Genomic DNA, 71,500 nt, shown 5'->3' on the forward strand with positions numbered 1-71,500 from the left:
GCAGGACCTCCTATTCTAGCTCAATCCCTCCCACATACCACAATAAAGCAAACAAAAGTCCTAACCTTGTCAGTTTACAAACCTTTTCAAACTAGCGTGGTTGACACTGGCTGGTTTGATGGTGGAAAGCCCCAGAACAGGCATTCTGTGTATTCCTGGTGTATCACTTTTGCTCAAAGATTTGGGAAAATATTTTAATAAGAAACTGGGTTAAATTAAGGAGTAGAAGGCAAAATTAACATTTTAAACAAAAGATGAAATTCCAGGCTTCGAAGGAACTTTTTTCTTGCAGGAAGGGGGCCTCCCTATTTCAGAGTCCCATGTGGGTCTTCACTGGAGTTCTTCTGAGAAGAACACTTCTGTGGAAAAGTTTCAGCTGTGCTGGCCCTGTGCCTGGCCCTGGCTTGGGCTGACGCTCCCCAGAGGTATCGCTTTCTTGTTAATATCTCCTCACGTTTCTAAACTCACAGCTTGTCAGCGCCTGCGAAACCCGAGAGGTAATGCCAGGTTCCAGCTCGCTCTTTTCACAAGGGGAAACGGAGAATCAGCAACTTAAAAGGACTTGCCTGGGAAGCAGCTAGACTTCCCAGGTCAAAGCTCCTCTCAGCGTCCTTGGCAACACACTTCTCTTAATCCTGCTTTAACCCTTGGCCCCTTGATGTTTTGCAGAGAACCTCATCTCCCACCCACCCACTCCCAGCCCATTTCACCCTGCAGTTCCATCCTTGGGGGCTCTGCCTCTCCCCTGTAGTATCTGGCGCCCATGGCGGGGGTGCTTAGGAAAGTTTAGTGAGTTAATGACTGCTGACTCAAACAAATGCATCACAGTCCAGTCTACGGTCTGGTGAAGATGTAGTTGGATGGGGGTGAGGAATAATTTACTCCGCATCTCCCCATGCAGCCCACGGAGTCTGAGGTCAGGGTTGGAGGACTGGAACCGGCCTCAAGGGTGCAGAAGTGCCAACGCATGTTGGCAAGGGCAATCGCTTCTAGCCGCCCACGGTTGTCGGGCGGGCAAGCAGCCGAGCCGACAGGCTGGTGCAATCTCCCGCGCGCCTTGCATTGATCAAAAAGGGTTGAAACAGAAAACGCGAGGTGGAGCAACTGCTCATGAGCCGTGACTGCGAAGCACGACCAATGGGGGATGAGAGTCCCATTGCGCAAACCAATCAGCGCAGGGCCAGCGATAGTGCAGGCCGCTACTGGCGCCTCTCGGAACTGAAAGAGAGAGGAAAGTCTTCGCCAGACGCAAACTTGCGCTGCCCAATCGATAGGTCCTCTCCGGCTGACTCGCCGTCCCTGCAGCAGCACCATGGACTCCCTGATGCCGGTGGTCAACTTCGGACCCGGGCCTGCCAAGCTGCCGCGCTCCGTAAGTCCCGGGGAGCGCGCGCTAGGACGGCGCTCCAGGCGGGAGCAGGCGCGTTGGTGGCTGTGCATCCCTGCGTGGAGGGCTCGGATCCCCTCTACCCTCCCCGAGTCCCCTGAATACTCTGCATGAGTGTGCACGCCCAGTTCAGGATATGTCGCGGGTGGGCCTTTGGAAGAATACTTTGGAGAAGGAAACTTGAAGTTTGCTTGCTCAACTGCCCCTGGCGCCGGCTACTGGTGCGCCGCGTTCTGAGTTCTGCCCGCTGGGGACCTGCTGGCTCGCTGCTCAACACACCTGCAAACTCAGGCGCTGTGCCTTCAACCGGGTCGGACTGGGGGTGCGGCGGGAAAGAAAAAGTCTCAACTGTGCATTCGCCTTGCCCAGCAGTGCTGCGAGCCAGGCAGTGTTGAGTGGATGTGTGAATGGACATGGTGAATGAGTGGTGAATGGGGATCGTGTTAATTGGAGCGAAGTGTAAACTAGAGGCCCGTGCAAAACCCCTCGGGAGCAGTGTTGGCTTCAGCTAGCACTTGGAAACGTTGCTTTTCAAAAATTTAAGTTTGAAAGACTTCAGTACAGTCCAGCCTTTCCCTCTTTGCTTCTCAGAGACTCCACCCGTCCCTAAACCTATTTTTCTCTGCTCTGTTTCATGCATAGATTTTTCCTCCCTGTACTGGCGTGTACCCTAAAGGCATTCTAATATTCAAGCTCTGGTAGGCACTGGGCAGCTAGCCCAGTTCGCTTCATTTTGTTCTGGAGCAAATGAATGACTGAATTCTCCCCCGGGCCATTACCAGACCTTTCAAGTGCAAGTGTAACTCATTCCTTGCCTTCCCAGCCCCCAGCCGGGTTCCAGCTCCTTCCCTAACCTTCAATACCCACTCCCCCCACCCCCATTCTCCTCCCCATCCCCCAGCTGTGAAGGAGGCCTAGTCTCGAATGTGCCTTGGACGCGTTGACCAGCTGCCCCTGCTGTTACATTTTGCGTTTTCTAACCGGGATAACTCTGATAATACCTTGTAGCAACATGGGACATAGCCAAGTGCTTTTCAATTATCTATTGTTAAATAGAGTGGAAATATCCCTGGGCCAGAGCCTTCTCTGTGTTGTCCTAAGAAGAGAGAATTTTTATAATTGTAGACGGTAAAGAACATTTTGCTTTTCTCAGTGCTCATAGTAGCTGAGAGTACAGGGCTTACTTTTTTCTTAGTTATTGCAGTCTGTTATAGGTGAGATTCCCTGTCACAAATATGCAAAAATTTCTGCTACCCTCACTGGTTTTCGCCCTCCATGTTTTGGAATCTTTTTCATATTTGTTTCCTGTGTAATTTGTTCTGCATTTATTATAAAGATAATTGTTATTATTAATACAATTACTTATTATTTATCTTCCTGGAGGATTTATGCCTTCATATGTGCTCTCTAACCTGTGAGGGGGCAGCTGTTTCTATTTATGTGTTTTCTTGAGTTAGTTGAATTATAAAGATTAGAGAAGTTTTGCAAACTTTTTTTGGCTGTAACCATAATGAAAAATATATTTCACGAAGTGAGCAAGTACCTGCACATAATCAAAACAAAAAGTTTATGAAGTATTTAGCCTGATGACTACAACATACACAATTTTATATTCTATTCTTCTTTGGTCTATTCTAGTTCATTAAAAAAAATATTGGTTGTGATCCACAAAATTATTGCATTCTTCAGTTTGAAAAAAATAAACTTCACTTGATTAGAGGGGTATGCTTTTTGGGTAGAAGTCTTTAAAGCTTTTTATAATGATTTTGGTTATAAACCTTTATAGATGTTCTTTTCAGAGAATACTATAAGAAAATTCTATAAGAGGAAGGGAGTCTGAAAAGAAGTTCAAGGATGACTCTATCACAGATGTTTGTTTATACTAAAGAAAAGGATTCAGTATAAGTTTGTTTGATCAGCCAGTGCTAATGTGTCCAACAAAAACGATGACAAATTCTTAAGCCTCCTTTTTTTTTTGTCTAATTCTTTATTGCTGATATGTTTTTTCATACAAGTTGCGATCTAGTTTAGGTTATGTTATATGAGATCTTTAGCTGGTATATTTTAAGGCAACCTCCTTTGATGGCAAGATGCTTCTACAAAGTGTTTGTCTCACCTATTTTGTATACATTTTTAGAGCTTTTCTTTCTGATATTTTTACTTTATGGCAGTTCACTCATACTCAAAGATAGAGAGGGAATAATATAATGAAATTTATAGACCCAGCCAAGATTTAACAACTAAGGACATTTTGCTAATCTTGTTTCAGCACTCCCTCCCCTATACTCTCTTTCTCCCCTTCTGCTTCTAGATAAATTTTAAGCTAGTTCCAAATATTATGTCATTTCATTCCTGTAAACGCTGCAGCATGCATCTCCGATAAGGGCTTTCTATTCTTCTTACTGAAATGTGTATGAAAAATGTAGACGAAATAAGTACATATATGTGTGCGTGTGTGCATGCTAAGTTGCTTCAGTCGTGTCCAACTCTTTGAGACTCCATGGACTGTAACCTGCCAGGTTCCTCTGTCCATGGAATTCTCCAGGCCAGAATACTGGAGTGGGTTGCCATTTCATTCTCCAGGGAATGTTCCCCAACCCAGGGATTGAACCTGGGTCTCCTGCATTGCAGGCAGATTCTTTACCATCTGAGTCACCAGGGAGGCCCATATTAAAGTGTGTGTGTGTGTGTGTGTGTGTGTATACATATATATATAAATGAAATAGGTGTTTTTCTTTTTAGTGTGTAGTAATTTGCCTTTTTGGGAAAAATAACAATGAGGCACCTCTCTAGCAAGTAAGCTGTGTATTTGGGGGCAGTGGGTGGAGAATGAGCTTTGCCCTTCCCCGCCTTTCCTGGCACTGGAGGATTGGCCATAAGATGGGTCCACCTGTCCAGTTGCTCTTGTGAGGCAGAATGTGTTGATGGGATTGCAGTGATCTTACAAGATGGGTCAAAGGGCTGGACAGGGACATGCAGTTAAGTTCTTTTTTATCGACTCAGCTGAGATTCTTCACCTGCACACTGGGGATGAGACTATCACCTTCAGCGCTGTTGTTGAGGGGACGATCAGTACCCCCATGGGTGTATGTGTGTGTGCTAAGTCATTTGAGTCGTGCCTGACTCTGTGCAGCCCTATGGACTGTAGCCTGCCAGGTTCCTCTGTCCATGGGATTCTCCAGGCAAGAATACTGGAGTGGGTCTCCTCCTCCAGGGGATCTTCCCGACCCAGGGATTGAACCCATGCTTCTTGCATATCCTGCCTTGGCAGGGTGGTTCTTTACTACCAGCGCCACCTGGGAAGCATCCCAGCCTAGTCTTAATTCACAGCAAGTGCTTCCTACTTCCTGCCCAACCCACCCATTCCAGTGGACCAAAAAGATGGAAAATTGAGTTATCAGTTTAATTTGGACATAAATTATTTTTTGTTGGCCTCTATACCCAGAAATTTTTGTGCTTTTGCTTTCAGAGAGTGGCAAATGCAGTTGTGAGACTCGAAAATACAATTGTGAAGGGGACATTTTCTAGGGAATGAGATTTTCCCCAAAGTTATTCTTTAACTGATATTGACAGGTAAAGAATTGTTATTAGAAAACTTCCTACTTGATTTTTATTTTACCTTCAAGTGAGATTTTATCTCTAAATTTGTGCCTTTGGAAAAACTGTATCTTAGAATTGGTCATATTGCATAATTTCATAATCAACTTGAGTGTAAGTTGCATCATCGGGGTTCAGTGGGAACAGGCAGAGAGAGGGGATTGGCTGTGGCAGGGACAGATGCTTCCTCACAGACCCAGCGGGTGGAGCTTCTCCTTGCCCCTCCTCTTTTGCAGTCTGTGTGTCCAGACAGAGTTGTGCATAGCATATTGAAATCATCTTATTTTCTTATATTTTTTTTCCTAGGTGTTGCTAGAGATGCAAAAAGAATTATTAGACTACAAAGGAATTGGGATTAGTGTTCTTGGTAAGATTTACTTTTGGATGTTATGAATGTCCAGGATTTAAAGGGAACTAACTAAAATGCATCATGAAGCCTAAAATTTCTACTGGGTCTTCCCATAGGCATTTGTAGATGTATTTTTAAATTTTAATAACTTCTGTGGCATGTTTGATCAAAGCAATTTTGAAATCAACATAAATGCTGGTGAGGGGTTTATACATCTCAGCTTACAATTTCATAATCAGTTTTTGCTATACATAGGATCTGAGATAAAAAGATCCTATGCATTTGCATAATAGTGCCCAAACATTTATAATATTGTTTCACATTTCTTTTTACAGTTTTTGCTGTTCTTAGACATGAACTCATTGAATGTATAGAAGTATACAAGCCTTTTTTGGAAGATCTTGCATGTTAATAATTCCATTGTTTCTCTCCCCTCTGTTATTAGGAAAGATGACTTTTGAGTTCTAAAATGTACCTTTTAAAACTTTTAATTTTCTTTTTCTTTTTTGGTAGTTCCAGAGGCTACAGAGTATTAAAGAGATCATAGGGTTAACTTTGTGTGCTATTGCTATTGAATTTTGTTCCTTAATTTGAATTAAGTGACATGTGCTTAAATTTCTGTGAAGGGACAGCACAGTATGGTGTTTTGTGCTGTTGTCCTAAAGGGCAGCCTTTGCAAACAATTCTTGTTTGTGAGAAAGTGATGAGAAATCAGAGATTGAAGAATAAATTAGCAAATGGCTCAGTCAGTGACTATCGCCACTTGAAAAAAAATCATTCTGCTGTGACAATAAAGTTAAAATGTTTGCAGTTTGAAAATCAGTTTGGATTTTCTCTTAAAATGTGTGGTCCATCATTTGTATGCAATATAACTGACATTTCACTTTATTATTTTATTTGCAAATTTTGTAGTTACATCTTCAATAACTTTTGTTCCTTTGGTTTTGAACTGGAATATTTTTCTTATTTTTCCTTCCACAGAAATGAGCCACAGGTCATCAGATTTTTCTAAGATTATCAACAACACAGAGAACCTTGTACGGGAATTGTTGTAAGTATAAAATTTTGAAGACAAAGTTGTGTTATTCTTGTTTGGTAATCCATATACGTAGGTGTATGTTGCATTACTACATTCTGCTATGTGTTCAGAATATTTCATTCTTAAAAGTCATCTTTTTAAGATTCTTTTAAAAGATCTTTTTAAAGATTCTCCCAGATTCACTAGATCAGTACATAATGCTTTTAATTTGATCCTCATCCTGCATTCGTGTGTTTATTTTTATTTTATGTGGTTTTTCCAAAGATTTGAAATCATTATATCTGGGAAGGATTTTTCAGCACTGTGGAAGTTAAATTGGATTAGAAGGGATTTAAATGACAAGTGGTCAGCATAATTAATTGTAATTTAGTTCACTGGCTTTTAAATTATGGGCCTCATACAATCTGTCAGAATCACCTCTTGGGAGAGATACAAAAAAAATTCAAGTGCTGGGACCCACCCAGACTTGTCAAATCACAGCCTCTTTAGAAACTTCATTCTTAACAGACTCTTTGGGCAATTTTAAGGGTTATGAACTCTGGGAACTGCTCCTCAAATGAATTCTCTTAGTTATCTGCACTGCTTTTCTTACCTAGAGGAAACTATATTCTTAAATAGATTGCTGCTTTAAGCTACAGTTTTATGCATTATATACTCACATAGACATACAAATATGGTCACCTTAAAAACAAAATACTTGTTTGTTTTCTGCTCATAACACTGGTGCATGTTCATGGTGAGAAGCTTAGGGAAAAAACTCACAAATTTAACTGGAATTGTCCATAACCCTACCAGTCAAGAATAATCATTGTTAAAGTTTTAGGGTTCATCCTTGCATTATTTCATTAACAAAATTGGGTTTGTACTAATTGTGTAATAACTGGCTCTTTAAATTGCCTTAATAAAATGCCTTAGATGGGGCAGACTTAGTGACATTTTCTGAGGAGTGTTAGAAGCCCACCACAATGTGCAGGTCAGAGGCACTCATCATCTGTTTGGCAGCACGCGGGGCTGCCTGCTGGGTCCCCATTATGTTCATGGAGCAATCTTGTCCTTCATGAATGCTTGGAATGTTGGCCGGAGAGATGTGCCATGTGACCCACAGAGCTGTGAGCCTCTCCAGCCTGGACTTCTGGCTCAATGTATGGGCCAATTCCTTTGGACCCCTGTACCCAGACCTCTGGTGTCCTTCCATCCAGTTCTTGGCCTTGTTAACTGCATCTGAATAACATAAACCTGGAATCCTGCTTTGGGCTGCTGTCCTCCCAGCTGCCAAGAACCTAGTAGTTAGAGCCTCCCAAGGCTTGTCTGCTCCGCTATTCTCTGGAGCCCTGGAGATAGGCAGCCATGGCTCAGAACCAGATACATGCACACCATACCACCTGCTGGTGAGCCCAAGACCCTCTCACATTGCCCAGCTCTTTGCTGCTTTCCTTAAGCCTCTTTTCTGGAGCTCTGTCGCCTGGCTGTTTGCCTTCTGCATAACCTGTTCCTAAGCTCTGACATTGCTCAAAAGCTCGGGTCCAGTTTCCATGGTCTGTGGCTATGCCAATCATCATCTTAATTTTCCATGCTGGAATCAAATCATTTCACTCTTAATCTCAATATATATGGAGTAGGTGAAACATGCTTAGGTCTAAAGCGTTATGGAAGATCCTTCTCCACTGTTCACCTGATTCGTAGCATGGACCAGCACATATATACTTTTAGGACTTTTGGTTGCAAGTGAGAAACCCAACTCTTGGCTTAAGTAAATAAATAAATAAATAAATGTATTACTTCATAGGACAGAAAAGTGCAGGAGCTCACATGTTGTAAAGAAGGTCTTTTCCTGTGTCTCCTGGATCTGCTTTTTTATGTGTTTGCTTTATCAGATGGCCACCAGTGGTTGCAGATTTAGCTCCTACAAGTTCTTTCCCTCAATAGAAACAGCTTCTCTTTTCTAGAAGTTTGGATCCAAGATTTCAGAACCAAACCCCACTGACTGGCGTGGGTCATGTGCTCATCCCCTGGAGCTGGGATTGGGCACCCTTGAACCAGCTGGATTGAGAGTGGTATCCAATGCTTCCCTAAAGGAACAGCAGGGTGTTGCTAAGATTCTGTTGAAACAGTAACCATAGGCTTTCAACGTGAAAAGTGAGTGAAGGTGTTAGTCATTCAGTCATGTCCGACTCTTTGCGACCCCATGCACTGTACCCTGCCAGGCTCCCCTTCCATGAAGTTCTCCAGGCAAGAATACTCGAGTGGGTAGCCATTCCCTTGTCCAGAGGATCTTCCCAACCCAGGGATCAAACCCAGGTCTCCTGCGTTGCGGGCAGATTCTTTACCGTCTGAGCCACCAGGGAAGCCCAGACTTCCACTGTGGGGCCCAGTAAATATCTGTGCAAGAAATTGAGTAGATAAATGACTGATGTGGGGAAGGCAGAGGGGGGGCTTTACCATTGTGCTTACTGTGTGTCCACCCCAGGGTTAAGTGCTGGAAGAGCATCACTCACTGTCAATCTTTGACCCTGTTTACTGTCACCTCTGCTTCTGCCCAGAGCCATTCCAGACAACTACAAAGTGATTTTTGTACAAGGAGGTGGGTGTGGCCAGTTCAGTGCTGTCCCCTTAAACCTGATTGGCCTGAAAGCAGGAAGATGTGCTGACTATGTGGTGACAGGATCCTGGTCAGCTAAGGCTGCAGAAGAAGCCAAGAAGTTCGGAACTGTGAATATCGTCCATCCCAAACTTGGGAGTTACACGAGTAAGTGCTGGTAGCTGAGCTGGTCTGTGAAATGCTGGCCAGTGGGTGATCCCTCCTTAGCTAGCAGGTTACCCCTGCCCTGGGCAATTCTTTCTTCCCCTGTTTGATACTATTTAGATTGGCTGCCTGTTCCTGTTAAGATTACTAACTGGCTGCTGCAGAAAGAGTGATTCTAGGCTGTTGTGTGCATGCCTGCTCAGTGGCTTCAGTTGTGTCCGACTCTTTGCAACCCCATGGACTATAGCCCACCAGGCTCTCTGTCTATGGGATTCTCCTGGCAGGAATACTGGCATGGGTTGCCATTTCCCTCTCCACCTGGGCTGCTAACTTAGTTGCAAAACCCAGGGGCTGGGCTGGCTTTAGGTATGGCTTAATCAAGGGCCCCCCTACAGTGAGGGGACTTCTCCTGGTCCTGGCGTCTCCCTCTGTCTCTTCCACAGTCAGGAAAGCTGCCCCCTCATTTTTAGAAGATGGCTGCAGCTGCTCATTGCCTTATATTCTCCCAAGTTTCAATGCCTCTGCTCAAACATTCCCAGTAACAGTCTCATGTCTCCTGTGTCCCATTCCAAATCAGTCAAGTGGCCTTGCCTGAATTGCATTCTCCCTTCAGGGCTGTGGGTAGAATTGGTTCTACTGGAATCACATGAGCTGAGAGTGAGGGAGACTGGCACCCAAAGGGCACTGTCTGTGGACCTAGGATGTTGGAAGCTGGGTGACAAGGAAAAACCCAAATACCTACCACACCATTCTTGAAGATTATTTGCCCCCAGTAGAAGTCAAAGGAATGAGATGGAGCATCCTTTTAGACACTGGTGGTGATTGTAATACTAGATGAATAGGATGCCTTTTACTTGTGAACGCTCTGGGATCAGTCTTCCCCTGCTAGGCGAGGGCTGTCGTACCTGGTGGACTCCCGTCTCCCTAAGGGAAGAGGGGAGGAAACGTGGAGTCCCTAACTTGTCTCCTGTGATAGAAATTCCAGATCCGAGCACCTGGACCCTCAACCCGGATGCCTCCTATGTGTATTACTGCGCCAATGAGACTGTGCATGGAGTGGAGTTTGACTTTATCCCTGATGTCAAGGGAGCAGTGCTGGTCTGCGACATGTCCTCAAACTTCCTGTCCAGGCCAGTGGATGTTTCCAAGGTAAAGCCTGAAAGAGGCCTGGGTCAGGCGGAACCCAGTTTGGTTTTTCTAAGGACATTTTAACATATACTAGGACAGAGAAAGGCCGACCTTGGTTGTCAGAATATTTACATCCGGACCTTCACAGCCCTTTGTTGACAGTTGCCTCACAGGGTCCTACTTGATTCCTTGGGGAATTCACCTGCCTTTGAGGGTGGCTTTTAGAATTTTTTTTCATTGACACCTTGGGAATTTCTTGCTGTTGTCAAGGGAAGATATGCATTATCCAAACTTGGGGGGCTATGAAGGAGCCCTGCCTTACCTTGTTAGCCACCCCAGCACCAAGAGCATCCATAGGACATGAGATTCCCAGGTGGATCTCCAGGGTGGGCAGTGGGAGAGGCACCCACCGTTACACAACATGGGGGGCAGGGGTTAGGAGGGTGATATCTGTAAGGAAGTTAAAACAAACTAAGTGGTAGTGTGCCTTTAAAAAAATTCTGGTAAAATATACTTATTATAAAATTGACAGTTTTAATGATTTATAAGCATACAGTTCAGTGTCATTAAGTACATATACATGATTGTACAATCCTCATCACCATCTGTCTCCAGGACTTTTTCTTCCCACTGAAACTCTGTCCCCATTAAACAATAACCCCAGTCCTTCCTCCCCCTAGTCACTGGCAACCACTATTCGCTATATAATTTTTTTAGTCTCTGTGAATTTGACTGGTTTAGATAACCTCACATCAGTGGAGTCATGCGATATTTGTCCTTTCATGTCTAGCTTGTTTTCACTGAGCATAATGTTCTCAGGGTTCACCCTTGTGGTAGCATGTCAGAACTCCATTTCTTTTTAGGCCAAGTAATATTCTGTTGTGTGAATATATACATTTTGTTTATAGCCTACTTTTTATTTTCACTTACCATACACTGGCAATTCTAAACAATGCCAATTGTAAAAATACCTCTTCCTGTTGGGCCAGGCTATCCCCCTCCTCCCATGTGGGATGCTGCTGAATTTTCCTAAAGGGTTCATGGGGAGACATGGAAGAAGGTTCTATATCTTACATGGAAATTGTCCCAAAGTACATTAAACATCTCTTTTTCTGAATTTTTTTCTCTCTTGGGCAGCTTGTTTCATTTCTCAGTGTCTTCTGATTGTCCCTTTATACAAATATAAATAGATTAAAAAATTGGTTTCTTTAGGTCACCAAGGACAGCAGCCTTATTTTAAAGATGGGTTTGGAGGTAGAAAAGAGATGTAATAGAGTGAATAGGAATAGATACAAGGTCTTCACAGTGGTGGGCTTGGGCTGGCCTCTTCATGGGGAGAAGGACCAGGCAGATTCATAATCTGCAGGCTCTAAACTCACAAGTATTGATTTGCTGTCCAGATAGAGATTCCTTTAGAAAAGGGAATTTGCTCTGAACAGGATTAAAATTGAGTTACTTCCTCATAAAAACTGTGTTTTAGAAAGAGATTGGGGAATTTGACATACATTTATGAAAGATGACCAAGTATGTTTAAAATAGCACGTTTTCTCTTTGGCAGTTTGGTGTGATTTTTGCTGGTGCCCAGAAGAATGTTGGCTCTGCAGGGGTCACGGTGGTGATTGTCCGAGACGACCTGCTGGGGTTTGCCCTCAAAGAGTGCCCCTCGGTCCTGGATTACAAAGTGCAGGCTGGAAATAACTCCCTGTACAACACACCTCCCTGTTTCAGGTAACTCCAGGGTGTGGCTTGGGGACCAGGGAAGGAGGGGGTCTCAGCATTTCCCATCAATACTATGTGACTTTCTGAAGCTGGACATGATTCTGTGAATTGGTAACCTAATCGCCCAGATGTCCTTCAGGATTCTCTGCCCAGCTCACCTCTTCCTCATCCTCCTCTGTGCACTGTCTGATCAGCTTTCCTTGCCTTTCTTTTTTGGGGTGTTTCTGTTTGGTCTTGGTAGCCTTGGTGGTTCACCATTAGCCCAAAAGCTTTCTCCACATGAAGTGTCGTGCCTGCATCTCAAACAAGCAGTGCAACTTTAGAGAAGAACTTTCAAAGGCTGGGCTACCTGCCTTTTTCATTCCCTAGCTGGGCCTGCTTGAAGCCCACGGCTTGGCATTGGACACACTGGCTGGAACAAACACTTCTCTGTTTTTCACCCAGTCTGCAGGGGTCCTGTTAGCCTGGCTTCCTGTTAATCCTAGTCAGAGTCTGCATTATAGCACATTTGGGGAAAGTAAGGCTATTCCACCTTATGGTCTTTTAACTCTCAGACTCAGGCAGTTGGTGAAAATCTTTGTGACACCTAAAATTTAGCCTGATAAGTTTTATTACTAGCAATCTGTGTGAGTTTAGGCAAGTTGCTTAATCTATTTGTGTATCTGGTGTCTCCAAGAGTAATTAGTTGTTGATAAAGATTGGATGATTAAAATATGTGTCTAAAATATGCTTGGGGGCTTCCCTTGTAGCTGTCAGTAAAGTATCTGCCTGCAATGCAGAAGACCTGGGTTCAATCCCTGGGTCGGGAAGATCCCCTGGAGAAGGACATGGCAACCCATTCCAGCATTCTTGCCTGGAGAATCCCATGGACAGAGGAGCCTGTAGTGTCTAAACCTCTACCACCAAACTGTGCTTAGTGAATGCCTGGCTCTCAGTGGCTTATAAATGTTAGTGCTGTATTATTGTTTACCAGCAGGGATAAGAGCCAGAGTTTATAGATTATCTTATCTTTCCAGGGCATCTATGATGTAAATAGTGATGCATATGACCCACTTAATCTCCCAAGCACCCTAGGAGATAGGTACTCTAATTGTTATTCCCATTTTGCAAGTGAAGAAGCCAAAGCCATACTTCTAGGAAGTGGCGTGAATTTGAACCCAGGCGGTCTAACTTGAAAGCCTGGATAAGTACAGCTGGTGCCTTCATGCTCTTCAACAGCAAAATGACCAGTGTGGGTTTGTGTTGGAAGGGTCCCATCTCTGGAGAATAGATGGCTGTTGGAGTCCTGCTCTTTGAAGTTTTTCAGTGATGGTGGATGCTCTCATAACAGAGCATATGAAGAGGTGCTCGGGCCAGTGCAGGCCTTGGCTACATGGGGGCTGAGGCTTTGTTAGCGGTCTCCCTCCGAGGCGCTGCCTGTGGGAAAGATACTTCTTCCATATAATTTACCACAGGAAGAAAAGAGCTTTTTCCACAGCTGGAATGCTGATGGAAATTGTTGCTGGTTTTCTGCGTAGCTCATGTAGGCTGCAGCAGCTCTTCTTTCTGTGTCCCCTGCTTCCCTCAGGCAATGGAGGTGTCCGGTATTTTCTCCTGGTCACCTGTCAACCGCACTCTGTCTCACTCCGGTTGAAAGTGCTTCTGAAGTGCCTGGTGGGGATTGCGGGGCAGGGCTGAACCTGTCTTGCCCACTTGTCTTGTCTCTGGGGTTTCTGGTAGTGGACAAACCAGTAACCACTGGCCAGCTGGGAAAGGAGCCTTATTGTGCTGAGCAGTACTGGACAGCTGGGTCCCCTGGGGAAGGGGCTCTGGAGCCAGGCCACACCGTGGCAGGAGGTGCTGGGAGGCGTTCAGTCCTTACCTGTTAGAACAAACAGCCAGGGTCTGGTCTCGGGCGCATGAGTCTTTCAGGCAGAGGCAGAGACCACTGAGGCTCTGGGAGCAAGAAAGTGTGTGGGGCCGGGAAAGCCCTGGCCCTGGATGTGCCCTGAAGGCCAGCAGTTCTGATCAGAGCATAGACTGGGGGAGCAGGATGAGCTGTCTTTCCCTCTGGCACCTTCTCTATGTGAGTGAGTGACCTTGAAATCAATTTTTTTTTAATGTAATGAATATGTTAAAATGCAGCCTGTTAATATTAAAAGTCAGCAGAAATAGTGAGTTAGCAGGTGAGTCTGTCTAATGGGAAATAAAAATGTCTGGAGTCAGACCTGGGGGAGGCACTGAGAGAAAGTCCTTCTTGAATGACTCACAGAGGGTCATTACCCTGCCAGCGCCTGTGCAGGCCTCCGCCCCAGGCGTTGACCAGTAAGGTGTGCAGGGCCAACCTGGTCACCTGGGGGCAGGGGCACAGGCGGGGGAGGGCAGACACTCCCTGCCTGGAGGCTTTCTGCCTAAGGAGGGAGCTGAGCCAGACACACAGAAACAAGGGGAGAAAAAGAGCAAGGTTTCTTCTCCAGACAAATCAGGATAGTGAAAACTGAGACCATCTCAGGGCAGTACTGACAATAAGATTTGATCAGAATTGCATATAGCTGATTCACTTTGTTGTACAACAGAAACTAACACAACACTGTAAAGCAGTTACACGCCAATTAAAAAAAGAGAGAATCATATAAATGTGGAGGTCAAAAGAGATTGGGTTAAATTCTGACCCAGGACACCCCTTGGTGTCTTGGATTCTTTTACTCTAAAAGAAGAGAAAAGGAAAAACAGTAAACATCTGTGTGACTGAGCAGTTACTTACAGTCTATGACTTGAAAAACTAAGATTTCATTTGGTGTATTTTTAAGATTAGAAAATTGTAGTTCTCCCAGTGAGAACAAGCATCGAATGGAGAGAGGAGGATTTGTGCATGACACCCTCCCCAGGCCTGGCTGTGAGCTGATAAGGCACCCAGAACAGTTCAGAACTTTGTATCACGTGGAAGTCCTTGAAAATGTCCCAAGTTAAAAAAGAAGCTCTTTTTTTTTCTAATAAAATTAGAGCCAAGTGACCAGAGGCCCTGGGAAGTTTGTTTGAACTGAACTGGACAACTGGCCTTCACATAATTGCCTGTAACCCTGAGCAGTGAATTGGGGTGGAATAAAGGACCATGTGGAAATTCTGTTTAACACTAAGCCCAGTTTGTGGACAAGCAAACAGATTCCTAAACTTCCCTTCTAACCCTATAAGGCAGATTTACTTCCCATGACTAACGGGACCTGTAAGTATAAATTCGTTTTATCTATCGTATGAAGTAGCTAATGAGAAACAAAATATTCCCCACTAACCCAGGCCATCCTTCTTATCAGGATGGGAATGTGGGCCTGCCCAGGAGGCTTAGTCCTTCAGAACAGCCAGGGAGCGTTTCCAGGGCTTTCTGGGGTGCTTTTCTAATCCCTAGTGCCCAAAAAGCATTTTGTATTGCTTAGAAAAGTTAACACAAGATCTTGGCAAAGACTTCTGAGGCGAAACTACTGCTAACTGCTTGCTGTGCAGGGCAGATGCAAATAGAGCCATATATTTAATTATGCAAATGAAATGTTACCATACTGGCTGCTCTGTGAATTCTTTTTCCACCCAGCAATGTACTGTGAACACGGCTGTGTCAGGACAAATGCTTGCCTTTTTTACCCTTTGAATTGCGGTGTGATATTCCAGAGAATGGATCTGCTGTGATTTATATAGTCATTTAACGCACAGGCTTAGACAGTACACTTACACTGTGTGAAAAGAAAGTGAAAATGTTAGTCCCTCGGTGGTGTCCAACTCTGCAACCCCACGGACTGACTGTAGCTCTCCAGGCTCCTCTGTCCATGGATTTTTTCCAGGCAAGAATATTGGAGTGGGTTGCCATTCCCTTCTCCAGGGGATCTTCCCAACCCAGAGATCAAACCTGGGTTTCCTGCATTGCAGTTGGATTCTTTACAGTCTGAGCCACCAGGGAAGCCCAATCTGGTGGCATTTTAGAAGTGAAGACAATATATCAGTTAAAAGTGATACCCTGGTTAGTGGGGAGAATGGAGACCAAGTTGCAAGGCTGCATAAGCGTCTTAGGACCCCTGTGTTTTGAAGATTTCGGATGGTGTGGGAGTGGAAGCGTGTGTTAGCTATGCATTAGAGGTTCCAGCTGAGTCATGAGGCCAGACATCCTTCCACTTCTGGGGCATCTGGTCTCCAGGAGAACTCGTTTCCTGCCAAGCCATCTGCCTTACACTGAGGCTTTGTAGACGGAAGCTAAGGGTGCTAGTTCTGGGCGGCTTGTAAAACGGGTGGGTTCTCTGCTGACTGTGCTGCTCAGATCTCATTAGGATTAGCCAGGAGCATGCGCAGTGAGTCTGGGTATGGGGCTGAGCCACACACCAAGAGGGAAGTGTGTGGGTGCTGAGGTCTGGCTGGGACCATGGACCTGGTCTGAGCCTTTGCTGCAGCCTTGATTTGATGACTGAAATAGCAGCTTGGGAACCCTGGGAAAACAGCTGCAGTGAGAAGTGAAGCCCAGTCACCAAAATGTACTGTTGAACAGGCAGGACTCACAGGTGACTCTGCTGGGATCATGTGGCAGGGTGGGTTTATGTGGTTCCTGGGGGAACGAGCAGTTTGGGGTTAGATGGAAATTCTAGAGCATCTTACGGGAAAGTGGGAGAACACCTTATCTGGAACACACGTGTGAGCTGTTATGCCCCTGCAGCCGCTGCTCTTGGCACCTGTGTTGGAGCTGTGGTGCCAGCCTGATCGCCCCACTGGCAGGTGAGATAGTGGCTGAGGGTCTGGAGCCCTTTTGTTATTGTGCAAAGAGCTGAGCCTTTGGAATCAGACCAGCTGGGGTTGGAATCTTGCTTTATCAGCTACTTGTTGGATGTAAAATTCATGCAGAGTCAAGCTCTCTGAGCCTGTTTCCTCATCTGTAAAATAAGATAATGGCAGCTCTGGCCTCAGACTTTTTTTGATCAGTAAAAGGGCGCCTAGCCTGCTGAATGGTGCTTGCCTCCCCTTGCTTTCTTCTTTCTCCTCTGCCCCTCTGATTTCTCAGTCTTTATCCAGAGAGCTTCAGCTGAGGCTGGAAACACCCAGCGGCTGATTTCTGTTTTGAGATCCCTCCCCTCTGGCCCTGGACACCATTTCTCATTCCTTCCAGGGCCATCTGGGGAGCCCGCTGGGGAAGCTTCTGGAGGAGCCATTGCATGGTTCTGGGTACAGGCCATTCTCTGCCCAGTGGCCCTGGGCAGCCCCACATTGGCTTCTGCTACCTTCTGGGGGTAGAAATACCAGAGTTCCCCAGCCACCTGGAGGCAATGAAGGAGCCAGTCAGTATCTTGGGCTTCCCTGGGACCAGCTTCTTGTGTGTCTTCCCCTCCCCACCCTGTCACAGTGTTAATAAACGAGGCAGCAGCTATGTTGGGGGGGTCCGCACCCCAGACCTTCACTGGACCTAGACACCCAGCAACTAAGTCTACACAAATTCCTCTGGGGAACCTTTGTCCCCCCTCGTAGAGAGGGCATAGCTGGCCTTCTCCATTTTCCCAGATCGAGCTGTGTCTTTTCCACAGAAGACCTCTGTTCCTGCCCTGTGGGCTTTCAGGGAGGAGCACACGGAGCCCTCAGCACCATTTTATTTTTCATTTTTCGGTTGTGCCATGTGCCATGTGGGATCTTAGTTCCCCAGCCAGGGAGGCAACCTGTGCCCCCTGGACTGAAAGCTTGGAGGCTGAACCACTGGACCACCAGGGAAGTCCCCTCAGCAGTTTTTTTTTTTCTTTTTAAAGAAATTTTTTCTCTTTTAAAACTAATTTGTCTAATGGTGTCTTTAAGTCTATTTTAGTACAGCTTTAGTTTGCTCAGATGTCTTGTTATTTGTGCAAAGCTGATCTAAATGGATGCATGTATTTTTTCACTCTTTATTTTAGCATCTATGTCATGGGCTTGGTCCTGGAGTGGATTAAGAACAACGGTGGGGCAGCAGCCATGGAGAAACTTAGCTCCATCAAATCGCAAATGATTTATGATATTATTGATAATTCGCAAGGATTCTATGTGTAAGTGGATGGTTTTTATCTCACATTTTGCCTATTGTGACTTAAAAAATGTGTTTATGCTGTGTTGGTTTTGGAACATGGATGCAGCCATCTTTCTGTGAGACATTGAAGTCCCCAGGAGCGTGAGGCACGTGAATTTTCCCTCCTGCATCTCCACGCCAGGAATACCGGGCTTTAGGACCTGTCTCCCACTGGTGGTGAAATTGCTTACACTGCATACCCCTGTCTCCCCACCACCCCCTCTCTGTCCCTGGGGACAAAACATGAACATGCTAGAAGGTCTCAGCTTTGTCTCAGGACTCCACTGGAGACCCTTGGTATAAGCACCCACTCCTGACCTCTCTGGGATGTTTACCCTTTTAGAAAAGTTTACTCTTTCCCTTTCAGATCAGATCAGTTGCTCATTCGTGTCCAACTCTTTGTGACCCCATGAATCGCAGCACACCAGGCCTCCCTGTCCATCACCAACTCCCGGAGTTCACTGAGACTCATGTCCGTCAAGTCAGTGATGCTATCCAGCCATCTCATCCTCTGTCGTCCCCTTCTCCTCTTGCCCCCAATCCCTCCCAGCATCAGAGTCTTTTCCAGCGAGTCAACTCTTCGCATGAGGTGGCCAAAATACTGGAGTTTCAGCTTTAGCATCATTCCTTCCAAAGAAATCCCAGGGCTGATCTTCAGAATGGACTGGTTGGATCTCCTTGCAGTCCAAGGGACTCTCAAGAGTCTTCTCCAACACCATAGTTCAAAAGCATCAGTTCTTCGGCACTCAGCCTTCTTCACAGTCCAACTCTCACATCCATACATGACCACAGGAAAAACCATAGCCTTGACTAGACGAACCTTTGTTGGCAAAGTAATGTCTCTGCTTTTGAATATGCTATCTAGGTTGGTCATAACTTTCCTTCCAAGGAGTAAGCGTCTTTAATTTCATGGCTGCAGTCACCATCTGCAGTGATTTTGGAGCCCAGAAAAATAAAGTCTGACACTGTTTCCACTGTTTCCCCATCTATTTCCCATGAAGTGATGGGACTGGATGCCGTGATCTTCGTTTTCTGAATGTTGAGCTTTAAACCAACTTTTTCACTCTCCACTTTCACTTTCATCAAGAGGCTTTTTAGTTCCTCTTCACTTTCTGCCATAAGGGTGGTGTCATCTGCATATCTGAGGTTATTGATATTTCTCCCGGCAATCTTGATTCCAGCTTGTGTTTCTTCCAGTCCAGCATTTCTCATGATGTACTCTACATATAAGTTAAATAAACAGGGTGACAATATACAGCCTTGACGTACTCCTTTTCCTGTTTGGAACCAGTCTGTTGTTCCATGTCCACTTCTAACTGTTGCTTCCTGACCTGCAAATTTCTCAAGAGGCAGATCAGGTGGTCTGGTATTCCCATCTCTTTCAGAATTTTCCACAGTTTATTGTGATCCACACAGTCAAAGGCTTTGGCATAGTCAATAAAACAGAAATAGATGTTTTTCTGGAACTCTCTTCCTTTTTCCATGATCCAGCAGATGTTGGCAATTTGATCTCTGGTTCCTCTGCCTTTTCTAAAACCAGCTTGAACATCAGGAAGTTCACGGTTCACATATTGCCAAAGCCTGGCTTGGAGAATTTTGAGGCCTGTAGTCAGTGAATGGAATTGGCTCTGGTATGGTTGACTCCTAGTTAAATGTCTTTGTGACTAATTGATTCATGAACATGTGTTGACCCCTGGACCAGCACCAGAAAACCCATGGGCCTTGTATTGATCTCTTAGGGATGCTAGAGCAAAAGTACCATTAACTTGGTGGCTTAAAACAAGAGAAATTTATTTTCAGTTATTAGGAGTCTAGGAGTTCAAAGTCAAGCTGTCAGCAAGGCTTTGCTCCCTGCAGAGACTCCCGAGAAGAGTCCATTCCTGGCCCCTTCCAGCTTCTGGGGGCTTTGGGCATTCCTGCCTCACCCCAGTCTCTGCCTCTGCTTCACGTGGCCTTCTCCTTCTTTGTGTGTCTTCTCTTCTGTCTCTCACAAGGTGGTCATTGGATATAGGACCTACTCAGATCATCCAGGATGATTTATCTCATCTAGAGATCCTTAGCTTAATTGCACCAGCATAGATCCTTTTTCTTTTCTTTTGCAGTAATTACTTTAATTATTTGGCTGCCCTAGGTCTTAGTTGCAGCATGTGGGATCTAGTTCCCCGACCAGGGATCGAACCCTGGCCCCCTGCATGGGGAGCACGGAGTCCCAGCCACTGGACCACTAGGAAAGTCCCGACCCTTTTTCTTACTAGGTCACATTCACAGGTGAATGTGGAGGTGAGCACATGGATAAACCTTTGCAGAGGCCACCATTCAACCCCCTACAACAGGCCTCTCACCAAAATGCCACATATAAAGTACCTACTATAGTGCCTGGTACACAAAGAGCTTAACAGGCAATGCTTTCATTTGCTTTCCCTTCCTTCGTGGTGGGGACTCCTGTGGGAGGATCTGACCTTATGCTGTGTATGCACACCCATTTCTACACACATATGCATAGATACTCTCATTGACCAAGCCAGGACCCCCTTCTTAGTGGTATTTACTCTTCGGAGTTCAGTCTGTTGTAACAAAAACATCTAGCTGACAATAACAAAGGAATTTTTGCTCTCATTTGAGAACTCAGTGGACCACATAAGACACACACACACACAAAGATGCCTCAAACCTGACTTCGAGTTGTATGTTTTGCCAGGACTTGCTAACACATCTCCATAACCAACCATGGGTGAGGGGTGGGGGCGTGCTGATGGGGCAGCCATAACTGCTGCTGTCATCTCTGCCCTTAACTGATTGCCTGCTCCTATGAGTGCTTGGCCTGCAGCCACAAGCCCTCAGGGAGTCCAGCTGGGCTGAATGACTTAACCTTTAGAGTCCTCTTTCATACGCCATCTGGGGGAAGGGATTCCCCACTATGCATTCCTGCCTTCTCTGTGGTTCTGTGGCTTGGCCCTTAGGAATCTTCCATTTTAGATCCTGATATATGAGAGGGGAAGCCAGAGTACTCCATTAGCACTTAGTAGAGCCATTTTAACATGCGTGATTGGCAATAGATGGTCCAAGGAGTTCATAGCCAAGGGCTAAATGATGAGTCAGGAGCTGAGGACAGGAGGATTCTGCTTTGGCTGGAGGAGAAGGGAGGGCTTTTAGATGAGCTTCAGCCTTGGGCAGGAGTAGAATTAGGCAGAGAAGAAGGCAGAAATTCTTCTATAAATTTTTAGGAAGGCAAAGAATGGCCCCTGGAAAGCACTCGAGGGAAGAAAGTAGTGTGTTTGGAGAGCAGAGAGTGGGCTGCCTAGAGGGATGGCTTGTGCTGGGATTGAAAAGATAGTGTGGAAAGGTCTGAAGACATGTTTAATTCATTAGTTCATTTACCCATTTGTCTGCTTACCCATCCACCCACCCTCCATCTACCCATCCATTTACCATCCATCTGCCCATCCACCCATCCATCCATCCACCCCTCCAGTAAATGGTGCCTGAGCACTCCTCTGGGCTAGCCTGGTTTTAGGCTCTGGTGTTACCAAGAAGAATAAGTCTCCTTATTCTTCCTGGCTTCCTAAGAGTGCACAGAATATGAATGTGAGTGAGAGCACGTGGCAGCTATTGTGAAGGGGAGACCAATGTTTCTGTTAGCATTTGACTTCATGTATTTCTTGGGAAATGTATAGGCACAAAATGGGAGGACAGAAAGAATGGTGATGCCCCTGGAAGAAATCCAGGGCATTAGAAAGAAAATAAAGTATAGAAGGAACACCAAAAGTCCCAGAAATTCTTCCCTCCGCTCGAGATCCTTTAACTACAAGCACCCCCCAGCATCTTCCAGAAAGCAGCCTGCCAAAGCCAACATGGCAGGTGGGTTGTCTCCTGGGCCATCTGATCACTTTCCCATGCAAAACTCCTCATTCACTTATGAACAGGCTTTTGAGCCTGAACTTACATCCTTTTCTGAATAAACCACTTTCTGGGAACTCCCATTCACTCCTGGGCCGCCTGCCCAGAAAATGTCATCCTGGCTCATGGAATTACTGTGGAACCTTGTTACCATAGTCAGGAGCACACTTTGCTCCCCTCACCCCTGTTCAGCAGTTGGACACTCACAAGCTGTCTCTGTGTGCATCTGGATTTTCAGGAAATGCTTCGCTATGGAAATATGGCCCTGAAGGGGAAGTGAGCAGTTTCTAAGAGGAATACCAAGGAACCTAGAATTGGAATTTACCGTTCACCATCACTTTCATTCCTCATTTTTGTCCCGCCTTTGGTGCCCCGCTGCCTGGTAGAGCAGCCCCTTTATGGAACACAGTTTTGGGCAGTTTGCTGGGGGTTGGACCAGCTCTGCCAGTGTTCCTGGCCGGGGACTCAGAGACTTGAGAGGGCCACTACTGAAGTCCCTGTTCATTCTATAGCCTGACCACCACAGTTGCTGGCTGGCTGTGAGTTGAGCCCACGTGGGCAGTGTAGCATCTTGGCTGTAGAAGCCCCGCATTGCCACTTACTAGCATGTGGCCTTGGGCAGGTGTCCTGACCACTCTAGACTCAATTTCCTCATCTGTACAATGGACATAAGTCCATAGTATATTATGATCATCATGAGGGTTAAATGAAAATGCGTATGAATCAGGAGTATATAATGGAGGGGTTTAAGGGCTCTTGCTCTGGGTCATTTGTGTAAAGCATGAGAAACCCTACTTTGTAGGTAGGGAGCATTCCTGAAAGTTAGCTCTTAATATTATTTGTGGTTATTACGGAAAGCACCTGGGATGTTCCTGACACATAATGTTTAATATGTATTAGATACTAATTTTTTAGAATTTGTTTATTTTAATTGAAGGATAATTACTTTACAGTATTGTGATGGTTTTTGCCATACATCATTGTGAATTGGCCATAGGCATACATGTGTCCCCTCCATCTTGAAACCACACCCCGACCCACCTGGCTCCCCACCCCATCCCTCCAGGTTGCGAGAGAGCACTGGCTTTGGGTGCCCTGCATCATATATCAAATTAAAATGTTCTAGATATTAACTTTCAGAGAAGGCAATGGCACCCCACTCCAGTACTCTTGCCTGGAAAATCCCATGGATGGAGGAGCCTGGTAGGCTGTAGTCCATGGGGTCGCTAAGAGTCGGACATGACTGAATGACTTCCCTTTCACTTTTCTCTTTTATGCATTGGAGAAGGAAATGGCAACCCACTCCAGTGTTCTTGCCTGGAGAATCCCAGGGACGGGGGAGCCTGCTGGGCTTCTGTCTATGGGGTCGCATAGAGTCGGACACGACTGAAGTGACTTAGCAGCAGCAGCAGATATTAACTTTAACATGCTAAAGATGTCCAAGTGGTAGAATCCATTTCAGATCAGAAATCACCTTTTATCATCAACTTCCTGTGGGAACCAGGCCTTAGGAAAGAGGGAAGCACCTGACGAGTCCAGAGACAACCCGAAAATAAAGCAGGCAGAGCTCTTGGTGTCTTACAGATATTAATACATTTTATTGTTGTCACTTCCTTGCGAGCAGACAGTGTTTTACAGCAGCAGAGCCAGATTATGGTCAGGTGCAAAGGGCAGGTGGGATCAGACAGGGTATGAACATGGGGAGAGTCGGTGGGGCTGGTTTCAGAGCCTTTAACTACTACACTAAGGAAACAACAGAAATCACAGATGATGTGACTTTCTATTAAAACTGCAGGAATCAGTGGAAAAGATTATAAATGATTATGTTCAGAATTGTGATTGGTTACATCGAAATGTATAAAAGTCAATTACTTTCCCAAATTCCAGTGATAACAATAAAAAATGAGGAAAGATCCCATTCACAATAATCACAAACATTAGTAAATATTAGTTCAGTGTTTAACTAGGAAAGTTAGTGCAAGAGGATAGCTGAAAAATATTTAACATATGTGGACATTAGTAAAATGTAATGTTAGCATATGGTCTATTAAAATACAAAGCCACTGGCAGAAGGAAAGACAGATAACTGGAAAAGTTCAGAAACTTTTGTTTACTTGAGAATTGCATTTTGGTTTTTGTGGTTGTTTATTTTTTGGCCACATGTGGGAGCTTAGTTCCCTGAACAGGGATTGACTCCACACCTCCTGCATTGGAAGCGGAAGTCCTAACTACTGGACCGCCTGAGAAGTCCCTGCATTTTAAATTAGACAAAAAAACATGCTTTTAATTGATTGAAGCATTGATAATTCATTTAAACAAAAATTAGAGTTATATATTTTCAGCATGCCATACATAAATTCTAATCAATCAAAAAGATGTAAATGCATTGAAATGCAAGACATACATATAAAATCCAGCAAAGAATTTCTGTTTAAGTATAGAGTGTACAGAGGCCTTCCAAAATAAGCCATAAAACGCAAAAGCCATAAAGTAAAAGACATTTAATTACATGAAAAATTTGAAACTTTGCTCCAGTTCAAGACATCATGAACAAAACAAAATGATAGATATGAGAAAAACTTCGTAGCATAGAACTTACAAGGGTTACTTTTGCTATAGGGAAGAATCCACAAATTAAAAAGGATAAACCAAAAAAAAAAAAATAAAAAACCAGGCAGGAGGTGGTCTCTAACTGTATGAGCAAACGACAGGGAAGAAACAGCTGGCTAATAGATGAAAGGGGTTAATTTCTTCAGGAAATGCAGAGTAAAACCATGAGGTGTTTTCCTTCTGATCAACAGAAATTCTGAAGATTGATAACAGCTGGTGTTGGCAAGGGACCACACTTTGGTTATGTTGAGTGTAAATGTGTTCAATTTTGGAGTGAGGTTGCTGCTGCTATAAGTCGCTTCAGTCGTGTCCGACTCTGTGTGACCCCATAGATGGCAGCCCACCAGGCTCCCCCATCCCTGGGATTCTCTAGGCAAGAATACTGGAGTGGGTTGCCATTTCCTTCTCCAATGCATGAAAGTGAAAAGTGAAAGTGAAGTCGCCCAGTCGTGTTGGACTCTTAGCGACCCCATGGACTGCAGCCCACCAGGCTCCTCCATCCATGGGATTTTCCAGGCAAGAGTACTGGAGTGGGGTGCCATCGCCTTCTCCAGTGAGGTTGCAACACCCATCAAAGTTCACAACTCTTGCACTTTGACCAAAGACTTACCTTAGGCACCTGCCCTCTGCCAGTACTCTGCCTGGCATGGAAGTGTGCACAAAATCAGATGCCCCCAAGTCCAATGTGGGATGCTTACATAATGGGGAAAATCTGGAGTCAACCCAGGTGTCCTTCAGGAGGGGTCTGATGAAGGAAATTAGGGTCCACCAATAGTTTGGGGTGGGGCTTGCCAGGCACCCGGCACCCTATTTGCTACAAGAACTTGCTGAGGTCTCCAGGGCTTGACGGACACACACGCCATTCCTTCCCCTCACCCTGTCCTAACCCCTCCCTCATACCTTCCTCTGAAACCTTTCAACCTTCTCTGGGGAGAATTACTTGCTCAGCTCTGTGCTTCCACAGGGCATGTCCCGTGGAATTTTAATTCCCTACATAGCCGTCTTGCTAGGTTGGAAGCAGCTAATTCCCCTTAATCTATTTCTTCTTTCCCTCAGCCCCACATCAGAGACACTGTCGGGCACTGTGCAGGTATCTGCTGCATGCTAATTTAATCTTCAGTTTCTAGGTTTTATGACATTGTTGCTGTTATGGTACCATCTACTTTCACACTAGGTTGGGTAAATTTGTAGGGGAGGACTGTAAATACAGATTTGCATTTACAGATTTGTAAACCCAGGTTCTTAATTCTTCCCCCTTTTAATATTTTTTACCCTTAAACCACATGTCCTTTTTGCTGCTCCGGCTCTATAATTGGACTCTTGCATGAGGAGCCTGAGGGAGCAGAATATCAAAGGAGGTAGACACTAAAATTTTAATTTAAATGTCAACCAGGAAACCTACTACCTGTGAAAAGGTGGGGCCAGAATTCAGGCTCAAAGCCTATTGCCAGAGACCTGATTTCCCTTCTTGGGTCTCTCTTGTCTGTTAATGTGGACTTGACTCCTGTTAACTTTAACAAGAACTGTGTGTGTGCCTCAGGGGTGAGCACAGCTGTTAATGGGGGGCTTCCTCACACTGCTTTTTTTTGCTGTTTAATTTTAATGAATCCCATCCTGTAGAAATGGAAGATAAAACAGGATGTGCTTGAGAAGATGGGGAAAGAGAGTTATGACATATTTTTCCTTGTATTTCAGAGTAGCATGTCAGCTCTCCTGTTTGTCTCATTTGGTTGTCAATGAAAAATAATTTTGGCTTGCTTGCTTTCCAAACCAGAAACTGAAGTCATATACTAACCTATGAAATTTGACTCATTCATTTTTGAGAATCTGTGTGAGCCCCGTGCAAGGTGCTGGGAATAAAAAGACAAATTTATTTAATTTTAACAGATACTTATATAGCATTGAATGTGATCCAGGCACTCTTCTAAATTGTATCAGTTGTCTGCTTTTGCATCACACACAGAAAACTTCAAGACTGACTTAAAACCACAGCCATTTTCATTGCTCAGGATTCTTTTCCATCAGCAGGTTGAGCTGAACTCAGCTGGGTGGTTTCTTCTGCTGGTCTTTTCTGAGATCACTTATTCAACCAAAGTCATCTGGTGGTTCACCCGGAGTCTAAAATGGCCATGCTCACCTGTCTGGCAGCTAGTGCTGGCTGTTGGCTGGGGCTCTTGTTTCCTGCAGGCTAGCTTGAGCTTGCTTACATAGCAGCAATGTTTGAGCAAGACAGGTATAGAAGCTGCATGTGCCTTGGCTTGGAAGTTGCAAGGCATCATTTCTGTTGCAGTCTCTCTCTTTTTAAAAAATTATTTATTTTAATTGGAGGAGAATTACTTTACAATATTGTGATAGTTTTTACCACACATCAGTAGGAATCAGCCATAGGTATGCACGTGTCCCCTCCATCCTGAACCTCCCTACCCACCCTAACCCTTCAGATTGTTTCTTGGTCAAAGCAGATCCACAAGGCCAGCCCAGATTCAAAAGCTGTGAACACTAGGCCCCACCTCTTGCTGGGAAGGCTATGGAGAATTTGTGGCCATTTTCAAATGTACCACAGAAATTCTCTGCAAATACTTTGTTTAGTTCTCACATCAGAGAGGTACAATAGGGAGAGTCAGTAAGTTTCAAGGTCACATGGTTTGGGACAGTACAGTGTTGTAAGTGCTTTGAAAGTTGCTGCTCATTGTTTTTAAGTCTTGCAGCCACTATTCAGAACAACTTTTCCTTCTCTGCAGCTTGTAGAGAAAGGGTCATTCATGTTGCTCTGTGGCTGCCATGTGTTGGAAGCTTCATATACGTTGTGTCATTGAACTGTCAAAACTTGTCTGAAATGGTGATTTTATTAATATTCCCAATATTTGGATGAGGAAACTGAGGCTCTTGGAAATTAAGTACAAGTTGTATAAGAGAATGCTAACTCCCTTTTCCAGATGCAAAAGTTGTCTCCTTAAGTAAATTATAAATGTCCTGGGGCAGATTTTTAACCTCTTGTTTGCATCTAGAAAATGGTTTTTAAAAAATTTTCTGTTGACATGTTAAAGTTGTACATTGCAGAAAATTATCTACAACAATAAATGTGTATTTCAGATGTCCAGTGGAGCCCCAGAATAGAAGCAAGATGAATATTCCATTCCGCATTGGCAACACCAAAGGAGACGATGCTTTAGAAAAAAGATTTCTTGACAAAGCTCTTGAACTCAATATGATCTCCTTGAAAGGGCATAGGTGAGTACATGCTACATCCAGAAGCTTGTCAGAGAATTGGTTTAGTTTTCAGATGCAGTGAAAGTGTTAGTTGCTAAATCATATTGGACTCTTTGTGACCCCACGGACTGTAGACCGCCAGGTTCCTCTGTCCATGGAACTCTCCAGGGAAGAATACTGGAGTGGGTAGTCATTCCCTTCTCCAGGGGATCTTCCTGACCCAGGGATCAAACCCATGTCTCCTGCATTGGCAGGCGAGTTGTTTACTGTCTAAGGCACCAGGGAAGCCCATTCAGATGCAGAGTAAAACACATCCAGGAGCCTACCCAGCTTGAAGTAGTGGTTACTGTAACTAGTTGAAAAAGACCAGTTATTATGGGATAGTCTTATTGCTTTTAGAATCCTTAGCATGATTTCTCAGCTGAGAGCATGATGGAGCCCCATCTTCTAGGAGCTTTGGTCAAAATTACCTTTGAGGCTGTCTGCCGTGACAGCTCAGAAGTTGCCATCCGATCCATGGTGCAACCGGCACAACCCTGTCCAATGTAAGAAAAAGCCTCTATTGCTCCCGCTGGACATTAGGAAGAGGAGTTAATTAATCCTTCAGGCTCCATGAAAAATGTATGTCCTCACACACAAGAGTACCTGCCAGATCCCTGCCCCCTGTACAGCAGGCTCATCGAAGAGTTGAGTTAACCTAGGTCACATGTAAGCATGACGCTCACTGTGTTGGTAAGAATTCCTAAGGACTGAGATGTCTGAAGCTCTTGGCCTCCTATGGGTATTTTCAGGTGAGAAGTTGGACATGATGATCTCAGGTGCCATGACTCTTAAAGGACTGGGTGGCTGGAAGGAGGGTGGTCTTGATGTTAAACCAGTTGCTCCTGTTCTTAACGGCTGCATCTGTGGTCCTTCCAGGTCCGTGGGAGGCATCCGGGCCTCTCTGTACAATGCTGTCACTGTCGAAGATGTCCAGAAGCTGGCAGCCTTTATGAAGAATTTTTTGGAGATGCACCAGCTATGAGTGCATCCTGACCAGTATATACTCTGCCCTTGAACAACGAACGAAGCTGAAAGTCACATGGGAATGGTTACAAAAATATTAACAAATATGGCATTTTCTCGAGTGATATGGTAGATTCTTCTTTTTTTAGAGAAAAACAGCGACACATCTGCAGCTCTGCCAAACTGTTGGGACTTAATTCTGACTTTAACTGGAAGCCTTTAAAAAAATCTTCCCTCTCTTTTTTCTAAAAACTCTTAATTAATACTGTCTTTACTGCTACTCTTTCTACTTAGATCTCATATTCAAAGCTGCCTGTGGCTTTAATTATGCAAATTGGCAGGTTATTATTTTTAGAAACAAACAGCATGGAGAGTGGGGTGGGGTCCTCTGGGTGCTGAATTTTGATCCTTTGCAAGATGACGCAGTGGGGGGTCTCCTGGGGTTCTGCAGCTATTAGTTCAGGTCACCACCGTCCATGCGGTGAGTGTTCAGGAGTTCAGACTAAAAGGCAAACTGGAAATCTTTCCTTATTCTCATAAAGAGATGAAAGTGACATACTGTATGTTTATATAACAAGGTCTGTTTTTAACACTAAATAGTTTATATCTCCATGCACTTATGTTTTCTAATAATACAGTTCATGTGGGTGTATGTTCAGACTTTGAGAATTTGATAGGATCCGTAACCATTGAAGTGTTACGTTTTCAACGGCTGTGTTCCTACCCTACCCCTTCCTTTTTAAAGCTACTTCACAAGGGTTGGAAGCTCCCTGGCTCACTTTTCCATTCCTCTCAGTGGGTAGAAGAAAGGTTGGTTGGTTGTTTCCTTGTTTTTCAGTTATGCCATTAAACTAAAAATCTCTGTTAAGCTCTTCTTTCCTTTGTTCACATGACTGTTTCTTTATGGTGTTTGGCCAGTAATGCTGTGAGTTTGGGAAGATCTTTGCTGAAGACTCTTTTCCCCTGTTATTCACCCATTGTCAGTTTTTTATGTTGAATATATGAAGGACATTAAAGTCCTAAAACATCTAAGTCTTTGTCAGTGAATTTCTTTACCTGCTTTTTAGACAGATTATTCTTTTAAAAACTTTCTGTTGGGAAAACTTGAGTCTAAAAATAGCATCTGTGAACTGTATTTTGTTAAACTAAAGTTGCAAGACTTACATTCTCTGCATCCATGTTTGTGATGATTCAGCACACTGGTAACTTTCCATTGGCTCTTGGAATGGACAGTATCAACAAACGACCTTATAACACAGCTCACAGTATAAAGTTCTACGAAGTTTGCCCCAGTTCAGCTGAAAACATGCCAATAGGACACTATTGAGCTATCTTCATGTTTTGGATTATGTAACGAGGACTGTGCTGATCTTTCGTCTGAGCCCTACACCAATTAGTTGGGTTAGTTGCATTTCTCTGCTTAGGGCTAAGCCTTTACAGGCTTGGTTCTCTCATCTTTAAAGTGAAGTGAAAGTCGCTCAGTCATGTCCAACTCTCTGTGACCCCATGGAGTATATAGTCCATGGAATTCTCCAGGCCCTGGAGTGGGTAGTCTTTCCCTTCTCCAGGGGATCTTCCCAACCCAGGGATTGAATCCAGGTCTCCTGCATTGCAGGTGGATTCTTTACCAGCTAAGCCACCAGGGAAGCCCTTTCTTTGAAAAGGAGGATAGAAATAACTCCTTAACTTTGCTCAGGGATATTTAAAGCCATAAAACAAGGGCTCAATGCTGGATGTGACTAATAACCACAGTAAATGTTTAAATAGCAAAAACTGCCCAGTCCATGGACTCCAACCAAGTGTTTACATATCATAGCATTCAGAGTCTATTTCACCTCCTTCCTCATCCATTCACATGATGGTTGCAAGTCCCTGTGGTTTGTACCAACCCCAAAGCTCTTGAATCTCCACTTATTTCCATTCCCCTTGCCACAAGCAGCTCTGCAAGCCTTAAGAGGGTCATTTCAGCAGCCTCATCTGCCCACACCATCCCCTACAGCACAGCTGGTTGGATGATCACTTCATGCTCCTCTTTGGTTTTTAAAAAGGCCCAGGCTTCTTAGCCTAGCAGTCACAGCTTTGTAGCATCTAGTCTGGCCTTTTCTTTTTTTTAATTTTTAATTGGAGGATAGTTGCTTTACAGTGTTGTGTTGGTTTCTGCCATACATCAGCATGAATCAGGCATAGGTATACATATGTCCCCTCTCTTTTCAACCTCCCTCCACCTCCACCTCACCCCACCCTCTAGGTTGTCACAGAGCACGGAGGAGTTGAGCTTCCTGTGTCATACAGAGACTTCCCATTAGCTATTTACATATGGTAATTCCTGAAGAATCCCAGGGACAGGGGAGCCTGGTGGGCTGCTGTCTATGGGGTTGCACAGAGTTGGACACGACTGAAGTGACTTAGCAGCAGCAGCGGCAGCAGCAGCAATGTATATGTTTGGCCTGTTCTTTCTTGTGTTTCTTGTTCTTAGAATGTCATGCATAACCCCATGCTTCTACAGGTAAGCCTGGAGTTCCTGCCCCAACTTGGCAAGATCAGCCTTCCTTCAAGACACCTGCCAACCTCCTGACCTTGTTTGTGTCTCCTCCATTGCAAGCATGCTCTTTTCCTTTGTTCTTACAAGGGTGACCCTTTTATCCTATCACAGCTCCTCCATTCTGTTCTTTACTGTGCTGAGTGTGTCTGTTTACCTGCCTTCCCCACTAGAGCAAGGAGCAAGTCCTGTTTCTTCACCTGTATCACATGACATCCTGCTTTGCCTTTAGGGGATGCCAGCAATTGTCTAATGAATAGAAAGGCGGGTCTTCCTGAATTTTGCAAACAGCCTGCAGTAAGGGCAGAGGTACAGTCTCACATAGGAGGATTTTTAATTTTCAAAAGCTTAGTATAAATTTAATTTTTCACAAAAACTTAAAATCTTGGATGGCTCCCAGGCTCTTCTTTATGTATCCGTGTAAGTGTTTGAAAAATAGTCAGTACCTGCTGCATTCGTACCAGTCCAAAGGGTGGACACTGTTGTCTGGACAAAGGAAGGCTCTGGAGCACAGATTGCTGGAATACACTCATTGAATGAAAACCTTGACCTTTGTGTGTCTCAAGCGAATGAACTGACGTCAGGCTGCTGACCACGTGAAAAGAGGGGGAAGAGGAAATAAGGGTGCAGCCTCTGGGTCAGCAGGCTGTGGGAGCCATGACCGGCCAGTCTTGATTAAAAGCCAAGTGGACAGAAAAGTGTCTTTCAGGCCTTGGGAAATCTGTGTAAGGCTTGGGGGCCTTATGCTCCTTTAGATTCTCCAAACTGTACCTCTTCCCCCAAACTGATTTTAAAGTTTTATTTTTCTTTTTCAAAATTTGACAACACATAATCACGTTAACACCACCCAAGTGAGAAAAAGCAGATTTATTTTCACGTTGCATGTTGACCTCCTGACACTGCGTTGTGCCTAGCACCGCAGTTCTTTGTGTGCATGAGAAATAATACTGTGTTCTGTTCCCTGCTAGTCTATGTTTATCTAAATATCTGATGCAGTCTCATCACAGCTTAGCAGGTCTGGGAGGCTTGGCAAACTCTTAGGTAAACTATGTGATACAGCAAATAATTATTCCCTTCTCCCTTTTGAGCTTAAGGAGCCAATAAGACCCATAAAATGGACAAGCCCCATTGACAGAGGTCTAATTTGGCTGAAGGCACTTGCAGGTATAACCTTGAATCACTCTATGATTAATGTTTGTTGTGTCACGTTCTTTGGAAGGAAAATAAAATGAGGAAGACTTTCTTCACATTTGATCAGAATGCACATAATTAAAAAGTAAAATGCTACTGCATCTGCAAAGAAATCAGTCACTTTAATTGGAAGGAAGATTCCTTCCCTCTGTTAGTAATTGGGCTTTTGGTAATTTAGAATCAGAATCCATGACAGTTTGTGATAAATTGGCTCTTTTTGGGCTAAAGAAGGTAAGAAGTTCTAATTACCCTTGGATCATTCCAGAGTAGATGGAAAAAGCTAGATCAAAGAGATGTTGGGAGAAAGAGAGAAGAGCTAGCAGTGAGCAAAGATTTATTGAATTTCTTTTTAAGAAGATAAAGAATAAAATAGTTCATTTGATGTGACAAAAACTATAGCTTGTGGTATTTGAAATCCCAGAGATGTAAATTTGATTTTCTAAGAACTGGGTATATTAGAAAAAGTTTATAGACAAAGAGGTTCTATAGTTAGGTTATAGAAATTTGCCTTGTTTACTTGTTAGCACATGAGAATATTGATGACATTGGACTTCACTTGGGGAAAGTATGGAATTTGTACTTTGAGTGTTTAAACATATAAGTAATTGGCACTAAGTATAAGGAAGTATACATTATTTTATTCAAATGAAAGCATACTTTAAGTTGGTAGAAATATCCTCAGAATACAAATCTACTGACTCAGTGCCTGTTGATATTCTAGCCTTTGTTTCTCTTCAGATTGCCTAACAATACCTGAAGGATAGTCTGGATCTTGGGTTGATGCATTTATTTTGAATTCTGTGTATTTATTTTATATCAGTTGAATTCCATCACTCAGTCATGTCCAACTCCTTGAGACCCAATGAACCGCAGCATGCCAGGCCTCCATGTCCATCACCAACTCCTGGAGTCCACCCAAACCCATGTCCATTGAGTCGGTGATGCCACCCAACCATCTCATCCTCTGTCGTCCCCTTCTCCTCCTGCCCTCAATCTTTCCCAGCATCAGGGTCTTTTCAAATGAGTCAGGTCTTTGCATCAAGTGGCCAAAGTATTAGAGTTTCAGCTTCAACATCAGTCCTTCCAATGAACATTCAGGACTGATTTCCTTTAGGATGGACTGGTTGGATCTCCTTGCAGTCCAAGGGACTCTCAAGAGTCTTCTCCAGCACCACAGTTCAAAAGCATCGATTCTTCAGCTCTCAGCTTTCTTTATAGTCCAACTCTCATATCCATACATGACTACTGGAAAAACCATAGCCTTGACTAGAATCTGAATGGTATAATGGGTATTAATCAAGAAAAGAGGTTATGGGGATTTCCCTGGAGATCCAGTGGTTAAGATTCTGAGCTTCCAGTACAGGGGGCACAGGTTTAATTCCTGGTTGGGGAACTAAGATCCCACATGCCACTTGACAGAGTATATAAATAAATAATAAAAAAAAATCAATCATTAAAAAAAGGAAAGAGATTACCTTTCTTAGTTTCCAAGAAACCTTGGTTACCAAGATTACCTGTGGTTACCAAGGGGGAAGAGAGGGTGGGATCAATTGGGAGATTGGGACTGATATATATATATACAATTGGTTCTATATATAAAATAGATAACTAATGAGAACCTACTCTATAGCACTGATATATATATATACAATTGGTTCTATATATAAAATAGATAACTAATGAGAACCTACTCTATAGCACAAGAACTCTACTCAATCCTCTGTGGTGACCAAACTGGGAAGGAAATCTAAAAAAGAGGGGATGTGTATACATATAACTGACTGACTTTGCTGTATAGTGGAAACTAACACAATATTGTAAAGCAGCTATACTCCAATAAAAATTAAAAAAAGAAAAGGGATTAGGGAGAGATGAGTGATGTGCGCATTTGGGGGACATTTATTATTTTACTCTGTCTTAGGAGAGTTAGTGTGTGATATTCAAGACATTGTACAGAGGCCAAAGTTACAAGCGGCTCAAGGAGGATGACTATAGGAAGGCACCAGCTGACTGGCTGCTGCTGCTGCTGCTGTTGCGTCAGTCGTGTCCGGCTCTATGCGACCCCATAGAGGGCAGCCCACCAGGCTCCTCTGTTCCTGGGATTCTCCAGGCAAGAATACTGGAGTGGGCTGCCATTTCCTTCTCCAGTGCATGAAAGTGAAAAGTGAAAGTGAAGTCGCTCAGTCTTGTTCGACTTTTAGCGACCCCATGGACTGCAGCCCACCAGGCTCCTCTGTCCATGGGATTTTCCAGGCAAGAGTGCTGGAGTGGGGTGCCATTGCCTTCTCCCAGCTGACTGGAGGTGGACACAAATGAGTACCCACCATTGGCCCACTTCTGGGGCCTGAGGTCCACAGGGCTAGAGCTGGGGTAGAGAAAGTTCATTAACTAGGATGGAAGAAGTAGATAAATATATAAATAACTGCTATGGCAGCAGAAGTGTGTACTTGCCGGATTTCTACTGAATGTACCCCATTCCTCTGGGCCTCTTTCCACTATCTACTGACCACCTAACCTTCCTAAGTGATACTCAATAAACATTGACTAAACGTATAGATGACTATGTTGATAGCAAGGGAAAATCATCTCATTCATGCTTGGTTGGTACTGACAGACAGTTTTGCCCCAGAGCAAATTGGCAAATGGTTTCCCAGATTCTGCAGAGCATCTGAGACATTGATTCTCAACTAGAGGCTTCTGGAATTTGAATCAGCATCTGCCTGGAGTTTGAAAATTGTGGGGACTCTCAGCCTGGAGATACATACTAATTCCATTGTAGAATATTGGAAGCCTATACGGAGTAATAAACTCACAGTTGTGTTTTGTTTGAACCATTTAATACATATTAACTCAATGGCCACATTAAAAAATCATGAGATGAGGCATTAATATTTTGAGTCTTTTTCTTGAAGGGAAGAACATCTGGGCCTGCACTTCAGTGTGGACATTTGCCTGGAGCCAGTAGAGGCTGCCTGTTCAGATCATGTGCTCTCATTTGCCTTTCTTCTACCTTGCCTTCTTTTTCACATTTGTTACCCCTTGGTCTTTGGGTGTTGTGTCTGAAAATAGCACGATTTATGCTTTCTATTAGAAAACCTTCCCAAGGTAAAAAGAGTAAGAGGATTCTTGCCATCACCCTTCTTGCCCTTTCTACCATTTTAACCCCAGTGGCAGGTGCACAAATTTTCCAGCTGCGTGAAGGACTCAGAACTGAGTCAGAGCAATCCTCAAACTGGCTGAAGTTAGCCTGTTAGCTCTGTGCAGGCTGAAAGCATTAAATAATCATTTCTAGTTACACCTTCTGTTATTTCCCTTTGGTATACAGCTTCCTCCTCCAAGTTCCTCTCCTACAGTCTGAAAGCCTGGCCCAGAGCTAACCTAGGAGCCTCCACTTGGATGAGTAATTGTCATTAGCCTCCTTTTAATCTCTTAAGCATCTCTCCTGTTTAGGGCTGAAGTTAAGTCCCATATGATTTCAAATAAAAACTCCCATCCTTAAGTCACTCATCCATTCATCCAAGTTTACCTATTTATTTAGCAAATTGGGGAATCTTACTGAAAAGATCATTCTCCTCAAGTGATTTGGAGCCTAGTAGGGAAATTAAAATGTGAATATATAGGGACTTCCCTGGTGGTCCATTGGTTAAAACTCTGTGCTTCCAATGCAGGGGACACAGGTTTGATCCATGGTGGGTTAACTAAGATCTATATGCCATGCATTACGACCAAGAAATAAATAAGAATTAAAAAGTAATTAATTAATTTTAAAATGTGAACATGAATTGCCATACTCTGATAGGTAGGTTTGCAGATAAAATACAGGATGGCCAATTTAATTTGTATGGTTTATTTGTTAAATCTGATAACCCCGCTGCTGCAGCTGTTTAGTCACTCAGTCATGTCCAACTTTTGGGACCCCATGGACTGTAGCCCACCAGGCTTCTATGTCCATGGGATTTCCCAGGCAAGAATGCTGGAGTGGATGGCCATTTCCTTCTCTGGGGGATCTTCCTGACCCAGAGATTGAGCCCAAGTCTGGTTGGCAAGTGAATTCTTTATCACTGAACCACCTGGGAAACTCTAGCTAACCCTATCACTGGGGAAAGCGTTGGGCACAAGGGGTTACATGTAAGGAGATCAGGGAAAGCTTCCCGGAAGCACTTCCATCAAGGCCAACATGAGAGGGGTTAAGTCAAAAGAGGTGGAAGACAGGGGAGTGTTCTGTGAAGAGAGAATAGCATGTGTTAATTTCTGGACTTGAGGGCTGCCCCAGGAAATTCTGGGGGGGCGTGGTTTAGGATGTGGGAGTGGTTCAGGATGTGGGTGTGTGGAGGGTTTAGGACCGTGTCAGGGAGGGGAGATCAGAGATGCAGCAAAGTCCTGCCGTGGAATCTGGACTGGATCCTAAGCACAATAGGCCAGCCACTGTAGGACTTGAAGCAGCAGAGTGAAGTAAAATGTTCATTCAAGAAAAATCCTTCTGGCTGGAGTGTAGTGACTAATTAGAAGAGGGAGTCTGGAGATGGGAGAAAGGCGATCTGCGCCCAGTGCAGTAACAATTGTGAGTGAGGGTAGCTGTGAGGGACAGAGGACTGGATAAGCTACTTAGAGGAAGGATCATTAGATGTGGGAGGTGGAGGGGAAGAGAGAGGTCAAGTATGAAGATGGTTCTACCAGTGGGACAGGAGAGGCAGGGAGATTGAGGATTGTGCTGCCATCTTTCTGTTTGTCTCAGACCTGCTCCCTGCCTTTCCACTGCTCTGCTCCATGTCACAGGGCTAATCCTGCAAACCCCACCTTCCAGACTTTCTCGCCAACTCTTGTCCAGGTAGGTTCAGCCAATGGAAAACATTGGCTGGAGGGTGGAGAGCCTGGGGATGGGAGAAGGCAATGTATTTTCCCCTCCCCATCCTGCTCTCTACTGGGGCACCTGCAGCAGGGCTGGTGGGTGGCTGCTCAGTTCTGAGGCCCTCTGTCTCCCAGGCAGCCACTACCTCTGTCCCCCAGCTTCTACCTCATAGGTGGCAACACCACTTCTTTCTCTGTCCCCCAGCTCAGCAGAGGGGTGGCTGAGGCTTCCTCTGGTGTGACTCTGGATGGTCCCACCATCCTCTTTGGCCTTTTAGCTTTCTCATCACCATATGAAATTTCCCGTATTGAACTGATTGTCCTGGGTTGTTTTTCTGAGTGTACATTTGACAGACTTATGAGCCACTTAAATGGAGATGTTGAACAGAATGCAATATGTGGATTTAAAGCTGCAGAGAGAGAATGGTCTTTGATGGAGACAGACTTAGATGGTAATTGAAACTAGGGGAGAGGATGAGCTTCCGTGGGAAGATACAGCATAGAGGATGAAGAGCAGAGAGCCTGGTGCAGAGCCCCAGAAAAACCCCCAAAAAGCTCAGCTCAGAAAGAGACTGAAAAGGTGCAGAGAAGGGGAAACCTATTGGGAGGGTTGGGTGGCACAGAAACTAAGGAAAGAGACTGTGAAGTAAGAGATATCGTAGAAGGGAAGGTGGGGTGAATCGGGAGATTGGGGTTGACATATATATATATATATATATACACACTACCATGTGTGAAATGGGTAACTAATGACCAGGGAGCTCAGCTTGGTGCTCTGCGGTAACCTAGAGGGCATGAGATGGGGGGCAGTGAGAAGATCCAAGAAGGATGGGATATATGTATACATATAGCTGAGTTACTTCATTGTATAGCAGAAACCAACACAACATTGTAAAAAAATTATCCCCCTCCACTCTCCCCCAAAGAGACATGGTTTAATATATAACTTGGCTTGGAGGTCACAGAGGTAAGGATTGAAAAGTAGTCCCTGGGCTTGTCAATAAAAAAAATCATTGGGGACTTCAAGGAGAGCAGTTTCATGAGTAGTGGGGCAGAAACCAGATCGCAGTGGGCAGAAGTGAAGATGGGAGGGGAACGGGGGGCAAGTGAAGAAATCCAATGGCAAAGGGAAAGAGGAGAGAGGTGGATAGAAGGATGTGAGAACAGGCTGGAGAACAGTGTTCCCTTGTGGCTTTTTAGCTCTGGATGAGTGGGGCTAACAGAGCAAGAGAGCACTAAGATGTAGGAAGAGGGGCTCACTCCTGAGCCCAAGGATGTTGCTATCTTCAGCTCCCACCAGCTGGGTGTCCCCTTTCTCTAGCATTCCATGTAGGCTGTGGAGGTCCCCCCCGGACTCTTTTGGATCAGCCCTTCTTGATCCATTCATTCTTTTCTTACTTCTCAGCACATCTGGGTCATACATTATGTGAAGACAAATAAATCATTACTGATGGTCAGTTTTCTTGAAAAATCCCCCAGGAGTGTAGCATTTTGGAGAACTACATATTGTTTCACAAAAAGCCAAAGAAGCCCATTTTTGCCTCTACCATTGAGAGAGATTGCTATTTCTTGGGGAACCTGATGAAGAAGGTGACTCACACTTAGGAATAATCTTGCTTGAAAAGTGCAAAAGGTGAGCGACTTTGGCTATGAGAGGGCTCCGAGGCCTGAGTCTTCCTGAGAGATGGCAGTTCCACAGCTCCATATTTCCCTCTGACCCTGAGCTATGAGCTCATCAAGTGAGATGTAATTAAAATCACTGACATGATTTAAATGGTAATTCTGTTCTCTCTCTTTCATTCAGAGCAAGTTTAATGGAATTTGTATAAAATATATGTGTGAAATATCCATACAATAGAGCTTGGCTATATCCTCATGGTTCTCCTTCCCTTTTGCATTTTCTGCATCTGCCCTCACCAGCTGTTCAGACTTAACCACACAGAATCAATCCACCCAGGTGGTCCACTGAGCATGTCTTCCCCCTTCTCATCTGGTCATTATTGTCAACTTGCTCTCCACCACTGCCTCCTGCTGCTGCTGCTGCTGCTGCTGCTAAGTCACATCAGTCGTGTCCAACTCTGTGCGACCCTATAGACGGCAGCCCAGCTGTTAGTTCTAGGGAAGTTGGTTCACTTTGAGCAAGTAACTGTTAGCTCCATGGACAGTTTGGAAGTGACTTGGGAGCCTGAATGGGCCTGCCCTGGGTTAATTATACCAATGAGGTTTCAAGGAGAAGGGAGGAGCAACTGGTCTGCAGAGACCCAGCAGTTCTGAGACACATGCTCTTAGCTCCACAGGTAACTCCATATGCAGTCTTACTTTTTGGTTCTCTCTTGACTCCATTCAGGTTTCTGCTCTTTTTTTCATTTGGGGAGAAAAATGAAAAGTACCAGCCCAGGGGTAGCCTCCAAATGCCTCCTACTTCTGAGCCCTACATAAGGTTATATATCCATTTGCTCGGTTGCCCAGGCATTCGTGATAACAAGTTGAGTGGTTTCTTCCCTAGGCCATCTTTCCTGGCATCCTTCCTTGGTGACACGTTGGAGGAGGTCACTGAGGGGATGTGACCACCAGCTGACCAGAGATCTTGACCTGGGCGATCAAGGACTCCTCACCCCCTCCCCTGACCTTGGATTATACATTCTGCCTACCACTGCTACAGTGGGAGTGGGAACCATGTTGAAGGATGTAGCCATTTGTTTTTAATTAATTAATTAATGTGGCTGTGTTGGGTCTTACTTGTGGCACATGGGCTTTAGTTGCCTGTGGTATGTGGGATCTTACTTTCCTGACCAGGGATTAAGCTGTGTCCCCTGAAATGGAAGGTGGAATCTCAACCAGTGGACCACCAGGGAAGTTCCAAGGACACTGCCTTGAGACAGTAATGTGTTATTGAGGCCATCTGGACAGTAAACGTGACTGAACCCTGTTAAAGTCTGTATGTAAACTCAAAATTCTGGCAGGTGGGTGGCGAGATCTATTTGTCTTTTGGCTGACAAAAACAAGTCTTGTTGACTGAATCTGGATCCCCTGCATTGTAGGCAGATTCTTTAAAATTCTCAATCGGTTTCAGTGAGGAAACACTTGGTAACAAGTGCTGTCTTTCCAGGGCTTCCCAGGTGGCGCAGTGGTAAAGAATCTGCCTGCCGATGCAGGAGACACAAGAAATGTGAATTTGATCCTTGGGTTGGAAGATTCCAAGAGATGTGGGTTCAGTCCCTGGGAAGATCCCCTGGAATAGGAAATGGCAACTCCAGTATTCTTGCCTGGAAAATTCCCTGGACAGAGGAGCCTGGTGGGCTGCAGTCACCAAGAGTCAGACACAACTGAACACTCATATACTTTGTCTTTCTAAATGAGTCGCTCCTTTACTGACATTGCTCCTCATGCAAAATTTATAAGGTTTGCCTATATGTATATGCAAAATAATATTGTGTATATTTTGAGAAATAAATTGACAAGCCTCTTTTTATCTTTCACACACCTTAAAGATTTTATAGAGGAAGTAAAAGTGTCCAAATTTGTGAGAAATTGGAATAATCAAGAGTTACCTATATGGAATGCTGCTAATGATGGCAAGTCACACTAGAGTACTTTTCATCTGAGACACTTAGGGTCTGTTAACAGATTAAAAGTACTAAAAGACACTGATGTAGAGAATTTTTATTATCTTGTGCTCTGAAAACTTGGATTTTCATTGGTTTGAATGGGCCTGAAAATACATTTTTATTACTAGAGGCATAGAAGCCTCTAGCAGTGTTCTTAATAAAGCAAGGAGAGTTATAAGCAATCATCTGATGGCGGGTAAATGTACCATACTCCATTTTAAGAAAAATACAGTATAAAAGTCTCAACATGGAAGGAAATCTTTATATGATCTTTTAAAAAAAACTTCAAGAAAAATAAAGACATGAAACTATATTAAATTTAAAGCCAGTGACTTATAAGCAAGCAAAGCAAAGACAGTCTGATTAAAGCTGTTGCATTGTTCCGGTATTTTTTTATGTCTCACCCATTTCTGTGACCTTTTTAGAACCGAAGCTTTTAGGACACAGAGAACAACTTCATCTTGATGTAGGACTGAGCAAATGCACAGAAAGGTTCTCAATAAATAGGCATTAAATTCTAAGTCCAGAAGGGGCTTTGAGAGGCCTGCTCTTTACTCCTTGATAGAACTTTTTAACCAGCCCAGAAAAGTAGATTTTTTTCCTTTAAACCTCAGAATTCAGAGATTCCACAGTGAGAACTTCTCACATTTTCCTTGTGGTCTGCTGTGGCCATCTATGGAACTGTGTGACCTCTGCGTGGGGACCCTGACTGCCCCACTGATCCACAGTCTGAATTGCTGTGCTCAGGGACCTACGTCTTTGGGGCTATGTCTTTTGGGGCTATGTCTTTTGGACCTACGTCTCTTGGTTCAAGTGAGGCTTGGTCACTTTCTTTTATGGAATCTTGGGTGCTTGACTCTCTGACTCTCAGTCTCACTTGCAGGTTCTGGGAGGATTAAATAAACTTGTGTGATAACCAAGTGACTGAGGAAGAATAGGCACAGAATGAATCTTCACTTCCTTTTAATTGACTGCAGAGAAGAACATAACCCAGGGGATGAGACTCCAGTTTCGCGCCTCTCAAACTTTAACATGGGTATGCCTCTCCCGTGGATCTTGTTAAATGAAGGTTCTTAAGCAGCAGTTCTGGAGTGGGGACTGGATTCTGTATTTCTAACAAGCTCCTAGGTGCTGGCGACATTGCTGGCTTTCTCCACCTCTGTGTGATCTTAGGCATAGTATTGAACCTCTCTGGGCCTGTTTCTCCATCAGAAGCATGAGGATACTCAGAATCCCTCTTTTAGGGGCTGTGATGGGGGTTCAGCGACATATAGATGGATGCACGGACACATGGTGGACACCCAGTGTGTGCTACCGTAGCTCTTACATGTATTAGGAGATAGGTATTGTTAGAAAGATAAGCTGTCAACAGGAGTGAATAGTCACTAAAACAAAAGCTTCTACAAAAGTGTCAGCTTCTTTCCCTCCTGCATCTTGGACACACAGGAGAGAAATGGGTGGAGTAAAATCTCCACGAGGGGCCTGTTGCCTCCAGGAAACAGGGCCAAGGGACTGCTTCAAGGGTCAGTATGTTGGTCCCTGTCACTCCAGTCCTTTCTTTGATTTCTTCCCCTTACCCTCTGTGGGTGGATTCGCCTCTTCTTGCAAAAACAGAGAGATGGGAACATGCATGAAAACAAATCTATGCATACTTGGAAACTTCACCACTTTTTAATCGAAAAACTCCCGACCAAGAGGAAAGAGCCTATTCAGGATAGACTTTAATTGGCCATTAATGCGCTTACCAGGTGGTGGAAATCGCTTGGCCTTTGGCTTCGGACCATGCCGGGCACCCATGGCAGGCATTAATAGCCCATTAATGCACACCCTGTCACTGCTTTATTTCCTAATTAATACTGCCTGCTTTAGGGATAGGGGAATACAGCTATAAAATTGTTTTATCTATTCCTTCAACAGAGAGAAAAAAATGTTATCAACACCTCATGCCTTGTCACATCAATGGCTGAACTAGAAAATCAGAAGGATCAGCATAGGTTTTGTTTTCTTAGTCCTTACCTCAGGGAGGAGAAAGATCAGTCTCAAACCCAACCCTGAACTTAGGTCAGGAAGCCCTCAGGTTCCTTATAGTATCTCAGAAATATGGAAAGTAGAAAGGAATGATAAAGTGTAGGGCTCGTTAGCCTCATTTTCCTGTGACACTTGAAGAGAGGGAGGGAGGAGAAGGATGACCATGGGCAGTTGGGCAGGTTGTGCACTATACAACACCACAAATGTAGAATGCTCACATATATTATTATGACAACTTCCTGACAGAGGGAAATAGTGTCTTGAGGAAGTATCTTTTTCTGTTTCTCATAGATAGAGAAGTGCTTCTCAGTGGGAGTGATTTTTGTCTCTAAGAGGATATTTGGCAATGTCTGGAGACATTTCTGGTGGTCATAAGTGACTGATGTCTTACTGGCATCTAGTGGATAGAGGACAGGGATGCTACTAAGTATCCTTCAGTGCCCATGGAAGAACTGCATGACAAAGAATGACCTAGCTCAAAATGTCACTAGAGCCAGGGCTGAGAAACCCTGGTCTGGAGGATGAAGGTGAACCTCCCTGACTCTGGCATTTTTCCTTTGCTTACCATGGAGAAATGACTACTGGAGAGGGAATGAGCCAATTCTGATTCTGCCTCCAGCATGCTCCAGCAGCTTATATGTAGTACACCACTTACGTACATGGCCAACATGCCTGGAGGAGCCCAGGGATATCGGATGGCAAAGCTGTGGATCAGGGTGACAGCCATCGTGGGAAAAGTCTTCCTGCCTCCACGCCCTCAGTTCACCAGGCCCAGGTATCTCTTCCTTCTGTCCAGGGGTCTCTGGGATGAACCAGCTTTCCTTGTCTCTCCAAAGCTCCCCAAGTAAGTCTTGAATCCTTGTCTCTCAAGAGTGGGGCACAGTATCCTAAGATTTACCTTCCATGCTGCCCCCAAAAACAGTTTTGGAAGGATGGTCCTTCCAAAGTGGATGATCAATTGGGGAACATAGGCAGAAAATTGGGACAAAACAGAGAATTCCTATACTGGTGACTGGGTTCAAATTCCAGCTTTTCCACATGCCAGATGGATGACCTTAGGCTTTCACTGAACCTCTCTGTGCCTCAGTTTTCTTATCTGTAAAACGGGGATGAAAATGACAGTGCTGTGGCCCCTCACAGGGCTATGGTGAGGATCGAGTTAGTGTTTGGCAACTATTTGCATGCGGCAAAATCCATGTAATTGGTAGATATTCTGGCCTCTTTCTATATCCATTTTTTAATTATCTGTATTAGTTTGCTAGGGCTGCCATAACAAAATACCACAGTCTGGGGAGTTTAAACAACAGAAATGTATTTTCTCACAGTTCTGGAGGCTGGAAATCCAAGGTCAAAGTGTCAGCAGCGTTGGTTTCCTGAGGCCTCTGAGGGACCAGGCTTCTCTCTTTTGCTGGCTGAGGGCTGCATTCGCCTCTTGTTCTCACATGGTCTTTAGACTCCGGGCAGGCCTGGGGATCTCTGGGTGTCCTAATCTCCATTTCTTACAAGGACACCAGTCAGATTGGATTGGGACCCATATTAATTACCCCTTTGAAGGCCTTATCTTCCAGTATAGTCATATGCTGAGGTACTGTAGTTTAGGGCTTCATCATATGAATTTGAGGGGACACAAATCCGTCCATAACACCTGACAAGGACCTTATAAAAAGAACAACATGATTCTGAATGTTTAACTGTGATACTGAGTGAAAAGAAAGCCAGGAAGAACCTTGGGGCCATTATGCTAAGCGAAATTAGTTAGAAAAAGACAAATACCCTATGATCTTACACATATGTAGAATCATGAGAGCTGAGCTCATAGAAACAGAGACTAGATTGGTGGTTGTCAGAGGTGGGTGTTGGGAGGGGTGAAGGTGGTCACAAGGTACAAACCTACAGTTATAATGTGAATATGTACTGGACATTTAAAATACACACAATGACTACAGTTAATAATACTGTTTTTTAATTTGAAAGTTGTTTCCAGTGGTCATGTATGGATGTGAGAGTTGGACTGTGAAGAAAGCTGAGTGCCGAAGAATTGATGCTTTTGGACTGTGGTGTTGGAGAAGACTCTTGAGATCCATCCAGTCCATTCTGAAGGAAATCAGCCCTGGGATTTCTTTGGAAGGAATGATGCTAAAGCTGAAACTCCAGTACTTTGGCCACCTCATGCGAAGAGTTGACTCATTGGAAAAGACTCTGATGCTGGGAGGGATTGGGGGCAGGAGAAGGGGACGACAGAGGATGAGATGGCTGGATGGCATCACTGACTCGATGGATGTGAGTCTGAGTGAACTCCAGGAGTTGGTGATGGACAGGAAGGCCTGGCGTGCTGTGATTCATGGGGTCACAAAAAGTCGGACATGACTGAGCAACTGAACTAAACTGAACTGAAGAGAGTACATCTTAGAAGTTCTCAACACAAGAAAAAAACTGTAACTCTGTGAGGTGGTACATGTTAACTAAACACATTGTGGTAATTATTTTGCAATTTATAACATGTAAGTTACTATGTTGTATACCTAAAACTGATTCAATATTATATGACAACCATATCTCAGTAAAATGGGGGTGATCATATATCTCAGATTTTTCTGGAAAATCATGGTTTCAAAAATTATGTCTTCCTGTCCACTTAAGAACATTTGTATTTTTCATAAGTCAACTTCCAAAATTTGGTTCAGAAATCATGGTCATGGTGCCTACCAGGCTAAGATGGCAACTGAGAGGGGTGAGAAAGACATAGCAGGTGACAAGTGGGCAAAGTCAGAAACATGGAGGAGGAAAGAAAAAAGAAAAAGGCCCAGAAGATCCATAACTTTAGAGCAAATTCCCTAATAATAATAGTTTACTGTGGCAGCAAGGCCTAGCCTCTGGTTTACTGCTAAATCTATTCTTCAAGTCGCGCAGCAGTTGGAACACTTAATACAAAATTTCCTAGTTGTAAAATGGAAACATTAATAGCTGCTTTTTCCTGTTTGAAGGTTATTTCAAAAAGTAATGTTAATATCAATAAAGCCCTTTATAAATGAACTCAAGAAACTTGGAAAGTATTACTTTTTTTTCCCCAATCACTCTTTATAGCTACTAGGCAGTAATGACTCTGTTTGTACTGAATCCTGAATGTGTCTGCATCCTGGAAATACTGCAGTGATCATCTTCACATCTGCAAAACATTCCTGCACCAGGCAGGTAAACGCTTGTGGCTCAGCTCTTGGGCCTCCTCTAGGAGCTACTGCCTGTGAGGGCGCTGATACACGTCAGGGCATCTACAACAGTCTTTGTGCTGCTGTGCTCAGTCGCTTTCACTTTTCACTTTCATGCATTGGAGAAGGAAATGGCAGCCCACTCCAGTGTTCTTGCCTGGAGAATCCCAGGGACGGGGGAGCCTGGTGGGCTGCCGTCTATGGGATTGCACAGAGTCGGACACGACTGAAGCGACTTAGCAGCAGCAGCAGCAGCAGCTTAGTCGCTTCAGTCGTGTCTGACTCTTTACGACCTCATGGACTGTAGCCCACCAGGCTCCTCTGTCCATAAGGATTCTCCAGGCAAGAATACTGGAGTGGGTGCCATCCCCTCCTCCAGGGGATCTTCCCAACCCAGGGATCGAACCCGGGTCTCCTGCACTGCAGGCAGATTCTTAACTGTCTGAGCCACCAGGGAAGCCCTTTGGCAAAGGCCTATTTAGATTACTTCACTGAAGGCCTAAGCCTAATTGGACAGCAGACCCTGAGTAGAAAGAACAATGCACTCGTCATTTGGCAAAAACTCCTCCAAATATAAACAGATACAAGCAAGCAATCTCAGTGTGAAGGGTGATTAGAACATGACTTGTATTTTGGACAATAAACTATATTTATGATAGTCTCCAGGTTATTAAGTATCTCTGCTGTCAAGGAAAACTGGGGCTATTAACTTCTTCAGATAGAACCAGAGGGAAGAGCAATCATTTCTTTTATAAGCAGAAGGGAAGGTTCTGCTCAATAAAGATCAATTAAACATCTCTGTTAAAACACTGCTTGGAGCTGGTGCCAATAGAAATTCCACTGTATTAACCAGTACTCCCTCCAGCCTTCCCACCTCTGGGGAAAATTTTAAGAGGACACTGGCTATTGTAAGCTCTATAAGGTGACAGGCACTCTCACATCTGTGGCTGAATGATCTCTGATGTTGAGTGACTTTTCATGCATTTAGCAGGGGTACTCCCAGAGGATGGCAGGCAAATCAAGCACTCCTCTGAATTCAGATGAGCCCCAGTCATCGTCATGAGGGAGTGAAAAAAGAATATAACAATAGGTACCTTAAAAATGATGTGGCAGTCCAAACTCATAATTCCCAGGGTACAGGAAGAGTTTTGGAGGCCCTCAGGGAATATCCATTAAATAAAGAAAACCCTGCACAATCTCCACCAACATCTCACACTTACCACCTCATTCTTGTCCTTTAAAATACAGCCTGCTTCTTACACTTTGGCTTAGACTGCATCCTCTCATGTAAATTCCATCATTTCTTGCTTTCTGAGCTCCCATATGGTTTTCTTACACTTCAGTTATAATACCTGCCTGACAGTTAATTTTCCAAACATCTGTCCCTCATCCAAGATGTAAACTTCTTATCTATCTTTTCATCCCTGATCACTAATTGACCCCCCCCCCCATATGCAGTTTGATGCTTTGCATATGGCAGGCATGTTGAAATAAGCCTGCAAGTTGGTCTTGGGTAAAGATTATTGCAGTCAGTATCTTGATAATCACAGTCCTGAAAGGTGGGCTGTATGCACTGGCCTGAGCCACATGAGAATTCAGACAGAATGAATGAAAATGGATCTAGAGGGACACATCTATCTACATTTAAACCCAGAAGTTATTGGACTTATTGGGTTCATAAAAAACTTTGTCTTGGTTTTCCCATAACATGTTATGGAAAAGCCTAAATGAACTTATTGGCCAATCCAATAAAAATCCCCAGCAGTAGTTCCGACATCAAAGTCTTGGACCTCCCTATAATAGTTTTCTATTGCTGTGTAACAAATTAGTACAAACTTAGCAGTTTTCCATATATAACTTTATCAACTCATAGTTTCCATAGGTCAGAAGTCCAGACATGATATGACTGAATTCTCTGCTGAGCTGGGAGTCTCACCTGATGATGTCAAGGCCTTGCTCAGGGCTCCAGTTCTAATCTGGTGTTCAATGTCTGCATCCAAGCTCACACTTCTTGGAAGAACTTATTTCTTTACGGTTGTAGGATGGAGAACCCTTTTCTTTTCTGGCTGTCAATGAGGGTGTTCTCTCAGCTTCTAGAGGTTAACCATTACCCTTGCCCCATGCCCCCTTCCATAACTACCACCAGCAATGGAGACTCTTCCTTTATGCTGAATCCTCCTCTCACAGTAATTCTCTCTGACTTCTCTACTTCAGAATTCTAGACGCAAGCTTAAAGGGCTCACTTGATTTGATCAGGGCCATCAGGGTGATTTTGATCAACTAATTTGGGATCTTAATTTCCATCTGCAAAGTCCCTGCAAAGTGACACTTAAATGGAGATGCAGATGTAGGGATCAAACTTGTGGGCACAGCGGGGGAAGGAGAGGGTGGGATGAATTGAGAAAGAAGCATTGACCTACATACACTACCATGTGTAAAATAGATAGCCAGTGGGAAGCTGCTATATAATACAGGGAGCCTGGCCTGGTGCTCTGTGACAATTTAGGGGTGGGATGGGGGGTGGTGGTGGGAGGGAGGTTCAAGAGGGTGGGGATATATTCAAACATATAGTTATGACTGATTTGTGTTGCTGTAAGGCAGAAACCAACACAACATTGTAAAGCAATTATCCTCTAATTAAAAAATAAAAAAAAAAATTAGGGCAATTGAATCTTTAGAGGAAGGTGTGTATTCAGCATGGGATGACCAACCCAGAGGCCATCTTAGAATTCTGCCTTCTGGACACACCAACATGCTGAAGTGAAAGCTTTGCTTTATCTGCATGTATCTGACTTAAGTCTTCCACTGTGTCATAAATTATGCAGACAGAGGAAGTCACAAACCTGCATCTGACATTAAAAGTGTTGTTCCCTGAAGAGGGCAGGAAGACATAACTTTGACTTTATCCCTTGATGAGAGCGATGTTTCATGGAGTTGGGGAGATTTTCATTGGGTCAATTGCCTGATTGAGACAGTCTTACTGAGTTGACAAATAGCAAGCATTAATGTCTCATTTTTAATGCTATGATGAATGGTCTATGAGAGGGGTCAGCAAACTGTAGCCAGTCACTCGTCTTTGTAACTAAATTATTGGACCACAGTCAGTCCTGTTCATTCATGAATCCTCTCCGGCTGCTTTTGCCTTGAGTAGTTGTGATGGAGAGCTAATGGCCCACAAAGCCAAAATTACTCCCCGGCCACGGCCAACTCCCGGCCTAAAACCATTGGCACAATCTTCTGATGATAAGAAACACTTGGATCATTTGTTAAAGCGGTGATTTCCGGGGCCATCTTGGAACCGCTGAAGAATCTCGAGGGTAGAGGCTTTGGGAAGGTAGAGCGAACAAGTTTCCCAGGTGATTCTGATCACCAGGTCTCAGGTGTGCCTGCCTACCAGGCAAGGAAAGAGGCTTTACAGAAGCGGGGCTGGGCAGAGGCACGCTGCCTTCGAGAGCGCAGATCTGGCATTCCACCAGGTAAGTTACTTTTCGGTCTCTTTCCTCCGCTGAGAAATGAGGGTAATGGTGCCTCGTTGGCAGCGTGTGTATATATGTACATTGAGAGCCTAATTCAATGCTCAGTAGTGGTCACCATCACTTAGAGGAGGGGCACCGTGTAAACCCAGTAGACCCGACTGTGGAAACAGCTCCTAAACAAGACAGGCCCAGCAGGGCTTTTCAGTAGTCCAGGGGTGTGTAGTCGTCTTCCTCAGAAAGAAAAACTCCCTTCAAGGAATCTCCCATTACCTTCAAGACAGTGTAAAGTCCTTTAGAACTCAATTGTCCTCAGAATAGAGTATAATGAGAGGTGATCAGTGGCTGTTTTAGGATATAGCTGAGTTTGCAAAGGAATGTTATAATTGAAAACTCTGGTACTTAGCAGAAGACACACACACATGCATATATAATTTTTTTCTGTTTCTGAGGTTAATGTTTTTTAAAAAAATCTTTGCCTGATGAGATCATGCAAATTCAGCTACCCGTGTAGCTGTTGAAAGATGGTTTTTCGATAAACTGCCCAGAAATCCCTGCAAGATACAGGACTCCAATAATAGTTCAGGTTACCAGGGAGTTTCATACTTTGCTAAAAGGGGGAAAAATCAATCTTGAATCTTTTAGTCCAGTGACTAAAGAATTGCTCCATTGATTTTGTTCAGCTACTTAGGTGGGTGTGCAATTGATCCTGATTTGATATTTAAAGTTTACTTTTTCTGGGAAGTATTAATTCAAACCTGGTAAGAGGGTAATGCTGTAATACTAGGCGCTGTTTAAAGCCACTTTGCACAGCTTGTGTAAGCATCCAAGATAGTTTCTCTTAACCTTTTCTTAAATATAGAACTTGAGTTTGTGTGCTTTTTCCTCTTTTTAACAGAAGAGGGAGGCAAAGGCTTGGTTAAACAGTGTACCTAAAACCCAGGCTAAAGGGAACTGAATCCATATTTTTAGAGGAACAGGTAAACAAGAAGAGGATGAATTCTACCAGATATGATTTAGGATTTTTTTGTGAAAGAAAGGGGAGAAAAAGCACAATTCGCAAATGAGTGTGCTTTGCTGATTAATTTTGAAACTTTTTAAAAAAGAAAGTACTAGTAGGAACTGAGAAAAACAAACCTTCAGAGGGCAGGGGGAGAGTTATTCTTCATTTTTACTAAATGCAGTGTTGGAATCATGCTGTGCCCTAAAATACAACTGGATGAACAGGGTAGTTCAGAGTCTGCCCAAATTAACTCCCTAAGCAAATTTCTAGGTCTACAGGCCACCTGGCTGAGCTCCAGGCTAGCAGCTAGTGATGCCATGTGATTTCCTTCTGCTCCTCTCAAGTGGAAAAGCTGGAAGTGCTGACCACCAATAGTTGCATGTACTCTTGCTGGGATGTCCAATTCTGGAAGATTCTCAGGCCAATGTCTCTTGGGCAGATGCCCTCCCCCCACCCCAAACTCCAGAAGAGTTCCTATGGCTCACACCTGGTACCAACCAGCAGCCAAGGACACTCCCATGCTCAACGACCCCCGACCCGCTCTCCCACCCCACAGTCCCTCCTGAAAACCTGCTGCTAATAGAGAATTCAGAGGAGCTTTTCCTGCTGGGGTGGCCGTCTTGGTTAGAGGCTGCCTCTATCTTCTGTGGGTTCTGCCTCCTATGGTTTCCAAGGGGGCAGAAGGGAGATGCAGGGCCTTATTTGATGGGAGATATGAATATGTGGACTAGGTTCACTTCAGAGATTCATTTTTTCCCCTGATACTTATGAGTGAATTTTTTTTTTTTTTTTTTTTTTTGCTTGTTTTGCCGTGTTTTCTGTGTGGGTGGTATCATGGAAATACTTGGGGATGGTGATCATTGGAGTCAGCTGAACTGAGTTTAGTTTGCTGTCACTTAGCAGTGTGACCTTGGACAAGATTCTTAACCTTTCTGGTCTCCATTGGTAGAATGGAATTATCCCCTTCTCATTTTCCTCTAAGATTGTCATGAAGAGCCAGTGAAATATGTATATGAAAGTGCTTTTGGAATGGCAAGGTACTCTGTATACAGTCTGTGTGGCAGGTAACATCTCAGTTTGAATTTAAATGAGATTCAGAACTATGATTAACAAAGTAAGCAGAGACAGGAAGGGCTGAGGCAAGCAGGGTGGCTAGAGTGCTCAGTTAAGGAGGCACTCCCTCATGGGGAATTTAATATGTGGGCTCTGAACCAGCAAGATGCTGAGAGTCAGTGTCTCCTTAAGTTTTGCACCCTAGTCACCTCACTTCCCTCACCCAAATCCCCTGTCCTGAGTGAAGGTAAAATATCTACCTATTACAATTATAAATGTAATACACTCTCATTATAACTGGTGGACTTCTGTTATAACAAAGCCCACCAGTACCTAATTAAACTTGGCAGAGGTTAATGCTGGGACAACTTCTGGGATGTTCTTCCTTGCAATTTTTCAGACTGCTACAACCTTAAACTAGGCTTTTGTTGTCACCTCATGGGCAGCACAGAAATATGGGAAAGAAACACCAATCTTATCTCAAAACCTCATGCGTGTTTTAGATCTTTGCCATGGCTGTATTTGCAGACTCGGTGGAGGTCACACAGAATATGACACGTTAAAACATTCTTGAGCCCTACTTCACCTAGCTTTCTCTCCCATAAACCAAATCTTTAGTCACTGCTCCAGGATCTCCATCTCCCCACTGCTTCTAAAAACCCTAGGTATTTCTTTTCTTCCATCTTCTGGTTGGCTGCCTGCCTGCCTTCATTCACTACTTCCTCTTTCGTCTCTTCTTATGAAGATGAATACGGCCATTTGAAGACTCTTAACACTTGGATCTCTCTTACGGTTTCCCAGATCAGTTTCATAAAGGCTCTGAGTGTTCAGAGAATGGGGGTGAGGGAGAAAGGTTTTCAATAGTTCCATGGGTTTTGTTCCTGACATATAATATCAATATGTACACCTCCCCTCCCTTCCCCACACATTTTGAAAATTTGATCACACTGTCCCTAATGTTTTCTGACTGGCTTGTTTCACTTAAAGATGCATCTCAGAGGGACTTCTTGGTGGTCCATTAGATAAGACTCTGTGCTCCCAATGTAGGGGACCTGGGTTTGATCCCTGGTCAGGGAACTAGAACTTGCATGCCACAACTAAGACCCAGAGCTGCCAAATAAATAAATATTTTTTAAAAAAGGATGCATTGCAGAGATCTCCAGCAGTACTTACAAGTTGACATCATTTTTGTTTCAACAGCTGCCTATATTCTACCTTGTCCACGTGTCATAACCCTTTCTGTACTGTACTAGGAGATGTGTGTTTCTCCTTTTTCACTTTTGCAAATAATCTGCAGTGAAAATCCTTTTACACCTTTTACTTCCTTGTGCACTTAGAGGTTTAATTTGCTGGGTCAAACAATGTGCATTTTGACAGCAGATTATGGAAAGGGTGATTGTGAGCACATCTTCGACTCTGTCCCTGGTGTATTTCTTCCTGATCAACCTCAACTGGATTCACATTCACATACAGTTTTCATTTATAGCTTAGGGGCTGTAAGTAAAAATGGAAAGAGTTGTTTTCCTAAAAAACTTTCAGTAAAATATTGTGTGTGGTGCTAATATGACTGCTCTGGGAATAGCAACTGGAAGGAAGAATGAGATATTCCCCATCTACCTGGTGACTCAGACGGTAAAGAATCTGCCTACAGTGCAGGAGACCCAGGTTTGATTTCTGGGTAGGGAAAACCCCTGGAGACAGAAATGGCAACCCACTCCAGTATTCTTGCCTAGAGAATCCTATGGATAAGGGAGCCTGGCGGGCTACAGTCCATGAGGTTGCAAAGAGTCAGCCACGACTGAGCAACTAATATATACTCTGTATAACACATCCTGCAGTTTTGGCCTGGCTGGAGTTAGAGGCCTTGGGGTGCTTGAAGGCTCAAGAGACGAAGTCGTGCAAATGCACGCCCAGTGGCCAGCTGGAGAAGAGGACGGCTTTGTTTGCAGGTGCAGACCCCAAATCCTTGAGATCGCCTAGAAATGCTTAGGGTGTATTTTACTGGAGGCTGATGTCCTGCATGAACAGCAGCGAGACTGGAGCCAGTGACATTTGGGTTATTGTTAAAGTGACTCCATGTGAAGCCATAGACTGGCGCCTGGGGCAGCGTAGGTTACTGTTGCTTTCAAGTGAATTTGCATTTTATGTCTCATGCAGTATCTACTCATATTAGAAAGAGATCGTGGCAATATACCAGGAGCAAGTCATTTCTAGGCAGTGTTTATTTGACTGCAGGGACCTCTGCCATAACTCTGTGGTCTAAAAGTTGGGAACTACTGAGATGAGATATTGAAAAGCTGAGTGCGAATGAAATCATTAACTCAATGTCAAGGGGGGTGTGTTCTTTAAAGGAATCCTGGGGTGAATTCTCACCATACTGAAGGAACACCCTGTTACTCCAACTAAAGATGCTAAAATGACTCCCTGATATAATAAATCAACTTCTCCAGGCAGCTTGTTACCCCTTCATAACGAGTAGCCACCGTATAATGATCCCTGTTTCCTGTGGCTCTGATCATGGCAGGTGCTGTCACCTCAATCAGCAAACAGGTTTATATTGGTTCCTAAATCATTTCTTCTGCTTTTGTACTTCCCTGAGATGCCTGTTTAGCCATCTAAAACCTACCATCTTTCCTGTCCTTAACACCCACTCTGTCTCCAAGTCTTCTCAGCCAAACTGGGCCTGAAGTGACTTTGGAAGCTTTTACACTTGGTGTCAGATATTTGATGTGGTCTGTTTCGAGTCTGTCATGTGTCTTCTCAGATAGACTATGAATTCTGACTTCTGTGGTGCTTCATGTCTTCATAGGTCCATGAAGGGAGATGCTAGACACAAAATAGTGGAATATTTCAGTGACTTGCTGCATGATGAAAAAAAGGAAAGCCTTTTTGTAAACAGAGATCTTCATATATAAAGAACTTCATTCATTTACCCATTCATTTAGTCACGCATATGTATGCATACACCCACATGCATGCACATATGTACATACACACACACACACATGTTCATACAGGCTGGTCACAGGTGTAGGTGCATAACCTTTTTTTAAAAAACGGAGATGTATTTTTGCACAAAGTATGCCCACCAACATGGAAAATCAAGCTTGTGGCTCATAAAAATGAAGTCTGAGAATCCTGACCACGTGGATCATGTGTCCTGCTTCCCTGGGCCTGGCACACTGCTCAGGAAACCCTGTTGGTGAGTCGTGGTCACATATCTATTGGGTTCAGCTCTGCTGCTTCTTGGTCTGCTTTGTGTTGACTTCTTCTGTGTGAACAATGTGTTGCTGGTCTCTGGGTTAAGAGAAGTTAAGGCACACAGGCCAATGACCAACCACTAACTGGTGAGTTCAGGGGATCTAATATCTTGGGAGGATTTATACCAGTTAATTAACTGCCTGAATACCAAGTTCCTTCCTATTAGCTTTGTAATAAGCGGAGCCTAGGTCTCACATTTATCCCAAGAAGACAGCTTTATCCAAATCATCTATATTTTAACAGGCAGTACCAAACTTCAGGCCCCAGAAACACATTTTAAATAATTCTTGCCATGCCATATATTTTAAGTATCATTAAAAAGCCATTTTCTTACTTTAAAAAAAGTGTGCAGTAGATTTTGTGAAACCTATGACAAGTCTATAAAAAATTGATAATTTTTCCACAGGGATATATTCAGATGATTTTTATTCTGCTTGCTAAATGAAAAAAATCTAGTGTGCATGGGTCCTTTATCTTATTTATACCCCCTGAGTATAATCACCATGTTCCCAAACAAAGAGAAATGGGTTACATGGTTTGAGCAGCCAAATCCCTTCCTGTGGTGAGCAAAGGAGTTGGTGTAGTTCTGAACTAGGAAGCTTGGATTTCCCTTTCAAATGCCTCACTTTCTTATTCATTGCCTTTCAGTCAGCTCCATGTAAAATGGAGAATATAATATGGGTGTTGAGATGAATTTTGGCTGCTGGTGGAATGAACATGTGGTGGAAATAGGTCACTTTAGGGCCCAAGGACAATGTAGAGAGAGGTTTACAGTCAAGGATAATAATTATTCTGTCCTTTATCTAGCATTTACCTAGCATTTCTCTTTCTGTCTTTTTAGCTGAAAATACGTGCCATTGTCCCTACAATGACACATATTTGTCTGAGTTCTCTGGCCTTCATTGCTTCAAGCTGGTTATGACGTTGCTGCCTTCCCAGCATTCATTCTCTCCCTGATCATGAAACAGGTTAGGAGATAGGGAGAGGTGGCATATCATCATGCTCCTGTGAATCACTCCTCACCCTCCCTTCCATCTGGGGCAGGATGGGGACTGGGCACCTTGTGCAGGTGCCAGGGGAATAGAGGGAGCACTGCCACCGTAACTAAGGTGGGAATAGAAACAGTTCTAAGCTGGGGCAGTGGGTGAGCACACACTCTCGCTTCACAAAAAGGATGAAATAGGCAATACGTAGAGGCTCGCGAGACTGTTGCAATGAGTAATTCTGAGTACAGGGGGCCTCAGTGGTGCGCTCTAAGCTTGGACTCTTACACTGGGGCTACATCATTGCTGATCTCAAGGACCATGGTAGTGAATGTGAACTGAACCGATTCTGCACTGAGGGGCCATAAGGGTTTTTGAGCTGGAATTTTGAGAGTATGATTTAACCTGAGGCCTTTGAAACTGTCTTAAAGAGAATTTAGAAGTTGTCTTGTCTAGTGGTTTTAAACCTTTGCTTTGATGATCTCCTTGCAGGGCTGTTCTGGAGGGAGGGGCTGGGAAAAGAAGCTGAGAGGCTGGGATCTTAGGTGCCTATTCCCACTGAATCAGCAGTTCCGCCTCTGTTTTCTTACTGCCAGGCAAGAGTCCTTTCATCTCTTCTTTCCTCCATCCTTTCCTCCTTTCCTCCTTTCCTGTGGTTAAGCACATAGCAAAAAATTCCATCTTTACTGAGTAGTACATTTAAAAACAGTTGTGTTAAGTGTGTGTGTATGCTCAGTCGCATCCAATTCTTTGCAACTCCAGGGACTGTAGCCCACCAGGATCCTCTATCCATGTAATTTTCTAGGCAAGAACACTGGAGAGAGTTGCCATTCCTTCTCCAGAGGATCCTCCTGACCCAGTGTACTCACTGTTAAACAGATCTCCAGACTTTTTCCTCTTGCAAACGCAACTCTATTCTCTTTAAAACGCAATTCTCCCTTTCCTCTCCTTCTACATTGTTTCTGTGAATTTGATTAACCAAGTAAGATTTCTTTTCAAAAAGCAATCAAGCAGCTGAAAAGGTTTGATAGCCCCCTAGTATATCCATCATTCTTCACTGTCTGCCCCCCGACCCCCAGACAGTGAACAAACTGAAATCCCAGAGGTCCTGGGAGGCCAAGGTGGTCACACAGTGCAGATGTTATACACACAGCTACTTAAGCTGGATTGCCAGGTTCAAATTTTGGTTCTGACGCTGTGTATGTGACACTGGGCAAGTGATTTAACACAGTGCCTCAGTTTGCTCATCGGTTAAAGGGACATGATGGTAATAGACTGGCTTTGTAGCCTTGTTGTGAAGATTAAGTGAGATAATCTATACAAAGCACTTGGAACAGGGCCTGACATTTATGTAAGTGTCTGCGGTTATTGTTAAGTGACTTCTACCATGACACAGTTCCTTTTAAGGAGAGCTGTAACTTTGGGCCTATGATCAGCTCCCTTTGTGTCTTTTGAGTTTCCACTTAAGACTGAATAGATAGATACTTTTGACTTGCAACATTTCCTCCTACACATCTCTATCTCTCATCTAGGGCACACCATTGATCTTGCAGGATGCTCCATCAGTATCTTAATCTTCAAGGGAGAAGTCATGCAGCTCATCTCAGACACTGCAAGAAGGATGGTCATCTGATGGCATTAATTCAGCAAATATTTATTGAATACTTTGATGTAAGGATACCTCGGGTGGATACTGGGGACACTGAGCAAACCAGCCCCAAATCCTTACTCTTGAGGAGTTTGTGTTTTCTTGGGGCAGAGCTTTGTAATGCAGCCCTCTTAATGAAATGTTTTTCTTGAGCTCATTTAGCCAAGGAACATGAAAAGTTTGCCTAAAAATGTTCAAGTCTGGAATGCTCCAGACTTCTTGCTAGTTGTGATTTTGAACACTGGTTCATAAAAATAGATACTAAATACTGTGTGGAAATACTGGTGACTTCATATTTGAGGCGATTTTTCAGATACAAAGTTTCCAGATCGATTTATTTCCAGTTCTTACTCTGGGGTTGTGGGTATAGTACAGTTCATTACACTTAGAACTTGGTAAGGACAACATAAGGCTCACTTTACCTGTGCTTCAATCGGATATCAGAAGGAATGTGGGATTCCATCTGCCTATGCCTTTCCTGGGCTTCATCCTTTCCTCCTCAATGTGAGCAGTTGACATTCAGACCCAGAGGAAGTGGAAGCAGGTGTAGTGGGGTTGGGATTAATCTTCTAGGGGGAAGAAAATTGACATCATAAGGAATTGACATCATAAGCTAGGGCTATGCAGCTGTGAGAAAAGACCTGCATTATAGATACCATGCTACTTGCTACCCGCCTGTGCCATTTGGGTCATGGCCACTGTTGTAAAGCACAGCACTTCTTTTCTGGGATCCTATAAGTACTTTATTGGTAGGTGCTTCCCAACACAGCATTTCCAGGATGCTGCTGCTATCAGTCAAGATCATTGGGTGATAAGCATACCATGTGCTATTTGGAACTGCTGGGACTGATGTGGTGGCCTTAAAGCCAACAGGCTCAATCATCAGCAGCTGTGGCCCATTGTTCATAGCCCATTACCCCCACTTCTTTCCCTTTAAGTGGCTGCTGTTTTTTTCAGGTAGAGTGAAGATGCGTTGATCTTAGGAAACAGAGACCCCTCCTCTAACCCTAAGGGATGAAGCAGGGAGGTCTGAGCTACTTGTAGTAAACCTGTTCAGTTCAGTTTAGTCGCTCAGTTGTGTCCGACTCTTTGCGACCCCATGAATCACAGCACACCAGGCCTCCCTGTCCATCACCAACTCCCGGAGTTCACTCAATCTCGTGTCCATTGAGTTGGTGATGCCATCCAGCCATCTCATCCTCTGTTGTCCCCTCTCCTCCTGCCCCCATTCCCTCCCAGCATCAGAGTCTTTTCCAATGAGTCAACTCTTCACATGAGGTGGCCAAAGTATTGGAGTTTCAGCTGTAGCATCAGTCCTTCCAAAGAACACCCAGGACTGATCTCCTTTAGAATGGACTGGTTGGATCTCCTTGCAGTCCAAGGGACTCTCAAGAGTCTTCTCCAACACCACAGTTCAAAAGCATCAATTCTTCAGTGCTCAGCCTTCTTCACAGTCCAACTCTCACATCCATACATGACCACAGGAAAAACCATAGCCTTGACTAGATGGACCTTTGTTGGCAAAGTAATGTCTCTGCTTTTGAATATGCTATCTAGGTTGGTCATAACTTTCCTTCCAAGGAGTAAGCATCTTTTAATTTCATGGCTGCAGTCACCATCTGCAGTGATTTAGGAGCCTAGAAAAATAAAGTCTGACACTGTTTCCACTGTTTCCCCATCTATTTCCCATGAAGTGATGGGACCAGATGCCATGATCTTCGTTTTCTGAATGTTGAGCTTTAAGCCAACTTTTTCACTCTCCTCTTTCACATTCATCAAGAGGCTTTTTAGTTCCTCTTCACTTTCTGCCATAAGGGTGGTGTCATCTGCATATCTGAGGTTATTGATATTTCTCCCGGCAATCTTGACTCCAGCTTGTGCTTCTTCCAGCCCAGCGTTTCTCATGATGTACTCTGCATATAAGTTAAATAAGCAGGGTGACAAGATACAGCCTTGACATACTCCTTTTCCTATTTGGAACCAGTCTGTTGTTCCATGTCCAGTTCTAACTGTTGCTTCCTGACCTGCATATCCAAACCCAAACCCATCCTACTTTCTGGCTCAGAGTGGCAATGTGATGTTGGCCAATGAGTTTGGTGGTTTCTAGGAAAAATTTTTAAAAATGTTTCCCTATAGAGATACGATAATGAGTTTGTCTTATACCTCCTCTTTCTTCCCAAGGTGGAACACTATTGTGATGATACAATATCTGGAGCAGTAGCAGCCAATTTGCAACCCTAAGTTTAGAAACATGAAAATCAGAGAAACCAGGTGGAACCTGATTGGCAGGCTGTCACCAGAACTGGAATGCTGCTGCTGCTGCTGCTGCTGCTAAGCCACTTCAGTCGTGTCCGACTCTGTGCGACCCTATAGACGGCTGCCCACCAGGCTCTCCTGTCCTTGGGATTCTCCAACACTGGAGTGGGTTGCCATTTCCTTCTCCAATGCATGAAAGTGAAAAGTGAAAGTGAAGTCGCTCAGTCGTGTCCGACTCTTGGCGACCCCATGGACTGCAGCCTACCAGGCTCCTCCGTCCATGGGATTTTCCAAGCAAGAGTACTGGAGTGGGTTGCCATTGCCTTCTCCAAGAACTGGAATACATGCTCCCAGATTTCCTGTTATATGAGATTAGATATCTTTATCACATGTGTTTATCTGGTTCTATTACTGGAAACTGGGAGTATTCTCACTCTCCTCATCTTTGATATTAGAGGCCCACATCACAGATGGGTTTCCATAATTGTGACTCACATGTACCTAGTCATCTATGATTTTTGACCCAGGATCATTGGTCTTTACTGCTAGGGAAACACAGAGAAGGCAATGGCACCCCACTCCAGTACTCCTGCCTGGAAAAATCCCATGGATGGAGGAGCCCGGAAGGTTGCAGTCCATGGGGTCACTGAGGGTCGGACACGACTGAGCGACTTCACTTTCACGTTTCACTTTCATGCATTGGAGAAGGAAATGGCAGCCCACTCCAGTGTTCTTGCCTGGAAAATCCCAGGGACAGGGGAGCCTGGTGGACTTGTCTATGGGGTCGCACAGAGTCAGACACAACTGAAGTGACTTACCACCAGTAGCAGCAGCAGCTAGGGAAACAACTTTTAAGAACTTCTAATTGCTGGTTTCTCACATTAGGTTCCATGCAACTTATAGGCCTGTAAGTCACTTCCACCCAGGAAGGTTCCATGACCAGTTAAATTTGGGAATCCTGCCTATGATGTCACCACCTCAAGGTAATAGGTTCTGTGTCTCTAGTTCTATTCTGTCTGTTACTGCCTTTGTTCTGGACCCCTTACCTCACTTGCCTGGACTTCAGTAGCCTTATTTCTGATACCCCCATATGTCATTATTCCCCACCATCTTTGATCTTACATGTTATCTCCATTCACTCATATCTGAGCACATGCTGGATGCTGGCACTGTTCTAGTTGCTGGGAAGTGGCCTGCCCTCATGTAGTTTTTATATTTTAGTCAAGGGAGTGATGTAGTGATGAAAAAATAAAAAACAACGCTATAGCGAAAAATATGCAGGATAGGAGAGAATACGAGCTTCGGAGAAAAATCACTTGGGGAAGGGAGAAGAGGTACAACTTTGCAAAGTTTCAGGGCAGACATTTCTGTGAATGTGACATGGTGGAGGCCTGAAGAAAAGCTCTCCAGGGAGAGAGAACAGCATGTATTAATGTTGAGGTGGGAGAAGGCTTGTGGAAGAGTGAGGAAGAGAGAATGAGTGGAGGGAGGAGAGGAAGTAGTGGGGGCTTTGACCACCTGAGCAGTGGAGACCAGTCATGTAATGCCTGCTGCACTCCTGCAGGGATGTGCAGTGCTGAGTGAGGGGGGATGTGTCAGGCAAGTTCTGAGCAGGGAAGTGATGTAATGACAGACATGTGTTTTAAAAGGAGGTGTCTGCTTGCTGCAGTGAGAGTAGACTGTGGAGGCAGTGCTGGAAGGAAAGTGGAGACCCAGTGGCGGGTAACTGCTAAAATCCAGACGAGATGATGGCTTGGAGTAGGGTGTTTGCAGGGGAAGAATTGAGACTTGACTGCATTCCAGGTGTATTTTGAAAGTAGGGACAGGATATCATGATAAATTGGACATGGTTATGTGTAAAAGTAGGATCAAGGATTGTAGGGTTTTTTAAACTATGAAAGTAGAAGGTTGGAGTTGCCTTTTATTATTATGGGGAAGACTGTGGAAAGAGCAGGTTGGGGAAGGGAGACAGGATGTCAGTCTTGGACAAATTAATTTTGAGATGCCTGTTAGAGCTGTAAGTGGAGATGTTTAGTAATCACTGATGTATAAGCCCTTGTAATGCACATTGGAGTTCATGGACAAGGTACAGGCTGAAGATATGCACTTGGAGACAGTCAGAAAATCCATCGTACTAAATGCAGTGAGAACACCTAGGGGATGAGGGGATGAGGAGAAGCGAACAGGTATGGGGATTGAGTCCTGGAATGCTCCAGAGTTTACATACAGATCAGAGGGTCAGTAAGAGCCTGAGAAGGAGCAGCTAGAGGTAAGAGAAAGAATAAGATATGCTGGAAGCTGAAGATATTTCCAGGAGGTTGGGATGATCATATGCTGGGTCATATGCTGCTGGGGACTGAGAAGTGACCCGGGATTTAGCAATGGGAAGTCACTTATGGGACTGATAGGGCAGTTTTGGTGGAATCATGGGGCAGCAGTCAGAGTAGAGCAGAGAAGAGGGACAGTGAGTCTAGATAAGTCCTAGAAGGAGTTTTGCTGTAAAAGGGAAGAGAGATGGTGAGGTAGCTGAAGGGGAATGTGAGATCCAAGAGAATGCTTTGTTACAGCAAAAATTATACTGGGAGAAGCTAAATGGGCAAGGAAGATTTTATTCAAGGCTATTGCAATAGGAGAGAGAGGCCAGATCTCATTCTGAGCTCAGCTCATCTGAAGCTGGGGTCAGAGGTAGGGTTCTTAAGGGCTTTGGTGATAGGGAGCTGTAGGCTATCCATATTTGCTAATTGGTTTTATCCAAAAGAAAAGTAAATTCATATCTTTATAATAGGAGGGAGTTTACAACTTGAAGCAAGTTTACAACTTGAAGCAAGGTGCCCACTGAGGTTAGATTTCTCCCCTTTCATAGGAAATGGGTGGTGAAGATCCTGTCCTCTTTGATTGCATCAGTGTTTCAAGAGAAGGTGCCCAGGTCCTGGAGAAAGATCGTACTGGCTTGAGAAACCAAGAAGCTTTATAAAAAGATCTTTTTTGTAATTTTTAAGAAGGACAGAGAGAGAATATACAAGTTTTCTAAAGAAAGTGCTCCAGAGTCAGGAAGAATCCTATCTAAAGTTTAGTCAGCTTGAGGGGATTAAGGCCATCTTTGCCAGTTTCTAAAACGGCTACACCATCTTCCTCTTAAATTTCTGAGGTCTTCAGGATAAAGACTCCTTCCTAGTCTTCTGCAGCCTCATGTGTATCCACCCTGCCTACTCCTGAGGCCAGCTGATATCCCTAGCACTCTTGGCTGTGTTTGGACCATTCTAGAGAGTGTCGTACAGGCTTACCTCTTTCTAGCTGTCCTCCTCTTTGATTACCTGCCAGGGCCCTTCCTGTGCAGGTCACAGCTCTCTCTCTCTTTTTTAAAAATTATTTATTTTAATTGGAGGCTAATTACTTTATAATATTGTGGCTGTTTTGCTATCATTGACATGAATCAGCCACCGGTGTACATGTGTCCCCCCTGTCCCAAGCCCCACTCCCACCTCCCTTCTCATCCCATCCCTCTGGGTTGGCCCAGTGCACCAGCTTTGAGTGCCCTGTTTCATGCATTGAACTTGGACTGGTCATCTATTTCACATACTTTAATGTACATGTTTCAGTGCTGTTCTACCAAATCATCCCTCCCTCGCCTTCTCCCACAGAGTACAACAGTCTGTTCTTTATATCTGTGTCTTTTTTGCTGTCTTGTGTATATGGTTGTCATTACCATCTTTCTAAATTCCATATATACATGCATTAATATACGGTATTGGTGTTTTTCTTTCTGACTTACTTCACTCTGTATAATAGGCTCCAGTTTCATCCACTTCATTAGAACTGGGTCAAAGGCATTCTTTTTAATAGCTGAGTAAAATTCCATTGTGTATATGTACCACAACTTTCTTATCCACTCATCTGCTAATAGACATCGAGGTTGCTTCCATGTCCTAGCTATTGCAAACAGTGCTTCAGTGAACATTGGTGTACATGTGTCTCTTTCAATTCTGGTTTCCTTGGTGTGTATGCATAGCAGTGGGATCGCTGGGTCATATGGCAGTTCTCTTTCCAGTTTAAGTAATCTCCACACTGTTCTCCATAGTGGCTGTACTAGTTTGCATTCCCAGCAACAGTGTAAGAGGGTTCCCTTTTCTCCACACCCTCTTTAGCATTTATTGTTTGTAGACTTTTTGATAGCAGCCATTTTGACCGGTGTGAGATGGTACCTCATTGTGGTTTTGATTTCTCTGATAATGAATGATGTTGAGCATCTTTTCATGTGTTTGTTAGCTGTCTGTTATGTCTTCTTTGGAGAAATGTCTGTTTAGTTCTTTGGCTCATTTTTTGATTGGGTTGTTTATTTTTCTGGTATTGAGATGAATGAGCAGCTTATATATTTTTGAGATTAATTCTTTGTCAGTTGCTTCATTTGCTATTATTTTCTCCCATTCTGAAGGCTATCTTTTCACCTTGCTTATAGTTTCCTTTGTTGTGCAAAAGCTTTTAAGTTTAATTAGGTCCTATTACAGTCATCAAAAACACCACCAGGAGCTGACTGTGGCTCAGACCATGAACTTGTTATTGCAAATTCAGACTTAAACTGAAGAAAGTAGGGAAAACCACTAGACCATTCAGGTATGACCTAAATCAAATCCCTTATGATTATACAGTGGAAGTGAAAAATGGATTTAAGGGCCTAGATCTGATAGATAGAGTGCCTTATGAACTATGGAATGAGGTTCATGACATTGTACAGGAGACAGGGATCAAGACCTTCCCCATGGAAAAGAAATGCAAAAAAGCAAAATGGCTGTCTGGGGAGGCCTTACAAATAGCTGTGAAAAGAAGAGAAGCAAAAAGCAAAGAAGGAAAGGAAAGATATAAGCATCTGAATGCAGAGTTCCAAAGAATAGCAAGAAGAGATAAGAAAGCCTTCCTCAGCGATCAGTGCAAAGAAATAGAGGAAAACAACAGAATGGGAAAGACTAGAGATCTCTTCAAGAAAATCAGAGATACCAAAGGAACATTTCATGCAAAGATGGGCTCGGTAAAGGACAGAAATGGTATGGACCTAACAGAAGCAGAAGATATTAAGAAGAGATGGCAAGAATACACAGAAGAACTGTACAAAAAAGATCTTCATGACCCAGATAATCACGATGGTGTGATCACTGACCTAGAGCCAGACATCCTGGAATGTGAAGTCAAGTGGGCCTTAGAAAGCATCACTACAAACAAAGCTAGTGGAGGAGATGGAATTCCAGTGGAGCTATTCCACATCCTGAAAGATGATGCTGTGAAAGTGCTGCACTCAACATGCCAGCAAATTTGGACCACTCAGCAGTGGCCACAGGACTGGAAAATGTCAGTTTTCATTTCAATCCCAAAGAAAGGCAATGCCAAAGAAGGCTCAAACTACCACACAATTGCACTCATCTCACACGCTAGTAAAGTAATGCTCAAAATTCTCCAAGCCAGGCTTCAGCAATACGTTGAACCGTGAACTTCCTGATGTTCAAGCTGGTTTTAGAAAAGGCAGAGGAACCAGAGATCAAATTGCCAACATCCGCTGGATCATGGAAAAAGCAAGAGAGTTCCAGAAAAGCATCTATTTCTGCTTTATTGACTATGTCAAAGCCTTTGACTGTGTGGATCACAATAAACTGTGGAAAATTCTGAAAGAGATGGGAATACCAGACCACCTGACCTGTCTCTTGAGGAATCTGTATGCAGGTCAGGAAGCAACAGTTAGAACTGGACATGGAACAACAGACTGGTTCCAAATAGGAAAAGGAGTTCATCAAGGCTGTATATTGTCACCCTGTTTATTTAACTTATACGCAGAGTACATCATGAGAAACGCTGGGCTGGAAGAAACACAAGCTGGAATCAAGATTGCCGGGAGAAATATCAATAACCTCAGATATGCAGATGACACCACCCTTATGGCAGAAAGTGAAGAGGAACTAAAAAGCCTCTTGATGAAAGTGAAAGTGGAGAGTGAAAAAGTTGGCTTAAAGCTCAACATTCAGAAAACGAAGATCATGGCATCTGGTCCCATCACTTCATGGGAAATAGATAGGGAAACAGTGGAAACAGTGTCAGACTTTATTTTTTGGGGCTCCAAAATCACTGCAGATGGTGACTGCAGCCCTGAAATTAAAAGACGCTTACTCCTTGGAAGGAAAGTTATGACCAACCTAGATAGCATATTCAAAAGCAGAGACATTACTTTGCCAACAAAGGTTCGTCTAGTCAAGGCTATGGTTTTTCCTGTGGTCATGTATGGATGTGAGAGTTGGACTGTGAAGAAGGCTGAGCGCCGAGAACTGATACTTTTAAACTGTGGTGTTGGAGAAGACTCTTGAGAGTCCCTTGGACTGCAAGGAGATCCAACCGGTCCATTCTGAAGGAGATCAGCCCTGGGATTTCTTTGGAAGGAATGATGCTAAAGCTGAAACTCCAGTACTTTGGCCACCTCATGTGAAGAGTTGACTCATTGGAAAAGACTCTGATGCTGGGAGGGATTGGGGGCAAGAGGAGAAGGGGACGACAGAGGATGAGATGGCTGGATGGCATCACTGACTCGATGGATGTGAATCTGAGTGAACTCCGGGAGTTGGTGATGGACAGGGAGGCCTGGCTTGCTGCGATTCATGGGGTCGCAAATAGTCGGACACGACTGAGAGACTGATCTGATCTGATCTGTTATTTTTGCTTTTATTTCCATTACTCTGTAAGGTGGGTCATAGAGGATCTTGCTGTGATTTATGCCATCAAATGTTCTGCCTATGTTCTCCTCTAGGAGTTTTATAGTTTCTAATCTTACATTTAGATCTTTAATCCATTTTGATTTTATTTTTGTGATGGTATTAGAAAGTGTTATAGTTTCATTCTTTTACAGGTGGTTGACCAGTTTTCCCAGCCCCACTTGTTAAAGAGATTCTTTTCTCCATTGTATATTTTTTCCTTCCTTTGTCAAGGATAACATGTCCATAGGCGCATGGATTCATCTCTGGGCTATTTCATTGATCTATATTTTTTTCTTTGTGCCAGTACCATACTGTCTTGATGACTGTGGCTTTGTAGTATAGTCTGAAGTCAGGCAGGTTGATTCCTCCAGTACCATTCTTCTTTCTCAAGATTGCTTTGGCTATTCGAGGTTTTTTTGTGTGTGTGTTTCCATACAAACAGTGAAGTTATTTGTTCTAGTTCTGTGAAAAATATTGTTGGTAGCTTGATATGGATTGCATTGAATCCAAATATGCTTTGGGTAGTATACTCATTTTCACTATATGGATTCTTCCAATCCATGAACATGGTATATTTCTCCATCTATTTGTTAAGTATTTTATTCTTTTCATTGCAATGGTGAATGGGATTGTTTCCGTAATTTCTCTTTCTGTTTTTTCATTGTTAGTGTATAGGAATGCAAAGGATTTCTGTGTATTAATTTTATATCCTGAAACTTTGCTATATTCATTGTATAATGAATATTGCTCTAGTAATTTTCTGGTGGTGTGTTTAGGGTTTTCTATGTATAGGATCATGTCATCTGCAAACAGTGAGAGTTTTACTTCTTTTCCAACCTGGAATCGTTTTATTTCTTTTTCTTCTCCGATTGCTGTGGCTAAAACTTCCAAAACTATGTTGAATATTAGTGGTGAGAGTGGGCACCCTTATCTTGTTTCTGACTTTAGAGGAAATGCTTTCAATTTTTCACCATTGAGGATAATGTTTGCTGTGGGTTTATCATATATGGCTTTTATTATGTTGAGGTATGTTCCTTCTATTTCTGATTTCTGGAGAGTTTCTATCATAAATGGGCATTGAATTTTGTCAAAGGCTTTCTCTGCATCTATTGTGATAATCATATGGTTTTTCTCTTTCAATTTGTTAATGTGGTGTATCACATTAATTGACTTGCAAATATTGATGAATCCTTGCATCCCTGGGATAAAGTCACTTGGTTTTGATGTATGATCTTTTTAATATGTTGTTGGATTATGTTTGCTATAATTTTGCCGAGGATTTTTGCATCTATGCTTATCAGTGATATTGGCCTCTAGTTTTCTTTTTTTTTGTGGCATCTTTGTCTGGTTTTGGTATTAGGGTGATGGTGTCCTCATAGAAAGGAGAAGGCAATGGCAACCCACTCCAGTACTCTTGCCTGGGAAATCCCATGGACGGAGGAACCTGGTAGGCTACAGTCCATGGGGTCACAAAGAGTCGAACACGGCTGAGCGACTTCACTTTCACTTTTCACTTTCACGCACTGGAGAAGAAAATGGCAACCCACTCCAGTATTGTTGCCTGGAGAATCCCAGGGACGGGAGCCTGGTGGGCGGCCGTCTATGGGGTCGCAGAGAGTCGGACACGACTGACGTGACTTAGCAGCAGCAGCAGCCCTCATAGAATGAGTTTGGGAGTTTACATTCCTCTGCAATTTTCTGGAAGAGTTTGAGTATGATAGATGTTAACTCTTCTCTAAATTTTTGGTAGAATTCACACGAGAAGCCATCTGGTCCTGGGCATTTGTTTGTTGGAAGATTTTTGATTACAGTTTTGATTTCCGTGCTTGTGATGGGTCTATTAAGATTTTCTATTTCTTTTATTCAGTTTTGGAAGGTTATACTTTTCTGAAAATTTGTCCATTTCTTCCAAGTTGTCCATTTTATTTAGTTGCTGATAGTAGTCTCTTATGATCCTTCGTATTTCTGTGTTGTCTGTTGTGATTTCTCCGTTTTCATTTCTAATTTTGTTGATTTGATTCTTTTCCTTTTTTTTTTTCTTCATAAGTCTGGCTAATAGTTTGTCTATTTTATTTATCTTCTCAAAGAACCAGCTTTTAGTCTTGCTTTTTGCTATAGTTTCGTTTCTTTTTATTTCTTCTTTGATTTTTATTATTTCTTTCCTTCTACTAACTTTGGGGTTCATCACTTCTTCTTTTTCTAGTTGCTTTAGCTGTAAAGTTAGGTTATTTGTAATTGATGTTTCTCTTGTTTCTTGAGGTAAGCTTGTATTGTTATGAACCATCCTCTTAGCACTGCGTTTCCTGAATCCCATAGGTTTTGGGTTGTCATGTTTTCATTTGTTTCTATGCATCTTTTGATTTCCTTTTTGATTTCTATCATGATCTGTTGGTTATTCAGAAGCATGTTGTTTAGCCTGCATATGTTTTTGCTTTTAATTGGTTTTTTTTTCTTTCTGTAATTGACATCTAATCTTACCACATTGTGGTCAGAAAAGATGCTTGGAATGATTTCAATATTTTTGAATATACCAAGGCTAGATTTATGGCCCAGGATGTGATCTGTCCTGGAGAAGGTTCTGTGTGCACTTGAGAAAAAGGTGAAGTTCATTGTTTTGGACCTTTCGATTAGGTCTAACTGGTCCATTATATTATTTAAAGCTTGTGTTTCCTTGCTAATTTTCTGTTTGGTTGATCTATCCATAGGTGTGAGTGGGGTATTAAAGTCTCCCACTATTATTGTGTTACTGTTAATTTCCCCTTTCATACTTGTTAGCATTTGCTGGCATATTGAGGTACTCCTATGTTTAATGCACACATATTTATAATTGTTATATCTTCTTCTTGGATTGATCCTTTGATCATTATCTAATGCCCTTCTTTGTCTCTTTTCATAGTCTTTATTTCAAAGTCTATTTTATCTGATATGAGTATTGGTACTCCTGCTTTCTTTTGGTCTTCATTTGCATGAAGTATCTTTTTCCAGCCCTTCACTTTCAGTCTGTATGTATCCCTTGGTTTGAGGTGGGTCTCCTGTAGACAACATATATAGGGGTCTTGTTTTCGTATCCATTCATCCAGTCTTTGTCTTTTGGTTGGGGCATTCAACCCATTTACATTTAAGGTAATTATTGATAAGTATGATCCTATTGCCATTTACTTTGTTGTTTTGAGTTCAATTTTATAAACGTTTTCTGTGTTTCCTGTCTAGAGAAGATCCTTTAGCATTTGTTGAAGAGCTGGTTTGGTGGTGCTGAACTCCCTCAGCTTTTGCTTATCTGTAAAGCTTTTGATTTCTCTTTCATATCTGAATGAGATCCTTGCTGGGTACAGTAATCTTGGTTGTAGGTTTTTCTCTTTCATCACTTTAAGTATGTCCTGCCATTCCCCTCTGACCTGAAGAATTTCTATTGAAAAATCAGCTGTTATCCTATGGGGATCCCCCTGTGTGTTATTTGTTGCTTTTCCCTTGCTGCTTTTAATATTTACTCTTTATGTTTGATCTTCATTAGTTTGATTAATATGTGTCTTTGGGTGTTTCACCTTGGGTTTATCCTGTTTGGGACTCGCTGGGTTTCTTGGACTTGGGTGGCTATTTCCTTCCCTATTTTAGGGAAGTTTTCAACTATCATCTCCTCAAGTATTTTCTCATAGCCTTTCTTTTTGTCGTCTTCTGGGACACCTATGATTCGAATGTTGGGATGTTTAACATTGTCCCAGAGGTCTCTGAGGTTGTCCTCATTTCTTTTAATTCTTTTCTTTTCCCTTTCTGCTTCATTTATTTCCACCATTCTATCTCACATCTCACATATCTTCTCTTCTGCCTCCGTTATTCTATTGTTGGTTCCCTCCAAAGTGCTTTTGATCTCAGTTATTGCATTTTTCATTATTGATTGACTGTTCTTTATTTCTTCTATGTCCTTGTTAAACATTTCTTGCATCTTCTCAATCCTTGTCTCTAGCCTATTTATCTGTAACTCCATTTTGTTTTCAAGATTTTGGATCATCTTTACTGTCCTTATTCTAAATACCTTTTCAGGTATCTCCTCCTCTTTGGTTTGGTTTGGTGGGTATTTATCATGTTCCTTTACCCGCTGAATATTTCTCTGCCTTTTCATTTTGTTTATATGTGCTTGGGGTGCCCTTTCTGTAGGTTTGAAGCTTGTCGTTCCTCTTTATTGTGGAGTCTTCTCCCTGTGGATGGAATTGGACTAGTGGTTTGTCAAGGTTTCCTGGTTAAGGGAGCTTGCGTTTGTGTTCTGGTGGGTGGAACTGGATCTCTTCTTTCTGGAGTGCAGGGAAGTGTCTGGTAGTGAGTTTTGGGGTGTCTATGGGTTTGGCATTGCTTAGGTCAGCCTGTCTTTTAATGCTCAGCATTTTGTTCCTGCTTTGCTGGAGAGTTAACCTGGTATGTCTTGCACTGGTACTTGTTGGCTCTTGAGTGGAGCTTGGTTTCAGTGTAGGTATGGAGACTTTTGGGTGAGCTCTTGTCTATTAATATTCCCTGGAATCAGGAGTTCTCTGATGTTCTCAAGTTTTGGAATTAAGCCTCCTGCCTCTGAATTTCAGTCCTTCTCTCACAGTTCTCCATCCATACAGCACAGATGATAAAGCATCTAGGTTAATGGTGAAACAATTCTCCACACCGAGAGACACCAAGAGAGATTCACAGAGTTACATTGAGAAGAGGGAGGAGGGAGATAGAGATGACCAGGAGAAGAAGAGGGGAAGTCAAAAGGGGAGAGAGCAAATCTATCCAGTAATCAGTTTCCTAAGTGTTCTCCACAGCCTGGAACACACAGAGAGAGTCACAGAATTAAGTAGAGAAGAGAAGGGAGAAGGAGATAGGGGTGACCTAGGGGAGAAAAAGGAGAGTCAAAAGGGGAGAGAGCAATCAAGCCAGTAATCACATCCCTAAGTGGAAATGGGTACTGAAGATTAGATTATTAAAGGTACAA

General features: G+C 43.6%; 1 protein-coding gene and 1 long non-coding RNA gene across 5 annotated transcripts; both read left to right on the top strand.

The window, feature by feature from the left end:
- The first annotated feature begins 1,194 nt into the window (after positions 1 to 1,194).
- PSAT1 (phosphoserine aminotransferase 1) lies at positions 1,195 to 29,750 on the top strand. 2 transcript variants are annotated; one of them, XM_006074417.4, is made up of 9 exons: positions 1,199 to 1,372; positions 5,291 to 5,351; positions 6,315 to 6,384; positions 8,913 to 9,118; positions 10,092 to 10,264; positions 11,802 to 11,971; positions 17,848 to 17,976; positions 27,597 to 27,734; positions 28,632 to 29,750. In XM_006074417.4, exons 1-9 carry the CDS (start codon positions 1,313 to 1,315, stop codon positions 28,735 to 28,737), a joined length of 1,113 nt encoding a protein of 370 aa, XP_006074479.1. In that variant the 5' UTR covers positions 1,199 to 1,312; the 3' UTR covers positions 28,738 to 29,750. The 2 variants fall into 2 exon arrangements, with proteins under 2 accessions (XP_045021004.1, XP_006074479.1); XM_045165069.1 differs by lacking the exon at positions 17,848 to 17,976 and having other exon boundaries at positions 1,195 to 1,372.
- An 8,325-nt stretch (positions 29,751 to 38,075) lies between these two features.
- Positions 38,076 to 44,966, top strand: LOC123332853. Of its 3 annotated transcripts, XR_006549964.1 has the most exons (5): positions 38,076 to 39,593; positions 39,803 to 40,259; positions 41,788 to 41,940; positions 43,505 to 43,707; positions 44,907 to 44,966. It is a non-coding gene; the product is annotated as an uncharacterized LOC123332853 (long non-coding RNA). The 3 variants fall into 3 exon arrangements; XR_006549963.1 differs by lacking the exon at positions 39,803 to 40,259 and having other exon boundaries at positions 38,092 to 39,593; XR_006549965.1 differs by lacking the exons at positions 38,076 to 39,593; positions 39,803 to 40,259 and adding an exon at positions 40,528 to 40,698.
- The last annotated feature ends 26,534 nt before the right edge of the window (positions 44,967 to 71,500 follow it).

This window comes from Bubalus bubalis, chromosome 3, assembly GCF_019923935.1.
Source record: "Bubalus bubalis isolate 160015118507 breed Murrah chromosome 3, NDDB_SH_1, whole genome shotgun sequence".
Classification (NCBI taxonomy): domain Eukaryota; kingdom Metazoa; phylum Chordata; class Mammalia; order Artiodactyla; family Bovidae; genus Bubalus; species Bubalus bubalis.

What these genes read in the sequence shown, in the direction of transcription:
- PSAT1 (XM_006074417.4), top strand. Translation starts at nt 1,313, where the DNA reads ATGGACTCCCTGATGCCGGTGGTCAACTTCGGACCCGGGCCTGCCAAG. An exon ending in GGCCAGTGGATGTTTCCAAG is followed by an intron (nt 10,265 to 11,801) that starts GTAAAGCCTGAA and finishes TCTCTTTGGCAG; the next exon opens with TTTGGTGTGATTTTTGCTGG. An exon ending in ATCTCCTTGAAAGGGCATAG is followed by an intron (nt 27,735 to 28,631) that starts GTGAGTACATGC and finishes TGGTCCTTCCAG; the next exon opens with GTCCGTGGGAGGCATCCGGG.